General features: G+C 46.2%; 1 protein-coding gene across 5 annotated transcripts; it reads right to left on the reverse strand.

Moving 5' to 3' along the window:
• Nucleotides 1-12,396: 12,396 nt before the first annotated feature.
• On the reverse strand, nucleotides 12,397-47,197 carry SMOX (spermine oxidase). Of its 5 annotated transcripts, none has more exons than XM_061436637.1 (8): nucleotides 47,008-47,197; nucleotides 25,541-25,774; nucleotides 21,753-21,979; nucleotides 17,055-17,228; nucleotides 16,133-16,487; nucleotides 15,297-15,457; nucleotides 13,317-13,406; nucleotides 12,397-12,872 (listed from the first exon to the last, which is right to left on the reverse strand). In XM_061436637.1, the coding sequence occupies exons 2-8, from the start codon at nucleotides 25,746-25,748 to the stop codon at nucleotides 12,735-12,737; spliced, it is 1,353 nt and encodes a 450-aa protein (XP_061292621.1). In that variant the 5' UTR covers nucleotides 25,749-25,774; nucleotides 47,008-47,197; the 3' UTR covers nucleotides 12,397-12,734. The 5 variants fall into 5 exon arrangements, with proteins under 5 accessions (XP_061292621.1, XP_061292618.1, XP_061292622.1 ...); XM_061436634.1 differs by having other exon boundaries at nucleotides 16,133-16,892; XM_061436638.1 differs by lacking the exon at nucleotides 13,317-13,406 and having other exon boundaries at nucleotides 47,008-47,196.
• Nucleotides 47,198-72,089: the final 24,892 nt, after the last annotated feature.

Raw genomic sequence — 72,089 nt, forward strand, 5'->3', positions numbered from 1 at the left:
TATGCCTCAAAAGACTCAATCAGTTATTATCTGCTCAATGAACTTGCCCTCAGCCAAGGGGCTGGTCTTTGGTATTACAGTTGTAGAAAGTGAGTCTTGCCAGTGTCCCAGAGTTACCAGTCTCATATAAGCTACACAGATGGCCTACCTAACTAGGACATGAAGTTCATAAGCCCAAAGCCAATGTACTCATTTTTAATGGGAACTATAACTTAACTCGGAGTAGGCAATGGCAACCCACTCCAGTATTCTTGCCTGGAGAATCCCAGGGACAGGGGAGCCTGGTGGGCTGCCGTCTATGGGGTCGCACAGAGTCAGACACGACTGAAGCAACTTAGCAGCAGGAGCAGCAGCATAACTTAACTATCACACAAGCCAGTGTTCTCATGACAATAATTGAACTTAATGGGAAGCCAAACTGTGGTCTGAAAGATACTTAGTGAGTTCAGAGACAGAGCCAGAAAGTTAAAGGGAAAATTCACTTATTTAGTACGCCAGGTATGGGGACTGGTTCCCAGGACAGGGTTCCATGTCCCAGGGCGCTGTGCCTCTAATTCCCTCTCCATCCTCCCGTCTCATGTTTCCCCATGTCAGCCTTTTGTCTTACTCTGTTCCTCAGGAGTGAGAGGCAATAACATAAACAAAATATATAGTAAATGGTGATAAGCAAAAAAAAATATAACAGGGAAAGGGAACAGGAAATGTTGAAGCTGTAGAACATTGTACCTTCAGACTGAGTACCCAGGGAAAGTCTCAGGTAAAAGTTAATATGTGAGAAAAGGCCTGAAGGTAGTAATGATGCAAACTGTGCAAATTGTTGAGGAAAAGCATTCCTTGCAAATGGAACAGCAAGTGCAAAGTCTTAACTTAGGAGAAGACTTGGTGTGTTCAGGTTAGCGAGCAGGGCAGGGTAGATCAGGCAGATCAGGCAAAGTACAGGAATATAAAATGAGGCTGCCAGATGTAGTAGGTGATGAGTGTCAAAGTGCACAGAGCCGTGTAAATAACACAGGACTCGGGCTTTCCCTCTGAGTGAAGTGGTGCCTTACAAGAGTTTGAGGAGAGAAGTGACAGGGTCTGACTTTGGGTGGACAGAGTTATTCTAGCTATTGTGTGGAAATCAAAAAAAAAAAAAAAACACAAAGACCAGAATGAAAGCAGGAGGCCAGTTAGAGAGCAGTGACAGCAACAATCTAAGCTGATAATGGCTTGGCCAGAGGAATGCAGGTGAATGAGAAGAGGAAGATTCTGGATATTGTGGAGATGGCATTTCCATGGGCTACATTCATGCTCAGCTTTCCTTTCCCAAGTTACCATCTATACCTGCCTGCCTTATTAGAAGCCCTTAACATCTCAGGAAAGACTATTGTTAAATCAAAACCACTTCCAACTTAAAGTGACATCCTGTCAAGTCCTTAATAAAACCCTTCTCCTTAAAATACCAATAAATATTTTAAAATAGAATAGAAATTCAAGACATGTCTGAAACATAAGGATATCAGCCAACCATTTGGCAAACAGTGGGAACTCTAAAGGCAAGGAAATAGAATTAAAAGGCTAGCCAGAGTTCTATCCCTTGTATCAAAAGCACCACTGGCTGAGGGTGAGTAAGGAAAAGGCTCTACCCTCTTCCACCAGAGCCCCCCACAGCCTACTCCTAACTCCAAGAAGAGCTTGCCCAGTCATGTAATCTCCAACCACTGTCCTACTGCCAAGAATTGCTTTCTGAGAAGCCAAGAATACAGTCTATGATCACCCATCATCCCGATTCCCTGCAGGAACCTTCTGCCTTTAGCAAGGACTTCAATACTGTCCGGGCTTGTAGGTCTGGGTCAGAAAGGACATTGAGAGTGGAGGGAAACTGTCATTTCTCAATTCTCCATTTGCTAGAAAAGGAGTCACAGCAATTCTGAATTTTTAGAACAATGAGCTGAGAACGAGGCAGTGGTTAGATCTTTCCTCAATCGGGCAGGACAGAACTAAAAAGAGCTTCTGTCTCTTCCAGCTCCTCGAGCCAGAGTCAAGCCATGAAATGAATCCTCCAGGAATCGGAATCCCTTGGCCCATTCCTGCCAGGCCCCTTTGCTGGAGCTGTGCCACCTTTGTACCCTGGGTGGCTTCCCGTCGCATGGGCCACTGTTCCCTCTATCACCAGTGCCAACAATATCCCTCTTGGGTTAGATGACTCTCCCAAAGAGAGATGTTAGCTACTGCCGTGATAATGCTGCAAAACAAGCCACCCCTAAATTCATAGGTTATAAGAGCAAGCATTTGTCTTTCTTGTTTATGTGTCTGTCTACAGGCCCTAGGTTGGATTCCAGGCTTCTATAAGCTCAGATCTATTCCCCCTTTGTCCATATTCTCCATGAAGCATCAGCTATGAGGGACCTGTTCTTGTGACAAATTGCAAGTACATGAGAGGCAGAAACCCAAGTGCAAACGTGTTGGGAACTTCAGCTCATACCACAGTGTGTCTGTTCACCTTCTGTTAGCCAAAACAAGTCAGATGGCTAAGCCCAAAGTCAAAAGGCAGGAAATATACTCTATTCCCAGAGGAAGAAAAGTGATTGATACTCGCTGAGTATCAATTTCAATGAGTATCAATATCAATATTCGCTGATAATCTTTAATCCACCACAGGGAGTTAGGTTAGGACTTGTAACACATGAATTTGAGGGGACACAATTCAGCCAATAACAACCTCTTTAGTGAGAGGAGATGCAAGTTCACATAGCAAAGCAAGCAGAAATAAAGAACTGAGGTCACTTTTGCCATTACCAACCCCAAGTGGCAACACCAATCTAGCTTTTGCCCCAAGCTAGACCAAGCTCTATCAAAAGGAATCAGGGTTCTCTGAAGAAATGGCTGTTTCAATGACAGAGACAGGAAATATACAAGATACGCCTAGAGCACCTTATAGTGCCGGAAAGTCAGAAAGTGTTCAAAAAGAAAAGAAAAAAAAAATCCAAACATTGATGGCAGCAGGTCAGAGACATAGGAGCCAACTGAAAGAGCTCCCAACAACCAAAGTTGGAATAATTTAACAACAAAACAAAGTAGTATTAGATTATAATCCAAAATATAAAATAAATATGCATGAGTCCATTCTGATATAAATAAATGACTGAACAAGTTAATAAATGAAAGGGGGAAAGGAAGAGAAGGAACAATTTTCCTGTGCAGAAGAATTCCAAATAAATTATATAGATACTATTCTCTAAAGGAGGGGAACATAACTCCCCACTCCCTAAGTGTGTGGGCTGCAAAGTGACTTCCTTCCAAAGAGGACAGTATGATGGCAGGGGGATGGGGGAGGATAACTTCACAGTGCAGAAACCTGATAAAGTCTATCTCAGCAAAGTGATCAAGGTTCTATGATGAGATGAAAATGGCACTTAAACTCCGTGGTTTTCCTCCTAAAAACCTATAATCCCAGTCTAGTCATGAAAAACACATCAGACAAATTCCAATAGGGGGCATCCTACAATACATCTGACTATACTACTCAAGGGAGAAGGCAATGGCACCCCACTCCAGTACTCTTGCCTGGAAAATCCCATGGATGGGGGAGCCTGGTGGGCTGCAGTCCATGGGGTCGCTGAGGGTTGGACACGACTGAGTGACTTCACTTTCGCTTTTCACTTCCATGCATTGGAGAGGGAAATGGCAACCCACTCCAGTGGGGTTTTTTGCCTGGAAAATCCCAGGGACGGGGGAGCCTGGTGGGCTGCCGTCTATGGGGTCGCACAGAGTCAGACACGACTGAAGTGACTTAGCTTATACTACTCAAAATGGTTAAGATCATTGAAGATAAGCAGAGTCTGAGAAAACATCACAACCAAGAAGAATCTAACAAACATGATGGCTAAATGTAACGTGGCATCATGGACAGAATTCTGGAACAGAAAAAGACATTAGTTTATTCATCTTTCCTTAGTTTAACCTATGAACTTTGGTTCACTGATTAAAACATCGGTTCTCTGGTTATGACAAATATACCACATTAATGTAAGATGTTAATAGGGAAAATGGGGGTAGAGGCTAAATACTCGCTTTTTCTATGAGTCTAAAACTGTTCTTTAAAAAGCTATTAATACAAAAAAATGATAGAGTTGAACGGATAAACAGATACACAATTATATTTAGACACTTAAACTATTCTCTCAACAATCAAAAGAACTAGACAGAAAATCAGCAAAGATATAGAGGAAATCAACAACACTATCAGCCAACAGTATCTAGTCAACAGCTGTAGGACACTGCACCCAACAATAGCATAAACACATCCTTTTCAAGCACCATAGATCATATTCTAAGATAGACCATATCCTGAGCCATAAAACAAACCTCAACAAATTTTATTTCTTTTTAATCGAAGGATAATTGCTTTACAATATGTGTTGGTTTCTGCAATACATCAATATTAATCAGTCTTAGGTACACATGTCCCCTCCCTCTTGAACCTTCCTCCCACCTCCCACCTCCCATCCCTCTATAACCCTCAACAAATTGAATTGAGATCATACAGTTCAGCTTCACTTGGGGAATAAAATAAGTTCATAGTTCCTATTTATTTATTTAGTAAACTTACTTACTGAAACATCATTAAATCTTCCTAGCACAGAAGCTGGCATAAAAAAGTCTGATGAACAAACAAAACAATCAATGAATGACGGAATGAAGGAACAAAAAAGAAAATATCTTGTTGTTCAGTTGCTCATTGTGTTCAACTCTTTGCAACTCCATGGACTACAGCATACCAGCCTTCCCTGTCCTTGACTAATTACCAGAGTTTGCTCAAATTCATGTCCATTGAGTCGATGATGCCATCCAACCATCTTATCCTCTGTTGCCCCCTTCTCCTCCTGCCCTCAATCTTTATCACGCGGCCAAAGTATTGGAGCTTCAGCATTAGTCCTTCCAATGAATATTCAAGACTGATCTCCTTTAGGATTGACTGGTTTGATCTCCTTGCTGTCCAAGAGACTCTCAAGAGTCTTCTACAGTACCACAGTTCAAAAGCATCGATTTTTTGGTGCTCAGCCTTCTTTATCATCCAACTCTCACATCTGTACATGACTAGTGGAAAAACCACAGCTTTGACTATATGGATCTTTGTCTGCAAAGTAATGTCTCTCCTTTTTACTACACTAGGTTTGTCATAGCTTTTCTTCCAGGGAACAAGGATCTTTTAATTTCATGCCTGCAGTCACCTTCTGCAGTGATTTTGGAGCCCAGGAAAATAATTCTGTCACTGTTTCCATTTTTTCCCCATCTCTTTGCCATGAAGTAATGGGACCAGATGACATGATCTTAGCTTTTTTTTTTTTTCTTAATTGAAGGATAATTGCTTTACAGAATTTTGTTAGTTTCTGCCAAACATCAACATGAATCAGCCATAGGTATACATATGTTCCCTCCCCCTTGAACCTCCCTCCCCATCCCACCCCTTTAGGTTGTTACAGAGCCCTGGTTTGAGTTCCCTGAATCATACAGCAAATTCCCACTGGCTATCTATTTTACATATGGTAATATAAGTTTCCATGTTACTCTCTCCATACATCCCATCCTCTCCTCTCCTTTCCCACCCCCTCCCCGCCCACCCCCGCCACTGTGTCCATAAGTCTGTTCTCCACGTCTGTGTCTCCACTGCTGCCCTGCAAATAATTCATCAGTACCATCTTTCTAGATTTCATGTATATGCGCTAGTATACGATATTTGTTTTTCTCTGACTTACTTCACTCTGTATAATAGGCTCTAGGTTCATCAACCTTATTAGAACTGACTCAAAGGTGTTCCTTTTTGTGGCTGAGTAATATTCCATTGTATATATGTACCATGTCTTCTTTATCCATTTATCTGTCAATGTACATGTAGATTGCTTCTATGTTCTAGCTATCATAAATAGTGCTGCCACGAACATTGGGTTACACATGTCTTTTTCAATTTTTGTTTCCTCAGGGTATGTGCCTAGTAGTGGAATTTCTGGTTCATATGGTGGTTTTTTTTTTTTTTAAGGCCTTGAATAGCTTTATTGAAATCTGTATAAATAAACATGCACATTTCAAATGTAAACTCAAGTGAACTCAAGTGCAGACAAAATTTTAACCTCTGTCATGCAGGAGATTAGTTTACATTTAAAAAAAAAAAAAAAGAAAGAAAGAAAGAAAAAGAAAAGGAAAGGATAAAAAGGAAAAATGCAAAACAGCTTTAAAAATACCAGGATGAAAAACCAGCTTTAATATTAAGGTATAAAGCAAAGCCATGATCAACATACCTCATTTATCCTGGTTAAATGCATTTTTCTTTCATGTTTAAATGCTAACATAAATAAATAATTTACCATAATGTGCACTCACAGAGTGAACTTTTATTTACAATACACAATTTATAATCTATTGTATTTGATTAGTTCAAGTGAAGAACATTATACTTTTTGCTTTACTAATAGTGGGACACATAGCAATTTCTCAGGTAGTCGATATGTGAAACGTGCCCCAGCATTTATTTTCTATTAAAGGCAGTATTATATGCCAATTGACAATACATTCTTTCAACTAGATCGAAGGGGAAAAAGCAGCAAATGAAAAATGTTTCAAATGTTCACACATATTTTTGGGCATCCTGGATCCTTGAATGTGGTGAACTAAAATCAAATTCAAGGTTTATGTTTTATATACTGTACAGGTTCTGACTCTGGAACATGCAATGCCAATTCTCTTGTAACAAGTTCCCTTCTGAGAAAAGCTGTAAGGCTATGGTGAATTCCATCAGGAACACACAAAGAAAGTTAACAGACCTACCTTTAAAGCCAATTGTCCATTAGTAATTTAAAGGCCAGAAAAAAATTTCTCATCTAAGCTTGATGCAATCATTACTATGGATACAGAATACTATTAAATTTGTCTTTATATTACAATACTTATACATATTATAATAATACTTATTATTATACTTATAATACAATACAAAAATCTCCATACTGTCTTCCATAGTGGCTGTATCGATTTACATTCCCACCAACAGTGCAGGAAGGTTCCCTTTCCTCCATACACTCTCCAATATTTATTGTTTATAGACTTTTTGATGATGCCCATTCTGACTGGTGTGAGGTGATATCTCATTGTAGTTTTGATTTGCATTTCTCTAATAATGAGCGAAGTTGAGCATCTTTTCATGTGTTTGTTAGCCATCTGTATGTCTTCTTTGAAGAAATGTCTGTTTAGGTCTTTTCCCACTTTTTGAGTGGGTTGCTTGTTTTTCTGATATAGACTTGTATGAGCTGCTTATATATTTTGGAAATTAATCTTTTGCCACTTATTTCATTTACTATTATTTTCTCCCATTCTGGGGGTTGTTTTTCATGATCTTAACTTTTCAATGTTGAGTTTTAAGCCTGCTTCTTAACTCTCCTCTTTCACCTTCATCAAGAGGCTCTTTAGTTCCTCTTCTCTTTCTGCCATTAGAATGGTATCATCTGCACATCTAAAGTTATTGATATTTCTCCTGGCAATCTTGATTCTAGCTTGTGATTCCTCCAGCCTGGCATTTTGCATGATGTTCTCTGCATAGAAGTTAAATAAGCAAGGTGACAATATAGAGCCTTGACGAACTCCTTTCCCAATTCTGAACCAGTCCATTGTTCCATGTCCAGTTCTAACTGTTGCTTCTTGACCTGCATACAGGTTTCTCAGGAGGCAGGTAAGGTGGTCTCATCCTGGAGGCCAACAAAGCCTCTTTTTACAAAAGGTTAAGAATGAAAAATAAATGATGCCCTGGAATAAGTTGCAATATTACTTTATTAACTTTATTCAGTATTAACTTATTTTCTATGGCTTACTGAAAATTTTTTTTTAATTCAGAAAATCTCACAGAATCCCAGACACAGATGTTCTCTGTGCAGCAAGAGGGCTGCATTCTGATATGGCCAGCAGATGGCACCAGAGGATGTGGTTCAGCCCATGAGGTTGTCCTTTCATAAACCTTAGGAGTCCTCCTTACCTCTCCCAGCCATGGAAAAGAGAGCCAGCCTAGTCCTTCCCTCTGTGGCCTGAGGACCCCCACCAACCACCACTAGAGTGAGGATAGTGAGGATGCAGAGAGAGCAAGTGTAGAAAATGGTAGAAAATGGCTTGACCAGAAAAAAAGGCAAGGAAAAGTGGGAGTAAGATGAGGGCTGGGGATGGGAAAGACACGAGGAAACTGAAATTCAAGTGGGAAGGAGTAGACAGAATGGGATAGGAAATGACAAGCAAAGTCCCTGAGTTTGGGGCATGGAATACACAAGTGATGGATCACACACTTCCACTGTGTCTGGGAAAGGTCTGCAAGGATGGGTGTGTAGGCTGCTGCTGCTGCTAAGTCACGTCAGTCATGTCCGACTCTGTGCGACCCCATAGACGGCAGCCCACCAGGCTCCCCGTCCCTGGGGTTCTCCAAGCAAGAACACTGGAGTGGGTTGCCATTTCCTTCTCCAATGCATGAAAGTGAAAAGTGAAAGTGAAGTCGCTCAGTCAAGTCCGACTCTTCTCGACCCCATGGACTGCAGCCCACCAGGCTCCCCCGTCCATGGGATTTTCCAGGCAAGAGTACTGGAGTGGGGTGCCATCACCTTCTCCGAGTGTGTAGGCTAGCAGTCTGTAGATTTGTCAAGGAAGTTGCCTCCAGGTGGCTTCTATTTTGTCTGTGAAGCAGGAGGCCATTCTGCCTGTTGACAGTTGGTAGGGGAGGGGAGGTGTCAGAGTTGAAGGGGTGCTGACAAGGGAAGCCCATGAGGACTGCTGGCCAGCACCAAGGATGGGTCTGGGACATAACACTATCCAGCTCAGCTTCTTCATTCACTTGCTCATTCATTCTGCAAATATTCATTGATAACCCACTATACCAGGCACCATTTTGGACAATGCAAGCTACAGCCTGGGGGAAGGGGCAAGGGGAGCAGATAGACAAATAAATAGACATATAAATTTTAAAAATATGACATCATGGAAAGAGAAGGACTATGAAGAAAGAGGCAAAGGGAAGGATAGGGAGTGCTGAGAGTGCTGTGAATGGGGACTTAGGGAAGTCTTCCTAGAGAAGTGACAGCTGATTAGAGGGCTGAATGCAGCAAGGGAACGAGACCTGCATTACTGGGGGCAAGCATTCCAGATAAACAGGACAGCCAGGGCCAACAGAAGGGGGACACAGAAGGAAGTGGGGCCAAAGAATAGGTCACACGGGACGCTGGAAATCACGTTTTATGCTCAGTATGATGGGAGTCACTGGAACTAGGGAAGCACATAACTGGATTCATATTGGTAAAGGGATCATACAGGCTCCTGTGTGGAGAACAGGCTAAAAGGGCCAAGCATGGAAGAAGCGACACCAGCTGGTCAGTATGAGAAAACACGCTTTATGTGAATCTACCACTATGTTTGGCAGACCATTAGTTAGACAGGCAGTTCCCTAGAACGGAACCAACAGCCCACTTCACTCTTGCACCTTGGGATCACCCATGGGCTCATTTTGACAGGCCCAAGCAAACTCAGAGTGACTCAGACCAGAGGCACTCCACTCCTACCTTTGTGTGTAGGTAGGGTAGACATTCCAAGTGGCTCCCGTGAAGAGGAATACCTGTTCCAGAGCAGCAAAAGTAGGAAGAGACAGTACTTGCCGAGTACCCCAGGGAACCTGAAGGAACATTTCAGAGGCTTCCACAAAGCCACAAACCAAACACCTGGGTCGTGGATTCACTGATGCCCACAGCACAAGAAACCATGCAACCACTTCTACACAGAATCCAGTGCCAGGAGAGAACTTCCCTCTCAAGTGACCTCCCACAAGTGACAAGAATTGTGTAGCAGTTTGGGCACAGGATGTCGGCCTGAGCGTGCTGTACTAGACACGCCTAATAGAGTCATCTGAGTATCAATCAATGCCACAGCTCTTTAAGAAACCTAGTCACAGCAAGGAACTCATCCTGTGTCTATCTAGTCTCTGGCACATATTTCAGGTGGGCATATCCACTCATTTCCCTTGGGTGTAGAGCCAAGAGTAGAAGTGCTGCCAGGCACAAGGCCAGTTTTCGTAGAATCAGCCACACGGTCTCCTAGTGTGGCTGCACCCAGTTCCACCCTGTCTATAATGGCCTAAGATTTTTTTTTTAATGGCACCAGCCTCTTCTTTTTATCACACAATAACTAGAATAACCCTTCACTGTAGCCCCAAACAGTGTAGCATCGGGGTTTCCCAGGTGGCGCAGGTGGTAAAGAACCTGCCTGCCAGTGAGATGTGGGTTCAGTCCCTAAGTCGGGAAGATATTCTGGAGAAGGAAATGGCAACCCATTCCAGTATTCTTGCCTGGAGAATTTCATGGACAGAGGAGCCTGGCGGGCTACAGTCCATAGGGTTGCAAAGAGTCAGACACGACTGAAGTGACTTATCATGCATGTAGCACCAAACAGACCTTGGATTAAGTCTCATACCACCTATCTGAGTGAACTTAGGTGCCTTACTTGTATTACATAACCCTCTGGAGGTTCTGTTTCCTCACTGGGATGAATCACCCTCCCTAGTCTGAGGTGGCATCCATGTTAAATTAAGAGACTCTATGTCTAGCCCTTAAGTGTGAGCAAGTCAGACTACCCTCCTGACCTGCCACACCTGAAGCTCTCCAACTTGCAATCACCAAATAAACTTCACCCTCAGAGTTCTTTAAATTCCTACACTTGTGATCTGGAAATTCTACGTATTATTTTCACCCTTCATACTTATGTGATGGGCCACTTCTGTCCATCCTGGCACAGTTAGTGGGAAAAATCCAGGACGTGGGGAGGGGTCAAGACTGGATTAGTGCCTCCAAAGGTGAAGTTAATAGGAGGTGCTTCCTGCCGCACAACTCTGGCCAGGAAGGAGACAGACACTCCTTGACCAAAGTAAGATCCAAATTTACATTGTCCATTTAAGTACCATTATGGTAAGATCTCCAAGACACATCATGTTAACTAAACAAGCAAAATGCAGAACAGGATGGATACTTTGTCACTTTCACATAAAAAGAGAGAAGGGTATATATTTATAATAACATATCTAGAAATGGATACACAATATACTAATATATATAATATAATAATACTGGGAGTGGCATTCCACTCCCAGTACCACTGGGAGTGGCAGTGGTACTGGGGACAGCTGTGGGAGGAAGTTGTTCAGTGTATCCTTTTATGACTTTTGAGCATGAACTACATTGATAGATCCTCTATTCCAAACATATTTTAATACATATACTTACAATTTTTCAAGTTACCCATGAGGTGAATACGAATCCCTAACATAAACTCCATGAGGGATGTTGGGTAGGTCAACCTTCACAAAACAAGGATGCCTCTTTGACATGTGCATGTAGGTGTGTGGGGGGGAGCGGGGAGGGCGGGGGGTGGGGGGCAGCGTGTATGTGCATGTAGGTGGGTGTGCATGTAGGGGTGTGCAGACAGGTACAGGGAGGAGTGTAGAGGCATAGCCATGTGTTGGACATCTTCATCACAGCCTAAGGTAAGGGAGTAAAGGATATAGAGTCATATGAAAGGCAGTGCCCTAAGCTTCTGAAGAGCTAACCCAACCTAAATTCACACAGAGTTAAACCAGGGGGTACACCCGGCTTTTCATCACATCCTCCACCACCCAACCCCTCAACTCTGTAGAATTCAAACTCTGTCGCTAGAAATCTGGAGTAAGAAAATGACTAAATGTTCTTTAAGGTTTTATGCACGTGTGTGTAGTTGTACTTGTGTATAGGTGGAAGGGTGTGGGGTGGTGTATCTGTGTAGGAGTGACGTATGTGTGTGTGGATATATAAGGGATGTATATGTGTGTGTATGTTTTCACCCACCAAAATGGCTGTACTACTGTACTTCCCAGAAGTTTTTCTGGGAAAAAGCTTCCCAGAAGTCAACTGGAGCATCCCAAGGGCAGAACCAGGGCCTTCTGGCCAGATGACATTGATTAATAATTAACACATCTGAGCTTGGCATGGAGCCACAACAGGTGTCCCCTCCCATAAAACTCACCTTCACTCCATGTGGCTATGTTACCCAATCAGGCTCTGAGAAGTCCAACAAAAGGCCAGCAGGCAGACCCAGGCCTATCTTGAAGGAGTTGGGGCTGGGTTATGAGGGGCTCTTACTCCTAAGGAGTCTCACTGGCAGGAAGGGAAACAATCACAAACAGACTGGGGTGAGAGGATGCCCCTTCCACTAAAGGCAGGCATCTTCCTTTCTGGGGGTATAACCAGACCACAGCTGGCCCCATTATCCCCTCGAAGAAGATATGACAAACACACAAAGACATACATACACACACATGTACATACATGCACACACACACACACAAGGCTAAGAAAAATGGAAGAGAGAAGCTGAGGAGCACAGGAAGGGCAAGCCTCTTTTATTATCCCAAAATGCAAAGTATTGAAGGCACTTACAATAACAAGGTTAGAGATGAGGGGAAGCATAGGGAGGTCAGAGATCAGAGCACAGAGGTAAATCAATGGATCCCACCCTGGTCACCACCCAGGAAGGAGAAAAGAAGAAGCTACAGGGCCAGGTCTGAAGCCAGTTAAATGTCTAGCTCTACAAAAGATACAAATCCATTCTACAGAGGACTCGGAAATGAGGAGTACACAGCAGCAAGGGGCAGGGCTGGCAGTCACGAGTTAGTGGTTCTTTAAGGAACACGCTCGGCAGCAACGAGGCACTCAGGTCCCCTGCTGGAAGAGGTCTCGGTACATCTCAATGAGACGGGCAGCCTCACGCTGGCCAGAGAGCAGAGCACCATGGGTGGTGGAATAGTACTTGCGATGGGTGGCCTCACCTGAGAACAGCACCTGCATAGGCTGGGCAGGGGGACAGGGAAGTGAAGATGGAGGAGCAAGAAAAGCTGCCTGTCTGCCCCAGAACCCCCATCCATACTACAAGTTAGAAAGGAATAGGCGGGCATCTCAGATGCAGGTATTGTTATTTCCATAGGAGGAGGAGCTGCCCATCCCACCTGCCCATCTTCCCCTGCTTCTTCCCCAAACATCCGGGCCTCAGTCCTTTTTGCTCTGAGGTTTTTGTGAGTCCTGGCTCTACAATTTCAGAAATTCACACTGCCTCTTACTAGTGAACTTGGGGAATGATTTAACCTCCCTAAGCTTTGATTTCTTCATCTCCAAAATGAGTTTATACCATCTACTTCTGAGGGTGATTGTAAGGATTAAGTGAAATAATGTATCTAAAGGACTCAGAACCTGAAAGAATATAAGAACTCAATAAAGTTAGGCAGTAATTTAACAAACCTTTATGGAGCCCCTATTAGGTTCCAGGGACTGTTCTGGGCACTTGGAAGATAAAAGGTGACCAGGCAGCTGCTTTGAGGAGCTTCCTTGCTGGTGGGGAAGCCAGACACGAAACCCAATTACTAAATGGCATCATACGTGACGTGATGGGTGTTTGGGCGAGGTGCTGAGAGCCCAGAAAAGAGGCCCTCTGTCAGGGAGATCACACAAAGCTTCCCAGAGGACAGGACCTTTGGGCTTCTTCTCAGAAGATGCTGGATAAATAAACAGGCAAAGGATGTTTCAGGAAGAAGGAAAAATGGGGGCAAATGCATCTCCTAGGCCTTGTCTAGGAGATGGTGAAAATTTTGGCAGAGCCAAGCTTAACATCAAGAAAGCAGGCTGTTTAGGTGGGGTCCAAGCATAGAACAAATGCTTGCATTCCAAGCTTGAGTTTGGATTTTATTCCAAAATACCTCAAACTGAATGTGTAAGGTACCAGTCGGGGACCTTGTAGAATGAGGTTTTCATTCATCAGGTCTGGGGTGGGCTGCAAGTCTTATGTCTAATATGCTCCCACATGGTGCCAGTGCTGCTGGTCCATGGACCACCCACCTTGAGTAGTGAGGTTTTAACCCACCAATAAAAAGCCTGCAGAGGTGGTTAAGCTGAAAGGGAGGCACATATTGTGGCAGAGGGCAAGCTGCCTACTCCACATCTTTTCTCTTTCTCCTCAGTAACAAAAATCCTGACATTTAACTGGGTCCATGGACAGAAGAGCCTGGCAGACTACAGTCCATGGGGTCGCAAGAGTTGGACACGACTTAGCGACCAAACCACCACCACCACTCCCATCCAGGGAAAAAAAAAATGTATCCCAGTCTCTCTAGCAGCTGGTAGAGTCATGTGACTACGTTCTAGCCAATCAACTTCAAGTGCACTATTGCTTAGGGACACTGACTCTTCTCAAGGGTTCCCTTCTTTCACTCATCAGCCTGTCACAGACATGAGAACGAGAGAAGCAACCTCCACGGCCCTCTTGGATCACAAGGTGGCCTGGAAGATGGAGCCAGGTTCTACTGGTACTGGGCCCCAATATCTACCTCCGGATTTCCTTTTGTGTGACCTAAGTAAACTTCTGTCTTGTTTAAACCAGTTTGTTTTGCTTTTTGTTATATGCGCTAGTCCTAACTGACGCAGGGGACGAGAGAAGGAGGATGGCTATAGCAGTAGCCTTTCCTGAGCACAGCTAGGACACACACAACACATTGCTTAACTGCAATCTTCCTCATCAATTACACCAGAGAATTATTTTAAATATAATTTTGTTGGGGTTTTAACATTTATTGTATGGGTATGCTTGGTGGGGGGAACTCAAAATCTACTTTATAGGAGCAGAAATATATAGAGATAATTTCAATTTATTATTTTTCTGTGTGTTTTACTATATAGTTACTATAGTTTGGGGGAAGGTCAGTATTTTATTTCCTAAAATACATTGGGGGAAATAAGCAAAACATACTGGGTCAGTGCTGCCCAACAGAACTTTCCACAATGACAGAAATGCTCCATAATGACACACTCTAACGTGGCAACCTAATGAGGCTACTAACGTGGCCTCTAACGTGGCCACTCTGATGAGCAACAGGTGGCTCTCAAACTTGAAATCTGGCTAATGCAACTGAGGAACAAAATGTTGTATTTATTACTTTAGATTTTAATTAAATTAAATGTGGCTAACAGCGACCATATTGAACAGCACAGAATTAAAAGGCTCAGTTTTTATAACCTCAAGAAAGCATTTAAGATATCCTAGTTTGACCCTGTTTGTTCTTCCAGATGTTAAGTGTACTTTTTCTTGTTTTCTCCATCATTACAGGAGCTACTCCACCTATCTTACCTTGGCACTCCTCCCCTGGACCAAAGACACATACACAACACCCACCCCTCAAAGACCCCTCACCCCGCAGCCCCTCACGTACCCAGCACACCCACACTCACCGCTGTCTTGGAGCTCTCCGTGTACGGCAGGGGCTTGGCCAGCTTCTCCACATCTGCCCCACTTGAGCCCACCTGTGTGTATGAATAGGATCCCCGGAAGTAGGGGTTGCTGCCCCAGGCTGAACGCAGGATTCGCCGAGGCTTTGGGATATTGGGGTTCCCTGTTGGGGAGTGAGAAGAGCCAAGGGGAAGGAGGATAAGAAATGGCTGCACACAGAAGACACTCCTGAGCAGACAACTCCCATTGTATCTCGGGGGCTCCAGGAAGGCCAGGCACGAAGAAGGGAGGGAGGGAGGCTGGGGTTCAAGCTGTATACCCCTCAATGTCTCCTTGTTTGTCTCCCCAAGAAAAACAGCTCCTCTCCGTGGGCCTTAATTTTCCTATCTGAAAAACATCCCAGATAATCATGTTCCCCATTCCAATTTCAGGGGTTCTTGTGGGGCTCTTCTGGGATAGTGCAGGAAAGATGTTTGAACAAAAATCAGACAAAACAACCACAAGTCCATCTCTTAGCAAGACAACATGACTAGGAAGTGGGGAATCTGAGTTGGGGTGATATCTGAGTTTTTCACCATCAGCCTTAGAAACAGAGAAGAAACAAAGAGCCTGTGATCTTGAGTGTCTCAAATTCCAAATGGAGAGAGCTTGCAATTTAGGAGGCCAAAGCCAAGACACAGTGTCCTACAGCATCTCTCCAAAGGGGTGCGCCCCCTCAGTTTCACAACCTGGGGATGAGGATGCTAGTACTGGTTCAGGAGACTCAGAGGGGCTAGAGGAGGAGGACAGACAGAGCGAGGCCTATTGAGCCGGCGGCGAGACAAGGACAGGGACGCACCTGTGAACTGCCGCAGCATCTCTGTGCAGATCTCGGCCACTGCCTCGTCATCACACTTCTCCATGACAAGGGCCTCCTCCCCACAGATCCAGCCACTCAGCACATGGCCGTATCGCTCAGGCGGGTAGAGGACATCAAAGCCACAGATCTTGCGGTACCAAAGCTCGGGCGGGTAGGTGAGCGTGCAGCTCTCCGCCTCGTCCTCCCACACAAACCGTAGGCTGTTGCACTCGGGGCCCCAGAAGGGCTCCTCGAATTCTAGAAAGATCTTGTCAGTGGTGCCGATGCCCAGTCGGTGGATGGCAGCCACCTTCTCGGCGGGCAGGCCTGGCCGAAAGAAGCTGGCATGCTGCCTCTTGAGCACGCCCAGTGACACGGTCACGATCACGTGGTCTGCCGGGATCACCTCACAGTCCTCGCACTCCACCACCACTGGCCACTGCTCATCCTCATCCTGCCTCTCCTCCCGGGGCTCCTCTCCACCCTGACTGCCCTCCCCGGCATCATGATTATGGTCACCCTCATCCCGGGGCTCAATCTCAGGGCCCCGAGGGCGGGATGAGGCCTGGTCCCAGTGAACACAACGGACGGGTTTCCCCAGCTGGATGACGTGGGCTGGGATGCCCTCAGCCAGCAGCTCCACAACCCGCATGAAGCCCGAGGGGATGACGTGGTGGGCACCAGGAATCTCAGTCCATTCCCCAAAGGCGCTCAGGGACACCTCATCCATGCTGTGCGAGCTACTCTCACAGCTTTCCACCTGTGGGAAGAGCCAGAGGGGAGCCAGGTGACCGCCAAGGCTGGGCAGGGATAGAAGCAGGACTTTAGGGCAGTGCTGCCCTCCTCGGACCCAACTTCCCCAGGGTCAGTCTTTCTCATTCTGGCATTTGTACTCAACAGAGCTCCGAGATGGCAAAGATACCTTCAGGTACTGCTGGATCATGGCGAGCTTCAGGCGCTTGGTGGCCTCTGGATCATCAGGGTCATCCCTGATGCGGTTGCGCACCTCCTCTCGGGTGAACACCCCCACGCTGTTCTGACTCTCAGCGTTAACTGGTTTACCATGCCGGAAGAACTCCTGGGTCAAGTTATAGACCTGCAAAGAGATCCCAGGAGACTGAAAACACATTCACTCGTCCCACCTCCATCTCAGACCTAAGGGTTCTAACTCAATACTCACCATCTCCAAAGTGTTCCCAGATATGCTGAGCCCATGGCACCTCTTCCTTGGAGAATTAATGCGGTACTCAGTTTTGTACTGAGGCTGCACCAACAAAATGGAGGTTTGGGGATGGCAAACTGAACCTGGGCAGTCAGCTTCCTTGCCTCCAGACACAGGAGGTGGGATGGGCCCCAGAAGCTCTCTTACTGAACCCCTGCTTAGAACAAAGTGAAATGTCTGGTGCCCATACAGTGTGTGGGAAAGGAACTGCCCTTTCAAGTGCTCCACATAGCCAAGCATACCGCCCACTAAAGAACCCACGTCTACACAGATAACTCTTATTCAAGAACCAAATGCACAGACTCTCCCCTGACATTCCTGTCCAAGTGTATCTGCTTCACCCTCTCCCAGGAAGGCAGCATGGAGCTGTGTCCTGACTGGTGTTTTGCAGGGGAAAGAGCAAAAGGGGCCCGTACATTGACAGGAATGTGTCTACCCTGCAACCCAGCTCTAGGACTGCTGAGGAAGAAAGGTGGTATGGCCCAACCCCTATTACTCCCTCAAGGGAAAAGCCTCCACATAAGACAGAAACATAAATTAAACATTTCTCTGAATATAAAGAAGAAAGCAAGTTAAATTATTCCTTTTTCTTCTCCCAACAGTCACAAGATGCTGGGTGTTTGGCTTTAACTGAAGTCCTCAGCAAATTCCTCACCTAGTACCATTGCCAAGGAGTCAGGCTTTCAACTTGCCTCCTCCCCCTTAGATTTTTCCCCTTGGTGATAAGCAACAGAGTAGCCAGCCAATCAGCTTATGTTAACTAAAGGCCAAAATGCCCAGCTGAGGACTAACAGATTTGCATGATTCTTTGTGTCAACCACTGACTAGGACTGCCATAATTGAACATGCATTTGCCATGTGGGTGGTCTCCTGTCCTAGGTTAAACAACATCTTCCTAATGTGACCTAAGGGAAATGGGATGGGTCTGTAAGAGCTAACAATATTCACCCCATTTCTCATTAAGCACTTTTCACTGGGATCTCACTTATCCTTCATAACACTATGAAGTAGGTATAACTGTGTCTGTTTTACAGATGAGGAAAGTAAAGCTCAGAGAGTCTCAATAACTAGCTCATGAATATACAAGTATGTACCATTCTATATGAATGGCAGAACTGGTACTTGAGTCAAGGCAATCTTGCTCCAGAGATTAACCTCTATATGATAACTACTGAACAAACTCATCTATTCATTAACAAATATAAGACATTCAAATGAGTAGCCCTTCAACGTCATCGCCTTGGGAGGGAGGCTACATATTTATTACGAAGCCACCCTCAGGCAAGGCTTCACATGCTTAGAGCACACCTCTTCAGAATGGCCTCCAGCACTGTCTAACAGCTATATAAGGAAATCTCTCTCTTGACCTCATGGTTAACACCTTTTCCTTCTGACTCAAAGCAGCACCACTTAGAATGATAATAATAATAATGTAATGTTAGTCGCTCAGTCATGTCTGACTCTTTGTGACTCCATGACTGCAGCCCACCAGGCTCCTTGTCCATGGAATTCTCCAGGCAAGAACACTGGAGTGGGTGGCCATTTCCTTCTCCAATGATAACCTACCTTTATCTATCCTACTTTCCATGACTCACACTCTTGGCTTTCAAAAATCAGACCCACAAGCAGAACTTGATGATGATCTACCTTCAGGAACGTTTAAAAGAACAAGTAAGTCATGGACCCTGAACATCATTCTCAAGAGGCATCCATGCTTGAAGCACTCACAGTAATATAGGAATCAGGACATGACTGATTCTCAGTACACCAAGAAGGTCTACTTTCAAGAATGCTGATTCTTACTTGCTTAATATTGAGTGAGAACACACAACACTATAGGATTGTACACACACACTGTATGAGTGCACACCCATAAGACAATGAGTGTTCCTGCCTTCCACTGAGCAGGGACAACCCCAAAGCAAGGGTCAGTTCTCCTTTCCTATGCCCAAGAGACATAAAAAATGTATAATAGGTAAGTGTTGACCAGTTTACTAACCTAAAGTGAAGGGTCATTACACTATAAATGGAAGCTATCAGAAGGCAAGATCTACAAGTTACCTTGCTTGTTTTTTGCAGTTCACAGCAAAGTTTCTAAAAATATTAACTTTTTTTTAAGCCAAAATAAGACAAGGGCACATTCCCTGACTTACAAAGCTACAGTAATCAAAACAGCATGGTACTGACACAAAAACAGACACACAGATCAATGGAACAAACCAGACAGCCAGACACAAACCCACACACAATTACTCTGTGATACAGGAGGCAGAATATATATGGAAAAAAAGACAGTTTCTTCAACAAGTGGTGCTGGGGAAACTGGACAGCCATAAGTGAAAGACTGAAATTCAAACATTTTCTCACACCATATACAAAAATAAACTCAAAATGGACTAAAGACCTAAATGTAACAATGGAAATAATGAAACTCCTAGAAGAGAACATCAGCAGAACACTCTTTGACATAAATTGAAGCACATAAATTGAAGAATCCTAAGGCAGAAGAGACAAAAGCAAAAACAAATTTAATTTAATCTAAAAATGTTTGCACAGCAAAGGGAATCACTGACAAAACAAAAAGACAACCTACTGAATGGAAGAATGTATTTGCAAATAATATGACCAGTAATGGCTAATATCCAAAATACATAAACTGCTCATACAACTCAATTAAAAAAAAAAAACTATCAACTTGATTAAAAAATGGGCAGAAGACCTGAATACACATTTTTCCAAAGAAGAAATAAAGATGGCCAACAGGCATATGAAAGATGCTCAACATAGTTAATCATCAGAGAAATTTAAAATGACAATGAGATATCACACCTGTCAGAAGAGCTATCATCAAAAAGAACACAAGTAACAAACATTGGTGAACATATGGAGAAAACGGAACCTTTACCCTGTTGCCAGGAATGTAAATTGATGCAGCCACTATGGAAAATATGGAGGTTCCTCAAAATATTAAAACTAGAACTATCACATGACCCAGCAATTCCACTCCTGGGTATATATCCAAAGAAAAAGAAAAATTAATTTGAAGAGATACTTGTACCCCAAAGTTCACTGCAACATTATTTATAATAGCCAACCTATGGGAACAATCTATGTGCCCATCAACAGACGAATGTATAAAGAAGATGTTAGATAGATATAGATATAAAACATAAGTTATATATGTAGTATACATACACATGTTTTATATACATGTTAGATGCTGCTGCTAAGTCGCTTCAATTGTGTCCAACTCTGTGCGACCCCAGAGACGGCAGCCCACCAGGCTCCCCCGTCCCTGGGATTCTCCAGGCAAGAACACTGGAGTGGGTTGCCATCTCCTTCTCCAATGCATGAAAGTGAAAAGTGAAAGTGAAGTCGCTCAGTCGTGTCTGACTCCTAGCGACCGCATGGACTGCAGCCCACCAGGCTCATCCATCCATGGGATTCTCCAGGCAAGAGTACTGGAGTGGGTTGCCATTGCCTTCTCCAAAACATGTTAGATAGATAGATATAAACTATATTGTTATATATATGTATATAGACACACACACACATTGGAATTTTACTCAGCCATACAAAAGAATGAAAATCTGCAATTTTCAACAACATGCATGGACCTAGAGGGTATTATATTTACTGAAATAAGTGAGACAGAGAAAGACAAATACTCTGATCATCACTTATATGTGAAATCTAAAAAACAAAACAAACAAACATAACAAAACAGAAATAGACTCAGATCTAGAGGACAAACTAGTGGTTACCAGTGGAGAGAAGGAAGGAATGAAGGGTAAAACAGGGGTATGGGATTAAGAGATAAAAACTACTATGTATAAAAAATAAATAAGCAACAACTATATATTGTACAGTACAGGGAAATATAACCATCATCTTGTAATAACTTTAAATGGAGTATAATATATAAAAATGTTGAATCACTATGCTGTACACCTGAAACTAATATAATATTGTAAATCAACTATACTTCAATTTTAAAAAATCAGTTATAATTCTATATACCAGGAACAATTAGAAAATAAGGGTTTTTTTTAAGTTATCATTTACAAAAGTGCCTAAGAACATTAACAACAATGATCATACACATTTACCTAGTAACAAATCTGATAGATATTTAAGGACTTTCTGTGGAAATATTTAATCATAAGTATCAATAATCTCTTCCCTAGTACTTCTCTACTCATTGTCTTCATTCTACCCTCAAACTGGGGCCCAGAGAATGTACAGACATGACCAGGATCACAGAAAACCCTAGCAAGTTGCCTAGGCCCCCACCCCCATCACACACACACACACACACACACACACACACACACACACACACCAGTGTGCTCCCTGTCCCCCACACTCTTGTGCTCAACTATTCCCGTAATACCTCACCTCGTTGTATAAATCACTGAATTCCTCAACCACATCCTTGGGGATCCTGCAGCCACGGTTGGTGAGGTAGCAGGCCACGCCATTCTTGGAGTAGAGGCTGATGCGGCCCACACTGCGCTCTCCATCAGTTGTCTCTTCCAGGAGCCCGTTGGCTTCTGCTAGATGATAGATAGGATTCCCATGGGAGCCATGGATCCACGTGGCTCCCAGCTCAAAGGTAGCGTGTCCTGATGGCAACAACAGGTTCTTAGCACAGCAAGGACTCTTCAAAGAGGGCCAGAACACTGCCTCATCTTCCTTCTCCAAGGGGATCCTTCCATCCCCAGCAAGAGGGCAAGGAAGGGGATTAGGCCCCCCTCTGGCAACAAACCAAAGTCTTCAGTGAAAAGCTCCCAGTAAGAAACCATATGCAGCACAAAATGGATTCCACTTTATAAATGAGGTAACTTCCACCCTCAGTGACTCTGACGACACCAAGTCGCCTCACTGGAATTAGAAGATTCTCCTTCTGTGATAACATCCGACAATAGGCCCTCCCTCCTCACTGATGCCTCCCTCTCAGGAGAAATTCTACGGTACCAGAGGGTACCACATGGTACAGGTACCTGAAATACCCAGTGAGGAGGCCCAGCCTTTCAGACCCAAGGTCCCCATTTGGCCTTATTCCAATTCCTCAAAATCCAGTGGTTCAGGAATCTAAACCACTCATCCAGATGGAAAATGGGCAACTCCTAACTCAGTCTACGGCAGAAGAAAGAGGGAAACATTCCAGTTTTGAAGACTCCTCCCCAGGGCAGTCTAAAACACACTTCTGGAGAAAACTAAGCTTTCTCATCCTATGACATAGGTGGCAAAACCTTAAGAGACTGTTTGGGGCAAGGGAAAATCTTGGGCCCAAACTGGGATGAGGCTGGTGGCTCATTTTACCACCCCATCCATAGCCAAGGGACCAGATACTCTGAGGCAAGTTCCCACCGTGCCTGGGCCTATTTCCTCTTCTGGGGCTCAGTTTCCTTTTCTTATGCTGCAGAGCCTGTGATACAGTTGTCTCCTCCCTTGCCTAGCTCCCAGGAAAGTTGAAACAAAGAAAGGAAAATATAGAGGAACATTTTTTGTGTTTTGTTTTGTTTTTGGAGGCCTGATTCAAGACATCATGTATGATAACTTTTTTGCCAAGATGGACACAGTAATTCCTCCTATCCTTACACACATGGCCCTTTGCAATGTGACTTTGTCAGTCCTCCCATCAAGAGATGGAGTCTTTCCTCACCCCTTGAATCTGGGCTTGCCTTGTGACCTGCTTTGATTAATAGAATGCAATGAAAGCAATGTTGTGGCTTCAGAGGCTAGGCCTCAAGAAACCTTGTGCCTTCTAGCCTCACCCTCTTAGACTGTGACCACCATGAAGAGAAACTCAGATTTCTGGAGCCACAGAATATCAGCAAATAAAATAATGTTGTTTTAAGCCACTAATATTTCAGGCTGTTCTGTTATGCAGCAATAGCTATCTTGTAAACCATAACAGACAACAATCACCCCTCACCCCAGGAATTGGGCATTCCTCTTTTTCTGTGCTTTCTCTTTTCTGGGCTGCTTCTAATTAAACCATCAGTTCAAAAAAAAAAAAAAAAGCCCTGTAGCCCTGTATGCATCTATGCGCCAAACACAGAGCAAGAGAAAAAACAATCAACCTCAAACCACAGCCAGTAAGGCAGAACTTCCTGGTGACTCTGGAATCAGGGGCAGGAATGTATGGGTCCCTTTGTCCAGGGAAAGTGGGCAGACTAGAGGGCATGAAAAGCTGGAAACCCAGTGCCCTTCTTCCACAGGGTTCAGGGAGGGGGGCTGGTCACTGGGGACATTTATCACTAATTATCCTTTAGAGCCTCAAGTTCCCAAAGGTATTTTTTTGTTTTTGTTTTGCTTCTTTTGAGCTTCCAAAAGAAGCAAAAGGGGCTTGCATCATGGACCCTTCCCAGGGTACACCAGGGAGTTCCAAGTCATAGTCACTGGGCAGCCATGTCCAGGCATGGGGTATCCAGGCATAAGCAGGAATAAGGTGAGCAGCTCAAGGTTAGCAACATCAGAGTTCCACCCTATCCCTCAAGCGTTACAAGGAGGTGGGGGGGCCCGGAGCAGCCTCAGTCTTAGGATGTTCCCTGTCGTCCCCCACAGGCCTCTCACCTCTGTCGTCCTTGTAACCACAGGGTACTGGGCGCCATCTCCACAACTAGCCCACAGTGTCCCTGGGGCTTCTGGTCATCGCTGCTGCCCTTACCACCGGGATTCACAGCTAGCATCTCACACTGCTGCAGGTCCAACTGCAGCCTGGGCTTTCAGCCCCAGGTGTCTGCATACACAACACATACGCGCTTGCCTGGACTTGCTCTCCCATATTCTAGCAGAATCTGCCTTGATCTGACTCCTCATGTATATCATCCGTTCCTTCTTTTGACTACCTATCCGACTCCCCTCATCACCTAAGGCCCACCCAAGCTCCCTCCCCTCCAAGGAAGGCTTCCAGCCACATGCATCTCCTCAGCCTCCTGTAGCCCTATCTCTTCCACTTCACTCCCTGTATCAACTTCCCTGCAAAGCACATCTCAGGTGTCAACTACCACTGAGACTGGGCCATTTGTCCTCCCATCTTCCGCTTTTATGTCAGACCCTGAATGTCTCATCAAGACTTGAGAACCACAAATGGAGCCATCCCATCCCTAAAGCTCCTAGCCAGCCAATCCCTAAGGCTCCTAGCCAGCCAATCAGGTGTTGAGCAGTCTCCAGGCTTCCCCCAGCTGACTGTCCTCAGGTTTCCGTGTGCCTTGGGACGCACTTTCATCCTCACTGCCAACACATACTCCTGTGTCTGCCAGGGAAAACAGACATAACTTCGCATATACCTTCCAGGAAATGCTCTAAGGAAGACTTTTACTGTGATCAGAGTTTTTTAAAACATGAAAGTTTCCCATGTCTCCTCAACCTCTGCTTGTTCTAAGCCTGACCACCTACGTTTCTGAACCAATTGCCCCATTCATCAAAAGTAAATACACAGAATCTGCGTGGCCTTGCAGCCCAAGTAACAATGGACACAAAATCCCATGGAGGGTCAGTGTAACCCACATACGCCAGGCCACCATGGGTAGTCCCACTGGGCCATTTTCATTGTCAGACCCCTTGGCTAGGGAACCCTGACCTCTGGCTGCATTTCAGGCTCTCCCCCACCCTCTAGGACCCCTGGCAAAATCTGCCCACTCTTGGGTGTTTCTCTTAACTGGTTTCTTTCTCCAGAAGCCTTAATACTCTGAAACCTATACAGATCCTCTTCCCAGACAATCCTAAGACCTGCCCACCACTCACAAGGAGGCCCAAAGTCTTCTTCCACCTCCACTGCGCTGAGCTCCTATTGTCCCAGGGCTAGCTCTTAGTAATGGTATACTAAATCATATTCAAAAGTTACCAACTAATAAAAACTTGTACAATTCCCCTTCTTGTGAAATAGAAACCAGTCTACCCACTACAAAGTTTGGTTCTGGGTGTCCTCTCCCACCTAAACACTGTGAACCCTAGCTTTTGTTCCAAAAACAGAGGCCAGACTCCCCATTCTGCACACCTCAGAAGGGTGCTGAGGGGGCAAAGGAAGTTTCTGGAAAAGGCCCAGGCCGCATGCACGACAGAACACTAAACCCTGGGAAAAAGCTAAAATAACAAGATCTCAGGCTAGGCCAGGGCACTAGGAGACAAGAGGTGACCTTGGGAGATGACTGGACTGCGGTGAATGAGGCACTTACCAAGTTTCACACTCTGTACGCGGCCCCCGATGCGGCTGGACGCCTCAAGCACAGTGACATCTGTAAAGCCCTGCTCCAGAAGTGCTTTGGCCGCAGCCAGGCCAGCCAAGCCAGCACCGATCACCACCACACGAGGCTGTCCCCTTCTCCGCAGGCCACGACTGAGAGGGTCATCCGCACTGTCACCACTGGATTCACAACTTTGCATACCGTCCACGCTCGCCTCCTAGGAACCTGAAGCGGGGAGGGGGTCACAGCTCACCTGCTCTGCCTTCACTTCCCACCTGCCCCAAGAGATGCTCTCAGTCTCTGCCCTCAAGGGGGGACCTTGAGCCCTCTCATTCTCTTCTGAGGATCCGGACAAGAAGAGCCACCTCCAAAGGATGTGGGGAGAGAGGAAAAGAGGGAGCCATAAGGAAGGAAATAGGAAGGAGGTTATGTACTGTGGGCCCTCATCAGCAAACAGGAGAGCTGAGAGCCCATCCCAAACCCCTGAAATCCATCAATCCCACCCCCAATCAACTAGGTACTGCTTCTTCCTCAAGGATGAGACAAGAGTCAACAAGAAAGAGGATGATCAAGAAGGTCAAAAGCAGGAGAAACTGACCCTGGTGCTGCTGACCCCAGACCAGCACAACCCAGCACGGCCCAGCATCACTGCTGTGGTCCAGCTCACACCAACCTCAGGATGCTCACATGGACCCCAGGATGCTGAACAGACCTCAGGGTGCTGGAACCAGCCCCAGGATACTTGGACCCACTGCACCAGACCCTCTGCTCTCCCTCCCTGGCCTGGCCCTTCCCTGGCCCTCACTCTCCCTTCCACTGTCTCCTCTTCTCCTTTTGCTTTCTGTTAGTCTTTCAGAGCCTAAACGAGGTGGTAATTTGGTGGGCAGGACACAGTCCCACCTTCCCCCAAGAAAGTGCCACGAGGCTGGTATTGGATGAACCTCTGCTATTCCGGGTAGGTCTCCGGTTTTTTGTCCCAGGCCACTCAGCCCCTCAGTCACCACAAAGCAGCAAAGAGCCCAGGAAACAGTGGACCATGAGGACCTGTGGCACCAGAGGCCAGACATCAAATTGACAGTTACACTAAGCCAGCTTGCTCAGAGACGCCAGTCTAGGGAGCTGATGAGAGGCCCAAGGGGTCCCTGAATCTGGCCCCAGGGCTGAGAGAGGTTGCCCTTCTATTCCCAGAGTGACTACAAGGGCTTGAAGGTATCTTTGGGCCATCCCAAGGGGCCACTCAGCTCTGATCCTGTCCCCACTTCCTTCCTGACCCAAGCTGCCTTTGCTAAGTTTTCAGAGGCAGAAGTTGCATACCGTCTAGTTATCCATACTATTCATAGTATTCAAGACCTAACAACAGGGAAATGAATTCATGAGTGGAAAGTAGCTGCTGGGCAATGGACAGGGGGCATATAAATCTAATAAAGCTAAGAAAAACCCTTCCTATGACACAGCAATTCCAGTCCTAAGAAAACACCCAAGAGAAACAGGGTATACTCCACCAAATAGATACACTAGAATGTTCAGGACAACTTTCTTCATGATAACCAAAAACAAATATCCCAAAGACACATCAACAGAAGAATAGATAAATATATTGTGCTATTTGTAGTGTATTCATACAAGGTACTATTCTTCAGTAATAAACAGAACCAAACTACTCTCAACAACATTACATTGACAAAAGAAGCCAGAGACAAAAGAGCACCATATTGTATGACTCTATTTACGTGAAATTCATGAAGCAGTAAAAAGATGACAGAAGAGAGATTGAGAGGAGGGGAATGAGTGAAAGGGTCAGAAGGGAACTTTCTGGTCTGGAAGGAAATGCATCTTTCTATGAATGGTGGTTAGTGCCACTATATATATATATATATATATATATATGCATAAACACCTCATTCCTGGCTCACTGTAAAAAATAAAAGCTGTGCACTAACAACCTTCTTCCCACACTTCAAGTTCTGACAGCTTGTTTCCATCCCACCTCTAACATTTATCACAGATTTTAAAAGAGTTTTTTTTCTAAATATAAATATGCTCAGGCTGAGAAGCTGCTCCTTGAACTCCTCGTCCCACTCTACCTGCCTATGTCACACCTGGGCACGGACAGGAGTGTCACCCCATTCCTGCCCCCAAACTCTCTCCAAACCGCACCCCACCTCCCATCCCTATGCTGCCCGACTCGGTGGAGTCAGGCACCGGAAGGTGGCGGAAGGTGGCCGGAAGGTGGCGCCCGAGACACGGAGACCTTCAGAGGCAGGGGCTCCCCTCCTCCTAGGAGAACCTGTATCCCGGCTTCCACATTCTTCCTTGTGCGGTTACGGTCTCGCCCACCCCCACCCCAGTGATGTTCGGTTCCGCCTCCTGGGAGCGAGGAGGTCAGAGCTGGCTCGAGCCCTTTCCTCCCCTCCCCCTTACCCTTCCTCCGCACCCCCTCTGCCGCCCTCCGCTTCCTCCCCAGGTTCTCCTTGGGAGGACTAAAATTAGAGGTGAGGGTGTGGCTGCCTGTACCAGCGCCGACAGAGAGGAAGAGTCCGCCCCGCAGCGCAGGCAAGAAGTGTGTTTTACATCAGGTTTGTAAACACGCAGGGAGCTGCCGATGGGCACCACAGTGAGCATGCTGCTATGCTATGCGAGTATCGAGACTGCCCACCCTCCCCCGACGCCTCAGTTCTCCAAGACTGGGGGGCTCTTCCTGGGCGTTGCTCCCTAGGCCTCCAGCCCCACCCCCAACCTGAGGCTGCCCCCCAGAAACAGCCACTTTTACGCTGTAAAGGGGTGGGATTACAGCAGTGGTTCTCAGACCTTACAGATGGAACCCCTTCTCGAAAAGCTCCTGGGGAGACCAAGGTTTAACTGAGATGAAACGGGATCTCTCTACTCCCTCAAGCCCCTAAGGTCTCATGGCAGAACTCCCTTGCTCCCTGGAGCACCACCTCTGAAAACGTGGAGGAGTAGGATAACTTCACCCTTGGGAGGCTTGTAGAGGGAAGAAACGCTTGGGGCAGCACATTGGGGTGGGGGATACCTAAACTTCCTGGCTTTCCCATCTCCATTTCTTTCTCTCTCAAGTGGTCCAGCTTGTCCTAACCTACGTTATTATGGACGTCTAGAGATTGTCAGCATTTTTAAGAGCCTTGTCCAGGAAAATCATTTGTAAAATTCTGTAGCTAAAATTTTTAAAGATATTTATTTATTTATTTTGATTGTCTGTATTTACTTATTTTAAAATAAGCATCTAAGAACTCATCATCTAAAATAAAAACTAGAAAATTGATAATAACTAAATTTTTATTAATAGGCTTCAGGAATGGATTGTGGGAAATGTGGGCACACAGTTTGCCTTTAAGATGAACACAAAAAGGACCCCACGTTCCCAACATATCAGAGACCTTCAACTTAAAGAGACATCATAGGGTGCTGTGGTGTGTGTGTTGGTCTGACTCTTTGTGACCCCATATACTGGGGCCCATCTGGCTCCTCTGTCCATGGAATTCTCCAGGCAAGAATACTAGAGTGGGTTGCCATTCCCTAGCTTCCCAACCCGGGAATCAAACCCAGGTCTTCTGCATTACAGGCAGATTCTTTACCATCTGAGCTATAGGGAAGTCATGGTGGAAACAAGTAAACAAGGGCCATGTCGGTCACCTGTTCCACTGGCCTTCACTGCTAACCCTAGTTCTGTGTCTCCACAAGCCTTGTCCCAGATGGGCCTGTCAACCCCTGGAGCCCCTAAGCCAGAGAAGCCACAAGCACTGTCCACAGATGGCAAAATGAGGCATCTCCATCTTTCCATAGAGTTGATCTACCCTGGGATCCAAACTGAAGTGAAGAGAGAAAACTATACCTAGAAACACCTACTGTGTGCTGGGCCCTCAGTTAAATGCTGCACTGGACTTTTGGACCCTCTGTTATCTCAGATTGGGAGGGAGCACATTTGTTTTCTGTTGGTTTGTGCCATCTCTTCCTTTGAAATTTTTTAATTTTATGAGAAAATGCCTTACTGGGGAAGAAAAATCACTTAATTCTCCTTGGTGCTTGCCTCTCCTCCTCTTGCCTTCCGTAAATAAATAAATAAATAACATACCCTTCCTTGATCTGTATGCACAGGAGAAACAGAACACCCTGTACTTTTCGAGCAGATAAAGGAGAGAAGAAAAAAGTGCTGGCTCAGCCAGGCAGGGAGGGGGAGAGGGGGCAGGAGGCGGGGGAAGGAGCAGGGACAGGGCGAAAGACTCTTGCCTTCTTGCTCCTGTTTCCAAGGCAAAACATGGGTAGGAGGGTAGGGCCCCCATGTCCCCAGGCAGGCCATGCCTAGTAGCTTCCACCCCCATTCAAGATATCCAGATGCCCCACTGCCTCCCCACCCAACCCCCACGCCCCTCCTACCCTCACTCCCAATTCTCTGGCCTGCAGGCCACCACCTCCCCCTGCAGGCCAGAGCCAACACTGCCCCAGCTGAACCCACCCAAGTAGCCAAATTGGAAAGCAGACAGAAGAGAGGAAAAAGGGAAGAAAGGCCCTGCCCATGGCAGGATCACCAAAGAAGGATGAGTGAAGACCACGAGGCCAGGTGCCAAGAACGGGCACTAGCCACGGAGCACAGGGCCACTGCCACTTTCCCACCCACCTTCTCTCAACACACTCAGCAGTTTCATTTCGTCACCCTTGGAAATTTACCCTCCAAGAAATTAAAAAAGTAAAAGAGATGTCCTGTCCAGCCCTCCAAGAAGAATTTCCTAATTGCCAGATACTAAAAACAGGTTTCAGTCCTGGCCTGCAACAGCTAAATTTGCTGAGCCACTTCACTGAGCCCAGAGCTGAACTGGGGACACCATGCATCTCCTTATGCTTTCTCAACCACAGTAAAACCACTGAAGCGCCAGAGCACTCACAAGGCTCAAAAGCATCCTAAGCAGAAGTTCTGCCCTTACCCCTCAGGTCAAGCCTTGTCTACCCCACACCCTGTATCACTGTTCCCCAGGTGCCTGCCTGCCTGCCTCCTCCGACTGAACCACACTCCTGGAGAATTGTTGGGCCTATTCCAAGTTCCATCCCTTAAAGACAGCATGTTGTTCAGTCACTAAGTTGTGCCCAGCTCTTTGTGACCCCATTGGACAGCAGCACACCAGGCATCCCTGTCCCTCACTATCTCCCAGAGTTCGCCCAAGTTCATTCCATTGAGTCAGTGATGCCATCCAACCAAGACAAGCACAGCCAGGGATAAAATCTAAAAATTCATGAACATCTACTATGTACTTCTATGGGGAAGGCCTCAGCATGTCAGCCCTTGACCCCTCTGAACCCAGCTGTTCTTTCTGCTTTCAGTTTTCACTCACACACACTCCCTGCCCCCTCCAAACATATACACATACTCCAACTTCACCAAAGACTCAGGTATCCCCAGCCTCGCCTCTCTGAAGGCCTATGGAAAACACTCCTCCCCACACATTACAGAAGGGAGCTCTGGGTTCTCTTAATACATGTACAGCCTTGTGAAGGACACAGAGCTTGTGCAACTGTGTGACTACACAACTCTGTGTTGACTGAACCACCAGTAAGGCCTGCCCCATTGATGTTTCCTGAAGCTACAGACATCTTGGAAATGAGAGTACTTTGCAGCCATCACCACCCAACCCCAGCCTGTTCCCAAAGCATGAGCATCTCACCTCCAGGAAATCCTGCTGCCTATTACTCGAGTGAGGCTGCAGTTCCACAATCACTGAGCAGGGCTGAGGTCCCAGACTAGACTGGTGACCCCTTCCTCAAGCCCTGGGAGTGAATCACAAAGAGTGTCAATGACCCAGGCTGGTGCAGGATGCCCCATCCCCCTCAGTGTTGGAGCCCGCTTCAGCCTATCAGGCTAATTCCCTCCCTAATAGTGACCACTGCAACAAAAACAATGCCACAAGGGACCAGGCTCCCAGGAGCCCCTCACCCTTCCAGAACTGTCTCTCAGAAGAAACAAAAGTCTGCCTATCCTTGGCTCACTTCTGAATACAGGCTCAGGCTCCCAAATGTGTCTGTCTCCCTGTCCTTTTCTCAGCATCACCCCAGGATGAATGACCATATCCCAGACAACTGTATGACCAAAGCAGTTAGCCCACCTGGCTCACCTCCAGTCACCCTTTAGAGTCCAGACTGCCAACAGCTGAAGCACTCCAAAGTGGGCCTACCCCTTCCAATAAGCAGGCTTCTCTACACAACATGCTTGCTCATGTGAGCTCTGTCCAGAGCTTTAGGGGCCACTGCACCTTCCTTAAGCAAACTCACGGACTTAAAAGGGTCTCCTCCCAACAGATATTCCTAGTGCCCTGGAGAAGCAACCCTACCTCAGTTTCTCTGAAGGAACCCCTCTCTGCCTCAGGCTCCTTACAGGAGGGAGGGAGGGGGAGGGAAGCTGGGATACTGGTCCTGAGGAATCTCTCTGGACTGCCTGACAGGTCTGGGGAGGGATTTGGATTCTCAAGGGCCCCCTAGACAATGCAATTATTCTTCAAATGTAAAAAACGCCCAGAAATCCCAGACCAGCTGCTTTGCACAGCGGCCCTGACAATGGGGCTCTGTGTCTGCCCATGAGGCTCCTCCCACCGTCAACCCCAGGGAAGGACTGAGCCTGAACTCCGCCTAACCAGACCCTCTCCAGCCCTCCTCACCCAGGCTAGCCAGCCAGGAAGTGAAAAAAGTAGGATTGCTGAGCCAGGCCTGGCCAGTCACGGAAGGTAGGCTGGGGTGGGTCAATGTGGGGACAAGGCAAGAGCAGTCTGTGACCCAAGAAGACACAGGGGGAAGGGAGAGAACACTGGCCTGGGAACCCAGAGACCTGGATTCAGGCCCCAGCTCAGTCTCTCTTGGCAGTGACGCCAGACTAGTGTATTCCCTTCTCTGGGTCTCAGCTACAAATACCTCTGAACTCACCCCAAAGGCAGAGCACCTGTACCCCATCTGCTGGACATATTTTTCTAAGCCCCATCTAATGTGTAAATGCCTGCCTCCTTCAGTCTTTAAGTTTCCCTTCGGTAAAATGGGGATAGATACAGCTACCTGGTGGGACTGCTGGGAGAATTCAATGATAGCACAGAAAAAAGGTGGGACCACCTGCCAGGGTCACCTCAGAGAAGGAGGGAAAGGGAGGATGATCCCCAAAGAGACTAGTACAGAAGAGGGAGCCACCTCTTCTAGGGCCCAGAGCTCCATTTCATGTGTAGAAGAACCTGTCTTCATCTCAGCTTAGACTCCAGCCTCAACCTGGACCCCAACCCTAATATCAGAGTGAACCTTAGCCTTGGCATCAACCAGACTATCCCACAGCCTGTGTATGACCTACCCCCCATCCTTGACCCAGCCTGACTATCCCACCAGTCTTGCCAGGGAGTGGGTGGGGAGTAGGCATCAGATATGGTGGCCATTTGCCAACTGTAAGCTCAATCAATGAAAGAGACAAAGCATGTGGGCTGAATTCTGCAGAGCCCTCCCACCGGCACTGTTCTCCGGCCCTCCCAGGCCAACATGGGGAAGGGGCTCTAGGGACCCCACCTTCCTTCTTGGCACTTAGACTTTTCTCCAAGCATAATGTCTTTATTACCCACATTTCTTTCCTGTAACCAAATGCGTAAAGTCCCTAAAAGCACAATTTTAAAAGGCTTTATAAGCCTTTTTCAGAAGAGAAGTGGGTAGCCTGCACTGCATGGAAAAAAGACAGCCCTAAACTCAGTGTCTGGGGGGTTGTCAGAGCCAAAGGCATGACCCATGAAGGCACTGATGGGCATGACGGGAAGGCATTCCTGGGGAGGTGAGTGCTCTGGCTAGTTTATATTTCCCTTGATGCTCTGCAAGGTGGGATAGACTAAGTGAATTGTTTTAGGAACCCAGCTTATAGCTGCCTGCAGAGACAGAAACCGGGGACTACCTGAGAAGGGGTGGAGGAGGGGAAAAAAGGAAGGGGAGAAGTCGGGGAAGGGATAGGGTCCTTTTGATGGGCATAAAGCTCAGCTGACAGTGGAACCAGGGAATCCATCCTAGAGATCCCACCCACCTTCAGCAAAAATGAGTGGATCACGCTCTGACATCGAACTGCCAGAGATCAAATTGCCAACATCCACAACCCATACCTTGAATGAGGCCAGCCAGGACCCTGGACCCTATTAGCCAGTGTCCTGTGTCCCCAGTAAAGTCCTAAAGGCACAGGTTTCACTGTGGCTCCCTTTAGCAACCCTTAGGATGAGACCTCATGGCCTGGATTTTCCTCCCTCTGAGCAGAACCTGACACCCCAACTCTAACCACCCCTCTAGGAAGCTATTAGCTACAGAAGTAAAAGAGACCACAGAGCTGGTTACTATGCCAGTGACTACATTGGTGTGAGACTGCCCTTGGTGATGTCAATCAGGCCATGGGCAGGGGAGGGCTGAAGGGAGATGGTACTCATAGTCACTCACTACCCTGGGAAGGGCTGAATCTGGAGAGAGAAAATCAGCCTCAAGACCATATGAGCCCTGTTTTGAGGCACCCAAGTCACCATGGCCCTTGGGGAACCCCAGGAAGACACCTTTTGTTTCTCTCATCCTCCTTTGTCTTTCTGTCCCCAAACCACCCCCCCCCCACACACACACACACACGCACACTTTTATGTTTCCCTTGATGACTCAGCTTGCTAAATAGTTTCCTCCTTTGGGACTACCTTTAGCACCATGGTTTTCATGGAAACCATGGTTCACAGGAAAAACCCTCAGAGAGGACCCAAAGTGCAGGGATGAGGTCTAACTCTAAGTGACCCAGGGAAGACTCTGTTTTCTCATCTGCAAAATGGGTATTGTCATCACATCTGTTCTCTAATGGATCTTGGGCTCCCACTCAAGTTTTTGGAGGGATGTATGTTTTGCTTCCCTCAAGATGCAGCTTCCCCCTCCTTCATAGCAGCATTATTCACAATAGCCAAAAGATGGAATCCACTCAAGTGTCCATCAATGGATGAATAAACAAAATGTGGTACATGCATACAATGGAATGTTATTCAGCCGTGAAAAGGAAGGAAATTCTAACGCACGGAACAACATGGATGAACCTTGAAGACATGATGCTAAGTGAAATGAATCAGTCACAAAAGGACAAATACTGTATGATTCCACTCATACGAGGTATGAAGAGCAGTCAAATTCAGAGAGACAGAAAGTACAATGGGAGTTGTCAGGGACAGAGGAGTGGGGGAAAATGGAGTTAGTGTTTAAAGAGTACAGAATTTTAGTTTTAGTGGTGATGGTAGCACAGCAATGTGAATATATTTAATACCACTGAGCTGTATGCTCAAAAATGGATAAAGTGATCAATTTCTGTGTATTTTACCACAATAAAAACAACAATAAAGTTGAGTGAGTGCTACTCTGTGACAGGCCCTTGAGGTACAGAAACAGCCAGATGCCTCCCCGTCAAGGATTGGGGTGACAGGTATCTGTGTGTGTGTGTGTTATTCACTCAGTCATGTTTGACTCTTTGCGACCCCATGGAGTGTAGTCAATCAGGCCCCTCTGTCCATGGGATTTCCCAGGTAAAAATACTGGAATGGGTTGCCGTTTCCTTCTCCAGGGGAATCTTCCCAACCTAGGCATCGAACCCACATCGCCTGCATTGGCAGGCAGATTCTTTACTGTCTGAGTCACCAGGGGTGACAGGTACCACAAAGCAAAGCAGATAAGGGGAGAGGCAGCTGCTCTGTACAGGGAGTCAGGGAAGCCTCTCTGACAACAGAGCACAGGAAGTGAGAGGCAAGAGGGGGCCAGAGCCTACAAATGCTGTGGTGACCTCCTAGGGATTTGCTGAATGAAGGAATGTGGGAGTAAGAGCAAGGATGGGGTAGGGATGACTTGGGTGGCCAGTCATGACACCAGGACCAACCCTTACAAGTTCTCTGTCAACTGGTCGTCTCCTTTCCCCCTCACAACAAGCCTGTGAAGTAGGAAAGACAAAAATTGGTTCCGGGACCCACAGGCAGGAGAAGGGCCCTGGTGGCCTGATTCCAGAGCCCAGTTCTTTCCTTGGGGCTTCAGGAGAGATAGGAATGCTTCTCCGGGCCACCTCCCATCGCAGGGATGAGCCTGCCCCCAAACACACAGCCGAGGGCCCCTCTCCCAGCCCAACTGCATAGGGCATCACCTGCAGGCGTGGCCTTAACCAGCCCCTGACCTGAGCTACTGTCCCCACGTGGAGATCCACCCATTCAGAAGATGGGGCACTTGAGGCCAGCGAGGTGTAAGCTGGCAGATGAAGAGGTAGCCTCCCGGCAGGGCTTCTCCCTTCTCCCTGCCAGGAGCCGCAGCCTCACAGTTCTGGAGGGAAGGAAGACAGCACAGTCAGCAGTTTCCACTGATTCTTTCAAAATCACTGACAAGAACTGAGGCTTGTGAGACGGCTCGGCCAGGCGCGGTTCCCCCTTGCCTGCCCCTCGTGACCGCACAAAGCCGATCTGTGCTTCAGCTCCAGCCCCGAGGGGGTGGGGGGCTCTCTAAGTAGAGTGGGGACCTCACCCATGGCTCTCTCAAGGAAAGATCTTCCTCTTCAGGAGAGGCTCTGGAGCCAAGGTGGGGTCTCCCAAGCCACGGGAGGGGTCCCCATTCTACTCAGCCCAGGATTCAGGCTCCTAATGGCATAGTTGGGCTATCCAAGGCTTTTGCTGGTTCAGGCAGCATGTGCAGGAAGAGGCTCCCCTTCATTCTAAGTTCCCTTCCTGCAAAGCTCCCTATTCTGTGCTCACCACCCCCCAAACTCAACATGGTTTATCACAGAGCACAGGTGGCATGCATGATCATGAAGAAAACATCCCTCCACAGTCCAGTTACTAAATAAACCCCAGGGCAAATCTCTATTTGTTGAACCCTTTGTGTGCCGGGCCCTGTGCTGGGCACATTCCATTCATGGCATCATTTAATCCTCCCAAACACCCTGATGCCCATTTAAAAAATGAGGAAACAGGCTCAGAAATGTTCACAGGTGTGACGGAGGCCACCCAGACAGAGTGAAGGGCAAAGCAGGCTTGTCAATGCCCGGCTCAGCTCTCTACCCTGCACTTGCCCACCTCTCAGGCCCTCGGTCAGCCTCCCGGGGCAGCAGGCCTGAGCACAGTCCTCTATCTGGCACTTCTGTCTTACCCCTCCCCACACAGTGACACTGTACAAACTGTACCAGGCACCCCGGGCTAGCAGGAGGTGTCCCCGGCCCGGCAATTTACCCTAGCTACACTGCCAAAACTTGCTGCCCAGAGGCCACTCGCCTCCTGGCCAAGGCATTAGTCAGGTGGGCTGCGGGTCCCATGGGGACTGACTTAAGGCTTGCCAGACCACAGCCCTTTGCCCTTGGTTTTACCCTCCATAAATAGTGACAAGGACAGTGATTTTGGTAGCACAAAAGAAAATTCTAAGAGCGGCTAAATGATAATTCCCTCTGGACAGTCACCTCTTCTCTCTGGCCCAAGATTTTCCTCTCCTGGTAACTCCAAGGTGATTTAACTGTGCTCTCCTTATACAGGATTACCCAATAAAGAGCTCTTCATAAAATCCAACCCTGAAGCAGAACACCACCACCTCCACCCCTGCTATCACCTGCCAGCCTTAGAAACAGCTGGAACCAAGTCAGAAAAGCCAATGGTGTTCATTTCAAAATGCATATGTGGGCCCCATGATTTAATCCATAAAACACCTACAGAGTTAAAACACTGAGCTTAGACAATAAACATACTCTTCAAGTTCTTTTGTTGAGTTCAAAGAGAAGCTTAAAAACTCATCAGCTTTTAGAATGAAGAAAAGTCTGTTCTTATAATTCTATCATCGCTGTTACCACTATTTTTCACTGAGTATGTCTAAGGTATAGAGGGCAATGCTAAGCATTTGGCATGGAATGTTTAGGTTAATCATGTCAATATCCCCTTCTACAGAGGACAAAACTGAGTGAGTTTCAGAGAGGTTTCACAACCTGTCATCTGACATAAGACAATCCAAACTATACTAAGATACTAAGGCTCAGATTTTACTCTTTCTTAAAGCCAGAGAATGAATCAAATTCATCATCTTTTCTTGAGTTACTTTCTCAGATTAACTCAAAATTTTGCACTAAGTGTATATGATTTTTTCATTTTCCAAAACAGAAGAAAGTAAAAGAGATATGTGCATTCAACACTTAAAGACCTCACTTAAAAAATCTTTCCTATGACCATCTGCCCACTGGTGGTCCTGCATGTCTCCTACTTAGCTGACTTAAGGTCTAGATATTTGCCTATCCACTCAGAGCACCCATCAGCCCTCTCTCCCTGGAGTCAGTAGTTTGGGGGGGCTGGGCTGGACTGGCCTGGGGAAGAGGTCTGGTTGTGGGTAGGAAGGCATGGTTGAAGGTGTGGAGATAGGCTCTGAGGGGTCTGTGACTTGAGAAAAGGGCATCAAACCAGATGTCCTAGAACCCAGATTTGAGACCCAGTCACGCTACTTGCTGGCACTGCCAGCATTCCCATCTTTGGGAAATAGCTCATACCCCATGCACCACAAGGAGAGGAATTATGTGTCCATCAGGGTCTCGGACAAGGCTGCAGAAGATGGCTGGGTTCTTTGTTCTGCTTCCTAATAAATCACAACTCATTTCCAAGTGCTGCTTCTCTCGGTCTTAAATCAAACCTTCCTTAACACCCTCCCCCAAGAAGCAGCTAAAGAATCTGTCTGCCAGTGCAGGATACATGGGTTCAATCCCTGGTCTGGGAAGATCCTACATGCCACAGGGCAACTAAGCCCAAATGCCACAACTTCTGAGCCTGTGCTCTAGAGCCCAAGAGCCACAACTACTGAAGCCCGCATGCCTAAAGCCCTTGCTCCAACAAGAGAAGCCACCACAATGGCAAGTCCAGGCACCACAATTACAGACTAGCAACCAGTCACCACAACTAGAGAGAAGGCCACGGCAGCAGTGAAGACCCAGCACAACCAAAAGTAAATAAGTTAATTTTTTTTTAAATGGAATCTAGACTAAGAGGCAGGGGTACTGAATTTACCTGCCCCAACACAGCTAAGCCACCCTGTTTTGGCTGAATCCAAATGTTTTTCTTCATCCCCTCCTACTGACTCCTGATTCAGAGAGAGCAGGAGAAACTTTGGGTTCCTGCCTATTTGAAGAAGAAAGAAACAGGGGCAAAAGAAGAAGAGAGTGCAGCTGAACTGGGTAAGAAAGCTCACTGAGCACCCAGGGCCTCCCTGAGGGCTGTTGTCAGCACATAGGGCTCTTACCCACATGCACTATTACGGCAATTTCTGGATCGTTGTTTGAAATGCCATACTCCATCACCTCCACCTGAGCTGCTGAGTCCTCACACCTCAGAGGAAATGGGGTGTGGCAAGGGGCAAGGCAGGGTGACCTCACTGACCTCCTCTCCCAGCTATAGGGGAGGCAGGAGGAGCACAGGCCCAGGGATTCTCCCTGTCCTACACTTTAGACACCCCTTCCGGGAAGGTGACAAAAGTGAGATTCTTAACCTCTTAGGAAAATGACTCAAGCTCTGAAAATGACTATGAGCCATTCACTCACCCCCAGCCCCATGCTTGAGACATGAAAGGGCACACAATTCTCTTAGGAAGCCAATGGAGAGTCCTGTACTCCTAACCCACCATGACACCCAGCCACTTTTCTCACTAAAACACTGTTCTGATCAAACCACTGCCCTGCCCAAAAACCTTCAATGGTTCCCAGTGGCCTCATGAATGGAGACAGGTCCCTGACACCTCTTGCCTGCCCTCAGGACCCTTGTCTTCTGCGCACACCCACTGGACCCCAAGACTGGGTGTCAACATAATGAGCCATCTTAACAATGAGACCCCATGTGGGCCCTATCAACGCCCTCTCCTGACCTTTGGGCCTTTCAAATCTCTGACAGTCCGCTTCCCTGGGATCCTCCTGGAGACACTGCCTGCAGCCCTGTCAATCACACTAAGAGCAGGCAACAAGAATCTGGGTGTCACACAACCCTAAAAGGGAGATAGCATTATCCTCACAGTACCAATGAGATTGAGGCAGAGAGAGGTTTTAGCTTCTTGCCCAGGGATCACAATCCCACTCTCTGAGATTAAAGGAAGGGAGAGAACTTGTAGGGCAAGAAGACAGCAGGGGATGATAGGGTAGGAGGCCCTCCCAGAATCCCTAAGACTCAGGCCTGGCTACTGTTGGGTCCCTTGCCCACCCACCAAGTGAAGCAAAGCTTCCTAGAACCCGAGTCCTAGAACCCAGGACTGGTTCTGGGCCCCAGTGCCCTCTTGGCCATCCCTTCCTCTACAGTGCTCTTTTCTTCCACTGACTGTCCAAATTGAACCCAAACCACCAAGTCCACCTCTCCCAGGAAGCTATTGCTCCATCCTACCTCCTCTCCCTGTCACTGTGGGCCCACCCATCACCCATGTTTACAGTCTCTTGTGGAACAACATCCTCCCACATCAGCCCCTCCCATCAGGTGTTTCATTGGTCAGTTAGTCATTATTAGGATGTCTTCAAAAAAATTTTCTTTCTATGATCAAATCAGTTTAGGAAATACCAGTTTATTTTCTGCAGGACTCTTCAAGAGTCTTTTAAATGCATTCTGAATCTTCCACAGAATTGTAGAGTGGCTTTTCCAGTTTCTGCCCCTGTTTATCCCCTAAAACCTTGAGGCTTCTCAGAACAGTCTTTGAGAAACACTTCCTCCTCCCATCCCCTCAGGCTTCCCTGGTGGCTCAGCAGTAAAGAATCAACCTGCTAAAGCAGGAGATGAAGATTCGATCTGCAGGAGAAGGAAATGGCAACCCACTCCAGTATTCTTGCCTAGGAAACCCCATGGACTGAGGAGCCTGGCGGGCTACAGTCCATGGGGTCACAAAGAGTTAGACACAACAACTAGAGAACAACAGTCCACCCCTTCAGGACAGCCTGCACAGCAGGGAGCACATGGGTAGGAATCAAGGAGGGGAGCATCTGGTCCCCTTTTAGGAGTTATGAGTGACATTCTGGGAGCTCAGCCTGAAAACCCCTCCTGGCACTGCCCAGGGCAGGAGAACAAGTGTCTTCTCTTTCTACCTTCCTTTGGGTAAGGTTACTGCCTACACTTCTGCTAGAGTCTAGAGGGACCTCATTTGACCAGTTGCCTCAGATACTACCCTTCAGGCTATGCAAAGCCCAGAGAACAAGGGGTCTTGGGAGATTCCCCCAAATCAAGCTGGACAGCTCTTCTAGGCAAATCACTCACTCTACTCCATCATTAGCCCATGAGTTTCAGTAGTAATCCAGGATTAAAATGTATTAAGCTGCCATTCTGGGAAGATGCAGTGTTCCACTCAACAAACCCTACAACTCTCCCCGCTGCTGCCCAGGGAGGGGACTGAATCCCTCAATTTACAGGAAACTGAGGCCTCAAAGCAGAGCAGACACTTGCTTGTAGTGACCCAGCCAGGGGCAGAGCAGAGAGAAGCATTCAGGCCTCCCCACGCCCACGTGGCCCAACAGCAACTCATGCAACCATCAGGGCAGCTTCAAGGACTCATGCAGGCCAGGCGGGGATAAGGGTTACTTGCTGAGGGGTAATGGCTCAGCAGCTGGGGAGACTTTTGGGGCTTTGAGCAGAAGATGGCATGTCTAGGGCTGGAGTCAGCTGTTTCCCTAATCTCCTTGGCCACACCCTGGCTACAGGAAGGGTGCTCACCCCAGATTGGCTAACCATAGGCCAGCTTGGCTGTGGGGAGAGATAAGATGCCCTACATGCTACCCGCGTGTCATCTTGCCCTGGGGCAGTCACCTAAGATACTTTCTCATGGTTTTGAAAGCTCCTCAAAGTCTGGCAACCTAGAAATCAGGCTTGTGTTCCCAACCTGAGACCCAAGTCCCCAGAAGCCCCTCACTTGGCCCCACCTCCCAACAGAGTAGCCCCTCCATCCTATACACTCTTCATAACTCCCCTCTGCCCTGCCCTCATACAAGTAGTCTCTACACCTCCCCCAACACAGTCCACAGGACCCAAGACAGTCACCTGTTTCAGGTCTCACCTGATCTGTGCCCATCCCTGTATCTGCCTGGCCCAAAGTCCCCAGTCTCAACCCTCACTACACAAAGATAACCCATAAGCCAGCAGCATCACACCACCCAGGAGCTTGTTAGAAATGCAGAGTCTTGGGCCCATCACAGACCTGCTGAAATGGAACCTGAACATTATTAACAAGCTGCCCAGATGACCCACATGTATGCTAGAGTTTGAGAAATAGTTTTATAGACCACTGATGTAATCAAGTCCTTGCACCCATGGCAAGCTTTGACAGTTCCTTGGGGGCCTAGTGAATCAAGTCTAGACTCAGTGACTTGGCAATCAATGCTTCAACTGACTTGTCCAGGCTTGGGCTCCCACTCTTCCTCAGGAAAACCATCCCATCCTGTGTTGGCCAAAGCCACCCAGGACTTCAGAGCCCCCTTAAAGCACCACCTCCTCCAAGAAGCTGTTCTGAACCACATTCCACTATATCACATCTGGCTTGGCTCACTCCTTTTTCCTGATGAGTGGGGACCCTGTCCTGGTTCCCAGTGGCTCCAAGCACCAGGATGGGGCACAGAAGATGGCAGGTGCCAATTCCAGGTAACAAGGCCCAGTGCCAGTTATTGGGAAGTCCACCCTCAGCTCTAGTCTGTCTTCACTTCAACTCAGCAGACAAGGACTCGGGCAGGGTGGAGAAGCCCATTGCATACTTCAGAGAAGAAGCACTCCTCAGAAACATGGACTTAATGAGCTTCCAGCAACAATGTGGAAAATGCAGAGAGAATGCCTCCGAATCTCCCTCTTTTCCTGGGGGACTGGGAGGTCTGCTGAGATAGATAAGCAGATCCCCTAAAACCTGGGGTCAGAATGTGGAGCAAAGCAACTCCATCCCTGTGTGGTCAACAAACCTTTTTTCTGCCTATTAGCCAGGCCCCTAGAAGGCCAAGTCACCTGCCCCGAGGCATCCTCATGACCAAACAGAAAAGCCTCAAAGGACAAGGCTGCCACACCCTCCTGCCCACCCGCTCCTTTCTGGCCCAGATCCTGCAGGCTGGCATCCCATAGGAAGTCCTTGCTCCTTTGCCTTGGGTCTTCAAGAAGGTATTCAAGCATGGACCTCAAGGAGTTCCTGGCTTCCACAGCCTCTGGGGATCAAAGAAAAAAAGTCTCTTGACTCTCATTTTACAGACACAAAAAGAAGTAAGGACAAGGCCAATACTGAAGTAGAGTAAGCTCTTTTCTGTTCCCATTTCTCTGTTCCCCCAGCTCTGCTCCCACCTTCAACCCAGCCCTACTTAGACCCCCATCCAGGTTTCCCAAGGCCAAGTCTGAACCTCCACATCATAACATCCTAGATTGAATCCAGAACAGGCTAGTTTATCTGCAGAGCTCCTATCTGACCTCTCTGGAGTCCTCACAGGCAGATGAAGAGGGCAATGGGGCAATGCTGAATCAAAGAAGTGATATTCTAATGGTGGTATCTCAAGCAGGGAGCTGTTTTTGTACCAGAAGAAAATGTCCTTCCTAGCTCCCTGAAATCACATTATGCATGACACCCTATTTGGCTTGGGCACAGTGCCCCTCCTAGAAGAAAAGGAGAGGCATGAAACAGACAGACTCAGCCACCCACTCTGAGTAAGGACCCCTTCTACCTTAGAGGGTTTGACTTCTTTCCTACCTCTCCAGCCCCAAGGCCAAGCACCTTTGGGAGTCAGGAAAAAAAAACACTTGTTAAAAAGACTTCAGCTCACATATCTGAGAGGTAAGAAAGAAGTGACAGAGTAGACTGATTTAGAGCATGGATTCTGAAGCCAAATTGCCTAAGTTCAAATCCTTGCTCTGTCACTATTGAGCTGTATGACTATGCCTTGGTCTTCCAATCTGTAAAATGGGAATAAGACCTACCTTATAGAGCTGTTAAGAGGATAAAAGGAGCTAATATTTGCAAAGTCCTTAGAATACTGCCTGGCACCCAGTGAGTATACCAGGGCCCTGGACTAGCCTCTTGGCCTCTGCTCAATTTCTCCCACCTAGGACACCCTCTTTTCTCCCTGCTCTATCCCAGCTCAAAGCCTTTCCTAGGCATGCCAGCCCAGTTGTGATCTGAACCCCAAGCCCCTAGGTCTGGCACTCACCTCACAGTCTTATCTTGGTCCATCACCAGTCTCCCTGTCTAGGGCTGCGCTTCCTGCCCCCAGATCCCTTCATTCTGAGAGCACTAACCAAACAGCTCAATTCTCAGCTGGGCTCCTCTGTGCAAAGAGGAAAGCTGTGAGTGGGAAGATAAAGGACTAGAGACCCCCCAATCTCAGCTTCTTCCTCCCCTTCAACTCTCTGCCCCCAGGGCTGGGTACCCAGCAGTCACCCAAGAAAGTAACTTGAAATAAAGCCCTGGCTGCCCACGCCATCTCTATCTCCTGAGTTAGAAAACACACACAAGCACACAGGTACATACCCTTCTGTTGACCTAATCTGGATTTCCACCAAAGGGAGCAAAGGAAATCATTGATCCCCAACCCACAGCAATTCACATCAACTCCACACCCCCTATCCATCCAATCTCCCACTACATGTACAGGCCTGCCTTTAAGCCATTTGTACTGTCTCTACTTCCCTTTTCCCACTGGCCCCCTCAGATTCTTGCAGTGATTTGCACAACTGCTTTCAAGGAAAGAAAATAAAAGTCCTATGATCACTTGAGATTTACAGGGGGCTCCTGCACTGCCTGACCTTCCCACCTGGCTGAAGATTTCCTGAGTATTGGCTACATTCCAGGCATTCTGCTAGATGCTCCAGATGCAACAGTGGGCCAGTGCTTAGGACGCTACACCAAGTAAACAGACAACTGCAACAAATGGTTATGAACTGTGATAAGCACAATGAAGAAAGTAAACCACGTGCTATGATGAATTACAAAGAGGATGGGAAGGCATATTTGAGGTAAGACCTGAAAAATAAGAAGGAGCAGAGCCAGTCCAGTAGAAAACCTTGGAAGTACATTCAAGGCAGAGAAAACAGCACAAAGACCACAGGGCAGGAAAAAGCTTAGGTGTTCAAACGGCAGAAGTGATTCAGGTGTGGCTGTCAGAAAAATGCAAAGGGGACAGTGGTCAGGATCAGCAGTGACCAGATCATGGAAGACCTGAAAGACCGGGGAAAGCTTTGAAATTTTACTCCAAGTGCAAAAGGGAGCTGTTTAGGCTCTTAGAGGAATGAGACTACTCAATATTTTTCTAAATTGTTCTTGTTGCTGTTAAAATGGATTTGAGGAGGCAATTGCAGACTTGGGGAAAGCAGGCAGAAGCTACTACAGTATTAAGGCAAGACAGAAAAGGTAGCTTGGCCTGGGGCAGTAGCCTAGGGCAGTAGCCTAGGGCAGTAGCATGGAGTCAGAGTATGAAGAATAGGCCTGAGATAGATTTGGCAAAAGAACTTGCTGTAGTACCAGCTGTGGAGAGAAGGAAAAAGATTCCACCTAGTTTCCTGTCTTTGATGGCAGGTGGGTTATGGGGCCTTTACTGAGATGGGAAGGCCACAGGAGGGTCATGCTTGGGGAGTGCAGTCAGGACTCTGTTTCATCCATATTAAGTTTTCATACCTATAACATCATAAATCATTAGATTGTGGCTGGATAGAGAGGTTAGATTTGGAGAAGGAAATGGCAACCCACTCCAGTGTTCTTGCCTGGAGAATCCCAGGGACGGGGAGCCTGGTGAGCTGCCATCTATGGGGTCGCACAGAGTCGGACACGACTGAATTGACTTAGCAGCAGCAGCAGCAGCAGCAGCAGAGAGGTTAGAACTGAAGATAAAATTTGCTACATAATATTATGAGAGTGAAAATGATGTACATTTAAGATTTGTGCTTGTAAATTAATGTTTGAAATTAATGATTTTAAAAATTATAAGAAGAAAAATGAGAGCTTGAGGGAAACTTAAATAGAAGGGACTCAGGAGAAAGGAGGAAGTAAGAACAGAGCCCAGGATCCTCCAACATTTACAACTGTGTGAAAGACTCATCCTTAAAAACAAGCAAGGAAGGGCTTTGGTAGGAGGAAAGGGGGTTTGTGACGAAGAAAACCAAAAGTCAAGAGAGGACATTACAAAGAGTGATCTAGACCAAGGGAGGTCAAGGAAGATCTGCTTATAGGGGAGTGTAAACCACTGGAGACCTTTACTAGGGCAGTTTCAGTGAAGCGGTGGGACCAAAGCCTGGTCAAGTGAGCTGAAGAACACAGAGACCATAGGTACAGGCAGCTCTCTGGAGAAGTATTACTGTGAAGGGAAGTGAGGTCATCTGTAGCTGGGGGAGAATGAGGGATGAAGAAAAAAAAGGTGGGGGAGGGTCATAAAAGGGAAGCAGTGGGGTGCCAAAGCATGTGAAGAAGGTACTGCTGGGAATGATCCAAGAGAAGTAACTGAAGAATGAGGGACAGGGAGCAGACTACGTTGGAATCCTAGTGGAGGCATTAGCCTGAGGCAGGAACTGGGATGCTGGGCAAAGATGCAAAACGCAGATGTGGGTCCTTCACTACACACTTTCAGATGCATGCATACGCATTCCAATGACCCCCCTAGACACCTGCCGTCTTGCTGCCTGCTCCAAACACAGACAAGTTACCCACCTACTTCGCGGTCTGGCACGGGATGTGCCACCACCGGCAGATCCTGCAACCAACCTGTGGGCACAACTCACCACAGGTGCCAGCTACAGCGCTTGTCTTATCAGGCCATGCCTTTTCCTGGTGCAAGCTCCGAGGGGGTCCCCAGCCTCTGACCGGCTCTATCTCTAAGCCCCTCCCCCAAATTGAGCACTCAACACTCCCTACCCCTTTCCGAGACGGTAGGGAGCCTAACCTAAAGCAGTCTGTGAGCCCCTAGTTGGCTCTTCGGAGAGAGCTGCTCCCAACCCTGTCCGGGGGACTCCTCCCATACCCCCCGCGAGAAGACTACCTGGACGCCCTTTGGGAGGACGGCCCAGCCTCTTCCAGCGTCCCGACCATCGCCCCGGCGCCTTCTCTTCCCTCCCCAGTGCCCACCCTCTGGGTCGCCCGAGCAGTCGCGGGGCGTCAGCGCCCTGCTTTGTCTGCTCCCATCGAGGACGCCCGCCGGGGACGTCTCCTCCCGCACGCAGCCCCAGGGTCCCGCCTGCCCTCCACCCCAGCACAGCCCCTGCCCCGGGAACCACGGCCACTGGGTCGGACCGCCGCCTCCCGCAACACGAGCAAAGGGGCGCGGCACCCACCGCCCCCGCCAGCCTCCGGGAACGCCGGACACCCTCGCCCTCCCGCACAACCGCCGTTCTAGCTGCCCGAGCCCCGGACCGGCCGAGCCCTCGGGGCTGCTGCGGGCCCCTCACCCTCCCGCGGTCGACTCAGCCCCAGCCTGCGCCCGAATGGGGCCGGCGGCCGGGGGTCGAGGATCGGGGAGCAGGCGCGCGCTGTACCTTTCCCTGCTGAGCCGGGGAAGAGAGTTTTCCGTGAGTGGCGCTCCACCTCGGCCTCCTCCGCCTCCCCTTCTCCTCAGCCGCCTGGCTTCCTCCTCCAGCCGCTGCTGGGACCTTAGGGGCCCGAGCCAGCCGCCGCGGCCTGTGTGGGGCCCCGTTCAGCCTCGCGTCCCCAACCCACCCCGCCCAATCCGTTCAGGCCCAGCCCCCGCTCCGCCTCTAGGCGGGGACGCGCCGAGCTCCTCCCAGGCTCGGCTGGACAGGGGCGGGGAGGCTGGAGGCCGCGTTGGCAGAGGACCTCTGTGTCCCTTCTTGTAGAGGGACCGGGACCCAGCGCTCCCTACCTGAGCTCCAACGTCCCTTCCTCAATCTGGGCACCTAACGTTCCCACCTGTCCCCCAAAAGAAAAGCAGTTAGTCCAGCCCTGCCTGCCCTGTGCTTGGGTGTAAGGTGGAGCCCAAGCTGCCTGCCAGGCAACAAGCAGAGCTAGGCCCCTGGACTCAGTTTACCCGCAGAACTCCAAACCCTACCGTCGAAAGGAAGAGGAACCTCTCTCTCCTCCCAGAGCTGCCTTCACTTCCACAGATCCACTGGATCTCAGTTGGGGGCGGGGGTGGGGTGGTTTCCTAAGGGGCTACCTCTAGCCTCAGATTGTCGGCAACACCACTTCGTACCCAGCAACCACCACCCCTTCCCATGCCACCTCACATTAATACCGGTGCAGAAATCTCAGCATCTCTGTACACTGGTGCCAATCAAATCTCAGAGACAGAGTCTTGGATGAAGTAGGAAAGGATAGCTTTAGTGCTTTGCCCGCAAAGCAGGCCACAGCCAGCTCATGCCCTCAAAACTATATGTCCCAATTTGGGGAAGATAGTGAGAAGTTTTATATTAATTGTTTAAAGAGGGCATGATCAACTCCTGGACATTCTTCTGCTGGGCTGGTGGTGAGGTAAGTAGGAGTCAGCATCATTAACCTTCAGGTCCAACTGGGGTCTACCTGCCTGTGGGCAGCATACCATCATTAATCATTAACTTCCCCCACCTGGAGCAGGTTTCAGTATCTATGAAATATCTCAAAGATGTTGTTGTGTGTATCCCTTGAATAGCAAGGAGAGATAAAGGGGCCTTCTTAAAGGAAAAGAAATAGAGGAAAACTATAGACTAGGAAAGACTAGATATCTCTTCAAGAAAACTGGAGATATCTAGGGAACATTCCGTGCAAAGATGGGCACGATAAAGGACAGAAACAGAAAGAACCTAAGAGAAGCAGAAGAGGTGTCAAGAACAGAAGAACTATAAAAGAAAGATCATAATGACCCAGATAACCATGACAGTATGGTTATTCACCTAGAGTCACACATCCTGGAGTGTGAAGTGAAGTGGGCCTTAAGAAGCATTACTACAAAAAAAGCTACTGGAGATGACAGAATTCTAGCTGAGCTATTTAAAATCCTAAAAGATGCTGCTGCTAAAGTGCTGCACTCAATATGCCAGCAAATTTGGAAAGCTCAGCAGCAGCCACAGGACTGGAAAAGGTCAGTTTTCATTCTAATTCCAAAGAAGATCAATGCCAAAGAGTGTTCAAATTACCAGGCAGTTGTGCTCATTTCACATGCTAGCAAGATTATGCTCAAAATACTTCAAGCTAGGCTTCAACAGTACATGAAGCGAGATGTACAAGCTAGATTTTGAAGAGGCAGAGGAACCAGAGATCAAATTGTCAACATTTGTTGGATCATGGAGAAAGCAAAGGATTTCCAGAAAAACATGTGCTGCTACTCATTGGCTCCACTAAAGCCTTTGACTGTGTGGGGGGTCAAAAAAAATTGTGGAAAATTCTTAAAGAGATGGGGGTATCAGACCATCTTGCCTGTCTCCTGAGAAGAACCAGACATGGAACAACTGACTGGTTCAAAAACTGGGAAATAAGTACAATAAAGCTGTATATTGTCATTCTTCTTATGAAACTTATATACAGAGTACATCATGCAAAATGCCAAGCTGGATGAATCACAAGATGGAATCAAGATGACTAGGAGAAATATCAACAACCTCAAATATGCAGATGGTACCACTCTAATGGCAGAAAGTGAAGAAAAACTAAAGAGCTTCTTGATGAAGGTGAAAAAGGACATTGAAAGAGCTGGTTTAAAACTCAACATAATAAAAACTAAGATCACAGCATCTGGTCTCATCACTTCATGGCAAATAGAAGGGGAAAAGTAGAGGCAATGACAAATGTTATTTTCTTGGGCTCCAAAATCACTGCAAATGGTGACTGCAGTCATGAAATTAAAAGATGCCTTGCTCCTTGGAAGGAAAGCTATGACAAACCTAGAACAGGAATTAAAAAGCAGAGATATCACTTTGCCAACAAAGTCAATATATTTGTTTCCAATTCCAAGTTTTGTCTGTTTACAGCATGACAGGCCAGTTAACCCAGCAACAAGGTATTGAGACAAGGAATATGACTTTATTCAGAAAGCCAGTTGACAGAGGAAAATGGTTGACAAATGTCTCAAAATAACCATCTTTTTCGGGTCTGGATTCCAACTTCTTTTATAGGACAGAATAGGGGAGGAGTTGAGGAAGTAAAAACCAAGTCTATACCCCCACCAATAATGCCAGAGAAGATGAAGTTGAACAGTTCTATGAAGACCTGCAAGACCTTCTAGAATTAACACCAAAAAAAGATGTCCTTTTCATCATAAGAGATTGGAATGCAAAAGTAGGAAGTCAAGGGATACCTGGAATAACAGACAAGTTTGGCCTTGGTGTACAAAATGAAGGAGGGCAAAGGCTAACAGAGTTTTGCCTAGAGAACTGATCATGGCAAACACCCTTTTCCAACAACATAAGAGATGACTCTACACATGGACATCACCAGATGGTCAATACCGAAATCAGCCTGATTACATTCTTTGTAGCCCCGAAGATGGAGAAGCTCTATACAGTGAGTAAAAACAAAACCTGGAGCTGACTGTGGCTCAGATCATGAGCTCCTTACTGAAAAATTCAGACTTAAATTGAAGAAAGTAGGGAAAAACCACTAGGCCATTCAGGTATGACCTAAATCAAATCCCTTGTGATTATACAGTGGAAGTGACAAATAGATTCAAGGAATTAGGTCTGATAGACAGAGGTCCAAAGAACTATGGAAAGAGGTTCATAACATTGTACAGGAGGCGGTGACCAAAACCACCCCCAAGAAAAAGAAATGTAATATATACAAATAGTTGAGAAAAAAAGAGAAGCGAAAGGCAAAGGGGCAAACGAAAGCTATCCCATCTCAATGCAGAGTTCCAAAGAACAGTAAGAAGAGTAAGAATAGTAAGGAGAGATAAGAAAGCCTTACTTAAAGTAAAGACGATTATCTCGCAAATATCTGCTGGAATGGCCAACCTCAGAGAGTGCGTGCTTGTGCTTAGTTGCTTCAGTTGAGTCCGACTCTTTGTAACTCAGTGGAGCTACAAGAGCCTGCAAGGCTCCTCTGTCCATGAGATTCTCCAGGCAAGAATACTGGAGTGGGTTACCATGCCCTCCCCCAGGGGATCTTCCTGACACAGGGAGCAAACCTGGTCTCCTGCATCAGCAGGTGGATTCTTTACCACTAGCACCACCTGGGAAGCCGCAAACTCAGGGAAAGTGGAAGTGAAAGTTGCTCAGTCGTGTCTGACTCTTTGCAATCCCATGGACTATATAGTCCATGAAATTCTCCAGGCCAGAATACTGGAGTGGGTAGCCGTTCCCTTCTCCAGGGGATCTTCCCAATCCACGGATTGAACCCAGGTCTCCCACACTGCAGGTGGATCCTTTACCAGCTGAGCCACAAAAGAAGCCCAGGGATGTATTAATCTCTTCAGGCAGAGGGGCAAGGTTCCCCAAGGCAGGTCATTATGTATGATTATAATAGCAAAAACAATGAAAAACAAAGGTTAAAGTCAAAGAAACAGATACATCATGGAGTCGGAATTGGCTCTTCCCTGCAACACAGTCAAGGGTATGGTTTTTCCAGTAGTCATGTACAGATGTGAGAGTTGGATCATAAAGAAGGCTGAGCACCAAAGAATTGATGCTTTCCAATGGTGGTGCTGGAGAAGACTCTTGGCAGTCCCTTGGAATGCAAGGAGATCAAACCAATCAATCCTAAAGGAAATCAACCCTGAATATTCATTGGAAAGACTGATGCTGAAGCTGAAGGTCCAATATTTTGGCCACCTGATGCAAAGGGCCAATTCATTGGGAAAGACCCTCATGCTGGGAAAGATTGAAGGCAAAAGGAAAATGGGGGCAGCCCAGGATGAGATGATTAGATAGCATTACCAACTCAATGGACATGAGTCTGAGCAAATCCTGGGAGATGGTGGAGGACAGAGGAGCCTGGCGTGCTGAAGTCCATGGGGCCACAAAGAATTGGACACAACTTAGTGACGGAACAACAACAATCCCTTGATGGGGAAACAAGACCTTGCCCCAAGGCTGCTCTTGACTGTTTCTCCCTGGTCTCACTCCTCCTCCCTTTCCTAATTATCAACTGTTTGAATTTACCCATTGGAACTCAGGGAAGGTCATGGAGGCTGCATGAAGATTATTTACTATAATCAAAGAAATGGGGGACACAGAAAGGCCTTGTGTCCAGAAGCCCCACAGGACCCTGCATGGTATCAATCTCGAATGTTTAACTGCACAAAGAGGAAAGTGCGGTGGGAGGGGGAGCATTCAAATCACTGGAGCCTGTCCCTTCACAGTACATGACCTTGAGTGGAAGTGGCCTCTGTAAGAAACTATTTTTCATTTGTACCCACTGCCTCATCCTCGATTTAATAAAACTCAAAGCAACTCTAAATGTGAGGGTCAGTTTTTCCTTAAAGAACAAAACAAACAAACAAACAAAAACCCCCAAAGATTTGGAGGTTATTTGTTCATTTATTTTCTACTTGAGATTCTGCTCCCTGGTAGTCTTTCACTGCTCTACTTTGATGGCAGGGAGGAGGGAGTGTCTTTGACAATTTCATTCTATTTAATCCTGTGAGCATCTCCAGGGCTTCCTGGTAGTGACAGAGTCTAAGTCCAAGGGGTCAAGCCTTCCGTGGAAGCTGGGCCCTGCCTTAACTGAGTCCACTAAGCTCCTCTGTCCAATGGAATTCTCCAAGCAAGAATACTAGAGTGGGTTGCCCTGCCCTCCTCCAAGGAATCTTCCCAACCCAGGGATCAAACCGAGGTCTCTCACATTGCAGGTGGATTCTTTACCCATCTGAGCCACCAGGGAAGCCCCTGGTGTAATTGTCTATTACTGTGTAACAAACCAACCCCAAAACTTAGTGGCTTAAAGCAACAATGATTTCTTCCTCAGAATTCATTGGGTTCACTGGGCTCAGCTAGATAATTTTTTCTGTTGCATTCAATGTTGACCAGTTGACCAGTGTTAACCAGTTTAAGTTGACATCAACTTAAAGCTTGTCTGGAGCTCAAACAATCCAAATGGCTTCTCTCTACAGAATATACTAACAACCTGGCAGCTTGACTTCCCAGAGGGTGAGAATGGAATGTGCTAGGCATCTTAAGACTAGGCCCAGGAGGACCTGCAAGATGGTGAAGGAATAGGACAGGGAGACCACCTTCTCCCCCACAAATATATCAAAAAATCATCTGCATGTGGAACAATTCCCACATAACATCTGAACACTGGCAGAGGACCCCAGACTTCCAGAAAAACAAACCAATCTCCTCAGAATCAAGTAGGGCAAAAAATAAAGACAAAAAAAGGGAGACAAAGAAGTTCGGGACAGAGACCTGCACCCCAGGGAGGGAGTTGTGAAGGAAGAAAACTTTCCACACACTTTCCTAGTTTCCTACCCACTCAGAGACAGGGTCAGAGGGGAACTTCAGAACCTCAGAGAGGAGCGCAGCGAGACAGGTGCTCTGAAGCTCTGAAGGCAAAACAGAGAAAATTCACCACAGAGATCACGCCAAATGGCATTTCCCAGCTGAGAAGCAGCTTACATGTTCTCATCTGCCCACAGCAAGTGGGGGCTGAGTGCAGAGGCTCAGGCCTCAGGTCTTGGTCCATAGGGACAGGACCAGGGTTGACTGCCATGAGAATACTCTGAAGGGGCTAATGTGACACTGCAGAGGCAGACCAGGGAAAACCACCTGAGGAGCAAAATATCATTCCTGCAGGAAGGCTTTAACACAGTACTCTAACTCCACATGCTCACAGGACAAAGGAACCCTGTACTAGCTAATGCCTAAAGGGGGGCGAGCCAGCTATAGTCTACAGCCCCAGAGGCAGAGAAGCTGGTGAGAATGCCAGAGGCGGAAGTCAGGGCGGCGCTATGGTCCCAACCCCAGAAATCACAATTACCGCCAAGCTGTGAGCTGCCTCGGGTTGCTACCCATGTCTTCCTAGGAGCCCAAGTGGTTCAGCTCTGCCAAGGGTGTCACAACCCAGGACCCATAGGGAAACGCAAGACCCACCTCAGACTGTGGCAACCTCCTGCAGGGACCAACTGAGGTGAGCACGCCCCACACACCCTAGCAGCATCTGCTGTACTTCTACCCTTTCCCAGTACAACTGAGCAAGTGAGTCCTAATAAGCGACTACTTTCACCCACCTCATGTATGGGCAGAGAAGAGACACTAGAGAGAGATTTACAAGTGGAGGTAGGCCCAAAACCAAAGCAGAACACCAACAGCTACATGAACAAAGGAAAGAAGGGGAAACTACCCTGGAAGTGGCAGGTGCAATGGTTTAAATTCCTGCAATTAGCCCGAGACTGCACTTCAGGGACAATTGTAGACTTTGAGAACAAGTACAAGCTGGAGCAAGGGAAGATCTGATTCTGAACTGAGCCCACACTGCCCACAACAGATCCAGAGACCTTCCTAGGTATATTGGAGGACTTTCTGAGTAGGCAAATCAACTTAAACAGGAAAATGGAAGAATCACTTGGTCATTCCTCTCACTGCTGTTGCTGCTGCTGCTAAGTCATGTCCAACTCTGTGCAACCCCATAGACAGCAGCCCATGAGGCTCCCCCGTCCCTGGGATCTCCAGGCAAGAACACTGGAGTGGGTTGCCATTGCCTTCTCCGATTCCTCTCACTACTGCTATCTATATATTTCCACCCCCTATTCCCTTTTTTCTCATATTGTCCTAATATGTTTATTACTCCCTTAATTTTTATGACTTATTTCTTCCTTTTAAAAAAACACTATATTTTTAAAATAAATTCCATATTTTTGATTTTTGATTTTGATGTTTTGTTTTTGATTTGTATTTTTGAGTCTAATTTTTTCCCATGTTTTTTATCTTTGTTTTTTGATCTTTTGTTTCTGATTTTGTATCTTTGAGAGTCTAATTTTTAGTATTAATTTGCACTTAGGGGTTTGATAATAATCTTGATTGCTGTCTTCTGACTCCTTTTCTTACCCATCTTTTTTTCTTTTTCTTCTTCCTCCTTTGTTTCCCTATATAATTATGTGAATTTCCTTGGGAGTTCCTGGCTATTTAGAGTTTTTTCACTGTTAGTCCAGAGATTTTTGTTTTCTGTGCTGTGTGACCTGTGAAGTCTTCATGCTACTGTAAGGAACTCGAGTCCAGGAATCTGGACCACCAGAGAACTCTTGCCCCATGGAAGATTAATAGGCAAGAGCCCTCCCAAAGGCCTCCATCTCAACATGAAGGCCAAGCAACACCCAAAAGACAGCAAGCTCCAGAGCTGGATGCCCCACGCCAATCCTTCAGCAAAACAGGGGCACAACCCTGCTATATGGCAGACAGGCTACCCAAAACCATACCAAACCCATAGACACCCTAAAAGACACTACTGGACACAGCACTGCCCTCCAGAGAAACAAGACCCAGCCCCATCTACCAGCGTACAGGCACAAGTCCTCCCAACCAGGAAACCATCACAAAGCCCTGGCCCAATCCCACCCAAGGTGACAGACTCCATAAGTAAGAGGAACTGTGACCTTCCAGCTTACAGAAATGAGACCCAAAACACAGTAAATTAAACAAAATGAAAAGGCAGAGAAAAATGCAGTGGATGAAGGAATATGATAAAAACTTACAAGACCAAATTAATGAAGAGGAATCAAGCAATCAACCTGAACAGGAAGTCAGAGTAATAATAGTAAAGATGATCCAAAATCTTGAAAATAAAATGAAGGCACAGATAAATAGACTGGAGGCACGAATCAAAAAGATGCAAGAAATGTTTAGCAAGGACTTAGAAAAGAGTAAATAATAACAATGAACAACACAATAACTGAGATTAAAAATACACTGTAGGGAACCAACAAAAGAGTGACAGAGGCAGAAGAACAGATAAGTGAGCTTGGAAGATAGAATGGTGGAAATAACTGAAATGAACACAGTAAAAATAAAAAGTAATGGGAACAATCTCAGAGATCTCTGGAACAATGTTAAGTGCTCCAACATTTGAACCATAGGGATCCCAGAAGAAAATAAATGAAAGGGCATGAGAAAATATTTGAGGAGATTATAGTTGAAAATTTCCCTAAAACAGGAAAGGAAATAGCCACCCAGTCTAAAAAGCCCGGAGAGTCCCATACAGGAGAAACCTGAGGAGAAACTTGCCAAGACATGTATTAATCAAGCTAACAAAAATTAAGCACAAATATTAAAAGCAGCAAGGGAAAAGCAACAAATAACATACAAGCAGATCCCTAACAGCTACAAAGCTAACAGCTAATAGCTGATCTTTCAACAAAAACTCTGCAAGCCAGAAGGGAATGGGAGAATATAGTTAAAGAGATTGAAAGGGAAAAGCCTACAATAAAGATTATTCAGTCGTGTTTGACTCTTTGTGACCCCATGAATCGCAGCACGCCAGGCCTCCCTGTCCATCACCAACTCCCGGAGTTCACTCAGACTCACATCCATCGAGTTAGTGATGCCATCCAGCCATCTCATCCTCTGTCATCCCTTTCTCCTCCTGTCCCCAATCCCTCCCAGCATCAGAGTCTTTTCCAATGAGTCAACTCTTCGCATGAGGTGGCCAAAGTACTGGAGTTTCAGCTTTAGCATCATTCCTTCCAAAGAAATCCCAGGGCTGATCTCCTTCAGAATGGACTGGTTGGATCTCCTTGCAGTCCAAGGGACTCTCAAGAGTCTTCTCCAACACCACAGTTCAAAAGCATCAATTCTTCGGCACTCAGCCTTCTTCGTAGTCCAACTCTCACATCCATACATGACCACAGGAAAAACCATAGCCTTGACTAGACGAAGCTTTGTTGGCAAAGTAATGTCTCTGCTTTTCAATATGCTATCTAGGTTGGTCATAACTTTCCTTCCAAGGAGTAAGCGTCTTTTAATTTCATGGCTGCAGTCACCATCTGTAGTGATTTTGGATATTTCACCCCAAAACAATAGATTTCACTTTTTTCTCAAGTGCACATTGAACATTTTCCAAGATAGATCACCACTTGGGCCATAAGTCAAGCCCTGGCAAATTTTTAAAAGTTGAACTCATTTCAAGCATCTTTTCTGACGACAAAGCTGTAAGATTAGATATCAACTACAGGAAAAAGCTGATAAAAAACACAAAACCTAGGCCCAGAACTGCCAATTCATTATTTCTGTCACATTGTATTGCCTGCTGCTGCTGCTGCTAAGTCGCTCAGTTGTGTCTGACTCTGTGCGACCTCATGGACGGCAGCCCACCAGGCTCCTCCATCCCTGGGATTCTCCAGGCAAGAACACTGGAGTGGGTTGCCATTTCCTTCTCCAATGCATGTGAGTGAAAAGTGAAAGTAAAGTTGCTCAGTTGTTTCTGACTCTTCGCGACCCCAGGGACTGCAGCCTACCAGGCTCCTCCATCCATGGGATTCTCCAGGCAAGAGTACTGGAGTGGGGTGCCATTGCCTTCTCTGGTATTGGCTACAGAAAGTCACAAAGCCAGCTCAGATGAAAGGGAAGAATAAGTTTACTCTACCTCTTGACGGGAGGATTACGATGTTCTATTAGTTTGGTAGGGCTGCTGCAACAAAGTCACACAAACTGGGTGGCTTAATTAATGTATTGTTTCATAATTCTGGAGGTTAAAAGTCTGAGATCAAGGTGTCAGGGGGTTGATTCCTTTTATCAGATGGAGAGAATATGTTTCATTCCTCTCTCCTGGCTTCTGACTATTTTCTGGCAATTGCACCCTTCATCCCTTTATCTTCACACGCATTCTCTCAGTATGCTTATGCCTATCTCTGTGCCCAAATTCCCCCTTATAAAGACACCAGTTGACTAGGGCCTTCCCTGATGACTTCATTTTAGCTTGATTCCCTCTATAAAGACACTGCCTCCAAATAAGGTCACATTCTGAGGTTCTGTGGATTAGGACTCCAACATATCCAAGATATCTATTAGGAGGAATATAATCCAACCCATAACAAATGTGCAATACAGGAACAGGAGTCCTTAGTAACCATCTTTGCAGATATCTACCACAAAGCAGAAGCTCCAAGAAATACCTCTCTCTTATCTTCAAGAACAGATTCTTCGGGTAGGCTGTTTTAACTGGAGCCTGGAACTTTAAATGCTCCTTACAAATCTAGCCACCAGCATCAGCCTTGGGTATAACCTGTTTTTCTTTCCCCCCAGCGGAGACTTTGGAGTCTGATTGGTGCAATGTGACCTGGAGCTAAGACACTCCCTCATTGTTTTCTCCCAGAACTACAAGAGGAAAAGGTCAGGTTCAGGCACCTGACCCTCAATGAGATCTTGAGCAGGTTTGCCAGATTCCTGTTTCCCATTCTTTAAATGGGAGTAGTTATAAAAGACTGTCTCTCAGGACGGGGGTGAAAATTTAAAAGAACAAAGTATGTAAAAACTAATGTCTAAACTATCAGGATTTCTGTGTATGTGTGTGTGTGTGTGTGTGTGTGTGTGTGTGTGTGTTATTCACTCCATCATGTCCAACTCTTTGCAACTTTATGGACAGTAGCTCTCCAGGCTCCTCTATCCATGGAATTCTCCAGGCAAGAATACTGGAGTGCATAGTCATTCCCTTCTCCAGAGAATTTTTCTAACTCAGGGGTCAAACCCAAGTCTCTCACATAGCAGGCAGATTCTTTACTATCTGAGCCACCAGGGAAGCCTTCTCAGTTCAGTTCAGTTCAGTCGCTCAGTCGTATCCGACTCTTTGCAACCCCATGAATTGCAGCACGCCACGCCTCCCTGTCCATCACCAACCCCCGGAGTTCACTCAGACTCATATCCATCGAGTTAGTGATGCCATCCAGCCATCTCATCCTCTGTCGTCCCCTTCTCCTCCTGCCCACAATCCCTCCCAGCATCAGAGTCTTTTCCAATGACTCAACTCTTCGCATGAGGTGGCCAAAGTACTGGAGTTTCAGCTTTAGCATCATTCCTTTCAAAGAAATCCTAGGGCTGATCTCCTTTGGAATGGACTGGTTGGATCTCCTTGCAGTCCAAGGGACTCTCAAGAGTCTTCTCCAACACCACAGTTCAAAAGCATCAATTCTTCAGCACTCAGCTTTCCTCACAGTCCAACTCTCACATCCATACATGACCACTGGAAAAACCATAGCCTTGACTAGACGGACCTTTGTTGGCAAAGTAATGTCTCTGCTTTTGAATATGCTATCTAGGTTGGACATAACTTTCCTTCCAAGGAATAAGCATCTTTTAATTTCATGGCTGCAGTCACCATCTGTAGTGATTTTTGAGCCCAGAAAAATAAAGTCTGACACTGTTTCCACTGTTTCCCCATCTATTTCCCATGAAGTGATGGGACCAGATGCCATGATCTTCATTTTCTGAATGTTGAATTTTAAGCCAACTTTTTCACTCTCCACTTTCACCTTCATCAAGAGGCTTTTTAGTTCCTCTTCACTTTCTGCCATAAGGGTGGTGTCATCTGCATATCTGAGGTTATTGATATTTCTCCCAGCAATCTTGATTCTAGCTTGTGCTTCTTCCAGCCCAGTGTTTCTCATGATGTACTCTGCATAGAAGTTAAATAAGCAGGGTGACAATATACAGCCTTGACATACTCCTTTTCCTATTTGGAACCCGTCTGTTGTTCCATGTCCGATTCTAACTGTTGCTTCCTGACCTGCATACAAATTTCTCAAGAGGCAGGTCAGGTGGTCTGGTATTCCCATCTCTTTCAGAATTTTCCACAGTTTATTGGGAAGCCTTCTAGATGACCATAATTAATGGCATCAGTCTCTACCACATCAATACAGCTGACTTAGACTACATTTTGAGTTGCAACATTATTAAAGCAAGGCAATGGCACCCCACTCCAGTACTTTTGCCTGGAAAATCCCATGGATGGAGGAGCCTGGAAGACTGCAATCCATAGGGTCGTTGAGAGTCAGACACGACTGAGCAACTTCACTTTCACTTTTCACTTTCATGCATTGGAGACGGAAATGGCAACCCACTCCAGTGTTCTTGCCTGGAGAATCCCAGGGACGGGGAAGCCTTGTGGGCTGCTGTCTATGGGATCGCACAGAGTTGGACACGACTGAAGTGACTTAGCAATAGCAATTTATTTGTGTGGAGAACTACACAGTTTACTAAGCACTTCCACACCCACCATCACGGGGAGTCAGACCTCTCTGTTTTATGAGAACAGAGTCTTTCATATATCTGGACAAAAACATGATCCAAAAGAATACATGCACCCCAATGTTCATTGTAGCACTGTTTACAATAGCCAAGACATGGAAGCAACTTAAATATCCACTGACAGAGGAATAGATAAAGAAGATATGGTACCTGTATACAACGGAGTATCACTAAGCCTTAAAAAAGAATGAAATAATGCCATTTTTAGCAATATAGGTGGACCTAGAGGTAGTCATACTGAGCAAAGCAAGTCAGACAGAGAAAGAGAAATATTGTATGACATCCGTGTCGACTTAAAAAATAGTCACAACCTAAAAGTTGAGAATTATGTTTTATTTGGTGGGAATTTTTAGGTCTTAAGCCCCAGAGACAGCATCTCAAGTAAACCTGAGAGAAACTGCTCCAAGGAGGGGAGAGGAGGAGGCAAGTAATATAGAAATTTTGCAACAAAGGTCAGGTAACCTGAACATCAAAAGGTTATTGTTACGTAAAGGAAACTAGATATCCCAAGTTAAGGAATTTAGTGATTTTCTGTGTATGGGAAGATGCAAGGGTCTGGGCTCACAGGAATCATTCCTTTCATACGTATCTCAATTATCCAGGGCATATTATCCGGGGCCATATGTATCTCAATTATCCTGTATTTTTCACATCCTGAGTTCTTAAGGGCCCATGGCAGGGAGTGACTGCAGCTTGATGGCTGCTAAATCACAGGCATTCTCCTTCCTGAGTGCCCTCAGGAACTCACATTGAAGGGCTGGAGTAACTGATGACTGTGACATACTTATTTACTGACATGGCAGGAAATACTCCACTTCTCATCCCTTATAGTAGAATCTAAAAAGAAATTATACAAATGAACTTACATACAAAACAGAAAGAGACCCACAGACTGAAAATGAACTTTTGGGCACTGGTGGTGGGGTGGGGGAAGGATGCAGGGGAAGGGATAGTTAGGAAGTTTGGAATGGACTGCTATATTTAAAACAGATAACCAACAAGGATCTATATGGAGCTTTGCTCAATGTTATGTGGCAGCCTGGATGGGAGGGAAGTTTGAGGGAGAATGGATACATGTATGTATATGACAAAGTTCTTTTGCTGTTCACCTGAAACTATCAAAACATTGTTTGTTAATCAGTTACACCCCAATACAAAATACAAAGTTTTTAAAAAAGAACAGAGACCGCGAAGAGAGGACTTTAAGAAGTGTATTAATAAAAAATAAATAAGTGTATTAGTAACAATAATACTGCCTCCTATAACAAACAGACCCAAGAATACAGTGGTTCAAACATAATAGAAATGTATATCTTACCCACATGACAAAGAAGTGTTCCCGTTTCATAATGGTCTTCATCCACACAGAGATTCAGGGCTCTAGGCCCATTCTATCTTGCACCTTCAGCGACTATTAGAGTCTTATAGTTACCTGCACAAAATCTGCAGCTTAGGAAAGCCTTAGCTTGACAAATGGCACTACTTCAACTCATATACCATTGATCAAAATGAGTCACATAGTCACCTAATTACAAAGAAGGCTGGGAAATATGTTCTAGCTAGGAGACCAGGAAGGGTAGGAAAGTGACTTTTGGTGAACAGCCAGTAATCTCTTCCATGGGAGATTTATAAATCTTAAACTTTATAAAGTTCTAGAAGGGATGGATCACATATTCCCAAGGAAGTATAGTTTCTGGTTAGAGGATGCAGTGAGTTGATGTATGGGCCGTAATTCTTCACTTTCCTATATAGTACTGTGTACCCATAATATTGCCATGGACTCAAGGAGGTGGAGTATATTTTCCCACCCACTGATATTGGACTTGACCATATGACTTTCTCTGGTCACTGAAATCAGGTAGAAGTGGTAGTGTGTCAGTTTTGACGTTCAGTCTTAAGAGTTTCTGCATGTTTCTACTTTTCTTATGCTTTCACCATCTCCACTAGAAATTCTCCCCTGGATAACTACTGCCCTTCAGCCTGGGGCTGCAGAGTGAAGACAAGAGAAGCAGACCAGCACTCAGCCCAGCACTTAAAGCCCAGCTCACTAAGGCCATCATCTTGAAGTGCCTGTCTGATGCAAGTTTAGATCCCCCAGCACCCAGCCAACTTGTAGATACATGAGATCAGCAAAGTAATCTCAGTCAACTCACATACACATGAGAAATAAATACTAGTTTTTGTATGCCACTGAGGTTTCATGGTTCTTACACAACACTATTGTGGCAATAGCTGCTGATACAGAAGGACAAATAAAGAGTATCCTCATTCCCCCTAGCCTTTTGTAAGTGCTCAGTTGTGTCCTATTCTTTGCAAACCCGTGGATTATAGCCCATCAGGCTCCTCCGTCCATGGAATTTTCCAGACAAGAATACTGTAGTGGGTTTCCTACTCCAGGGTATCTTCCTGACCCAAGGATCAAACCTGTATCTCTTGCATTGGCAGGCAGATTCTTTACCACTGTGCCACCTGGGAAGCACAAGTGATGTCCATTCCACGTGTCTTGAGGTCCTTTAATGGACTGGAACCTGGTGGTCCAGAGTCGACAATAAGAAAGTAAAGGAGAGAAAGAGGCTGATATTCTTTGGTTTACCAGAAAGCCAATAAAGCCCCAGCACGGGACTTACTCTGTTCACAAAGGCCTCAGGTGCCCTCTCTATGGGGTGAAGGCGCAGAGCACCTTCTCGAGAGGGTCTTAGAAGCCCGGGCAGGAAAGTGAACTCAGAGAGCCTCTGCACTCCAGGGGATCAGCCTGAAAGAGAGAGAGAGAGAGAGGGAGAGAGAGAGAGAGGGAGAGAGAGGGAGAGGGAGGGAGAGAAAGAAAGACACGGGGACCAGAGCTCTGATGGAGCAAAGGTGTTTTATTCAACATTGTGTAGGTATTTATACTGTCTTACAAGATAGCTATTTTCAGCAGAGATAAAATCAAAACTTACAAGTTATCAAGAAAACATGAGGTCATCCACATGAAAGAGAGAGTTGTAAATAACCACTTTTACCATATGGTTCATAAAAAGGAAGAGGGTACTTATCACCGTATAGAAAAACTAACGAAGGAAATGCCTGGATTCCTCAGTTCCAGAGAGGCTTGCCTCTCCTCTTAATTCCCGAATATTCAGGAATTAATGAGGAACAAAGAATTCCTGATAGATCCAAAACAGCGCACAGGAAGCCTCCTGTTAAATGCTTCCTGACACACCTGATTGAAGAAAGAGTTAGAAAATAAGAGATTACTTGGCTCAGCACCAGGCATGCAGTAAATGAACACTGCATCTGAAGTCAAAGCCAAACTGTATACTTTGCTTGTCCTCTCCACACACCCTGACTTGGAATCCTTAGGTTTCTCTTCCAGGACAGTATTCCCTGATTTTCAGCCAACATCCTTGGTCACTGTATGGTTATTCTGATGTAATAGTGATGCATTAAAGAAAAGACACTAACAGACCCAGACAAACATAAGTTCCATTACTTAAGTCTCCAACTTTGTATGCCCAAGAACAGGAGATACGGAGCAGACTGATGGAGGGACCCATGGCTTTCAGGTTCCCATTGAAGGAAGCCAACTGCTACCAAGACCACCCCATCAAGACTAGGCTCCTGACAGATCCACTAAAGCAGGTCCTCTCAGACTGCATACAAAGCACCCAGGAACTTTGTTAAGTGCATATTCTGATTCAGCAGGTCTGGGATAGCACCTGAGATTCTGCATTTCTAACCATTTACCAGGTGGAACTGATGCCTCTGATCTTCAGGCCAGACTTTGAGTAGCAAAGCTCCAAAGCAAGGATATCAACCTTGGTTGCACAATCTTAGCTGCACAATAGCCTAAGAAGCTTTAAAAACATTAACCACCCCTGGGTCCCACCCCTAAAGGTTTTGATGCGGGAGGTCTGGGATGCCACTTGGGCATCCTGGCTATTCCAATGTATAGCCACTGCTTTGAGAGCACCCTCTGCTGTTTCCAGGGGGTTTGTGCCCTCTTGCCTCCTCCCTGTTTTCTGGAGGCTCTGGCTCTCAGCTTGCCTGACTATCCTTTATTTTACCAAGTAAGAGAATACAATATTTTTCAAGTAAAATAATTTCCATTTTGTGAAAGCAGAGATAACCATTTATCAAAAAAGGTAAAATAGGAAGACAAAAATGAAGTCCTTAAAACTGAACTATGACCTTTGTCAAAGTCCCACTCTCCTGCTCTTCCTTTCCTAGTTCACTGGTGCCTGGTGCAAAGAATTCCAGGGCCCCACATGCAGCCCAGGGCCTCCTTCTGTCCACCTGAAAAACTGGCCATTGAAATGACAAGGCTTTGCTTCCCAGGTGGCGCAAGTGGTAAAGAATCTGCCTGCCAATGCAGGAGAAAACAAGGCCTTAACTAGTCCACAACCAGGTGTAAATAAGTGGAATATGTTTGCTTTCTAACCCAAATAGTTTAATACATGTTTTATATCAAAACAAGGATAGAAACATGGATATTAAGTTAAATTTATGTGAGTTTTTTCAATGAAATCCCAGACTTCAAAATAATTCAGGGTCTGTCTCAGGTTGGAAGTAGAGGCTGACTTCTGAAGGGTTTGGAAGTGTTGCCAGATCAAGTGAGACTCCCAGTTCAACCTCAGTTTCAGACAATGAGTCATTTCTTAGTGGAAGCATGGGCCCCAGTCACACAGTAGTGAGTGTTGGAGTTGGACCCCTGAACCCTCTGTCTGGTTCTTCACCATCATAGTTGGTGTGCAATCAGGCCTGGACACGGACCCTGGCAAGCTCCAGATGACTTCAGGAATTCTGACAGCCCCCTCAAAGTATCAAAGGGCATCCACCTAGACTCTCAGTTTACATGTGTTTTTTTTGTTCCTTGGCATTTTTTGTTTGACAGTCTTTGTCTACTTGGGCTCTTCCCAGGCAAGCATCTTGAAAACAGAGCACCATCTTTTTGGCCTGGATTCCTCCATGCCTCCACAAAACATTTAACCCCTACATGTCCAGCCTTACTCCCACCCTTTCCCCACTCATACCACCAACACCTGAAGACCCTGTCAATCCTCAGCCTACCCCTGTATATTAGCCATGGCATAGGATTTGGGGAAACCAAGAAAAACAAAAATGCGTATCTCAAATCACATGAACTAGTCAAGAAAGGCAGAGCATAGAGGGGACGTGGTTTAGGGTGATCCATTCTCCAAGCTCTTTGCTGTCTCTGGTCTTAATGCCCTCCTCAGGCAGAAGTGGGATCTCTGAGCAAGATGCCTTCTACATTATCCACTTTGAATGCTGCCCTTCTGGCTTCTGAGACCTCCACTACCCTCCAAGGAGCTGTGCCCTATACACTCAACTTCAGTCAGGATATCTTTTCTGAGCTCTGAGTCCTTACCAAGCTCAGACCAGCTGACTGTCTCACAAGATCCCAGACATCAGAGTGGGACAGCCCAGGACCTCGCAGCTCTGGTGGAGCAGGCTGACCTGGTCATGGCTGAGTGTGTTTCTACCTGTGTGTGTCAGCATCCTGGCCCCCACCCACACCACCCTTGCTGGCAGACAGCCTTGTTGACCACAACCCACTGTGTCAATAAGTAAACAGGATGGGTTTATTGCTGCTTTGGTAACCAAATACCAGTCACCATCTAAACAAGAAAGAACTCAACCCATCAGGAGGGGAACCTTCACAACTCTTTGTATTGTAGGAAAGAGGGAAGAAATGGATAGAGAAAAACAAAGATGGACAAGGAAGCAGTGAAGGAGACAGAAGAAAACCAGGGCCAGCATTGTAGGCAGTACCAAAACAAAGGTCTTGGGCTACTGTGTTTTCACCAGCTGCTCTGTGCCCCCAGAGATGCCCCTACTTGCCAAGCTCCCTTGCCTTGGGCCTGCCTCCCCACATCATACCTCCTGTCCCTCCTTCCATGCAGGCCTCCCTATCCTCCTGCAGGCCCTGATCAGGCTATAGCTTGTCCTAGAAATCCTCAAGGATAAGCCATCTCCAGGGCTCCCCCTTATTTGTACAGAAAGGTCCAAAGTGTGTCTGTCTCCAGCCAGATAAACTCCTGGAAGATTCATCTTCTTTTATTTGGGGCCCTCTACTGAGTCTATTAATATTGTAGGATACTCGGTATAGGGACAGTGAACCTTTCGTTGGTCCATCCAAGGTCACCAGCAAATGCAGAACAAATTTAGCCTCCTACATCTTAGCCTTTCATCTCTCATCTTCTATCCTTTTCCACTTATCCTTGACCTTTCTTGGCCTGCCTCCCTGGGTCTCAGCAGTAATTGTGTCTTAATAGGAGCACCTCTGGTGAGACGGTGAAGAATCTGCCTACATGAAGCAGGGCACTCAAAGTCAGTGCTCTGGGACAACCCAGGGGGAGGGAGGTGGGAGAGAAGTTCACGATGGGGGGACACATGGGCACCCATGGCTTATTCATGTTGATGTATGGCAAAAAACACCACAATATTGTAAAGTAATTATCCTCCAATTAAAATAAATTAATTAATTAAAAAAAAAAAAAAGAATCCACCTGCAATGTGGTAGACTTGGGTTTGATCCCTGAGTTGGGAAGATCCCCTGGAAGAGGGCATGGCAATCCATTCCAGTATTATTGTCTGGAGAATCCCCATAGACAGAGGAGCCTAGTGGGCTACAGTCCATGGGGTCACATAGAGGTTGGACATGACTGAAGTGACTAAGCAGCATCAACCCTGGGTCTCAGTGGTAATTGTGTCTTAATAGGAGCATTCAAGGCTGGTGATTCAGGTAGGGGGAGTTTGGAGTTGCCAACTTCCTGGGAGGAGCACTTACCCTAAACAGACCATCCTCTGAGTCACTGGGAAGACTGGGAGATTCTGGAGGTTGGCAGAGGCTGACTCATCTTCATCTTTATATTTCAGTGGAGAAAGAAAAGTCCTCACACAGAGGAAAATGGCCAGTTCATCATTGTTTCTCCACAGACTTGAAAGCTGGATTTGAGTCATAAGGAAAGATGGCACAGGCTTCAAGAATGTCCCTGTGACAAGCCTGGAAAACATGACCTGTGGAGAGAAAGGAGAGTCTGGGGTCCTTTCAAAATACCATGGCAGGAGCAAAGATCAAGATATAAAAACTCATTCAAATTCAGACTCAGAAAAATAAAAAGTGTATTTGATGGCTATGTTTGCCTTGTGAAATAATTTTTCATCATTAAGATCAGAGCTCTTAACTTTATATAGCATTCTGATCTTGGCAATTTCCAAGGTTTGCTTATAGATCTGTAACTAGTTAAGACAGAAGACACTCTGGAGCTTGGGCTTCCCAGGTGACTCAGTGGGTAAAGAATCTGCCTTCAATGCAGGCAACAGAGGAGATGCAGGTTCCACCCCTGGGATGGGAAGTTCCCCTAGAAGAGGCATGGCAACCCACTCCAGTATTCTTGCCTGGAGAATCCCATGGACAGAGGAACCTGGCAGGCTATAGTACATAGGGTCCCAAAGAGTTGGACATGACTGAGCACAAACACATGCACTCGAGCTCACACCACTAGGAACTTCTGCCCCAGAGAATGGTAGTTCTCACTTGCAAGTTGCAGATCATCCCTCATGCCCTCAACTCTAGTTCGCTCCTGCTGCTGCTGCTGCTGCTGCTAAGTCGCTTCAGTTGTGTCCTACTCTGCAACCCTATGGACTGTAGCCTGCCAGGGTCCTCTGTGCATGGGATTCTCCAGGTAAGAATACTGGAGTAGATTGCCATGCCCTGCTCCAAGGAATCTTCCTGAACCAGGGATTGAACTTACATCTCTTAAGTCTCCTTCGTTGGCAGGCAGGCTCCTTACCACTGGCGCCACCTGGGAAGCCCCAACTCTAGTTCAGAGCCTCTCAAACTTTCCAAATAAACTGGAAAGCCTGTGAAAAACAGAGATGGCTGGGCTGAACCTCAGAGCTTCTGATTCAATAGGTTTCGGGTAGCACCCAATTGTTTACATTTTCAACAAGTTCCTGGGTGAGTCTCATTCTGCTGATTGAAAAGGTACACTTTAAGAATAACTGATTGAGTTAGCTGAGCCTCCTAGCACTCTCTGCACACACCCCAGAAAACTTGGAAAACTAGTGCTTCAGGGAGAGTCACTCTATCTAAGCACTGGTCTCTTCACATCCTGGGCTACAGGGCTCTCTGTGTTGCCTGCTGGGCACACTGCACTTCCTGTGGGTGTTGGCTCTCCCACTCTCTGCCATGACTGGCTCACATCTTCTTTGTCTTCAAATCTCTTCATGTGTCCAACCCAGCTAGTGAGGAAACAGACACCATCCTCTCCATGGCTTCACTCTTTATTGAGGAAACAGATGCCATCCTCTTCCCGCCACTAAATCATCAGACCCACCTCCTCAGGGCCCACTTTCTCTGCCCACCCTGCTCAGAGACAGAGGAGAACCTGTGTCTATCAAAAATCATTCATGTCACTCCTCTTTTCGTTCTCCCTCTTCCCCTATTTCTTCCCTTACTTTCTCCCTTATGAGAATACTGGGTCATTACCACAAGTATACAAACATTTCCAGCATTTCTCATGTTTTAAAAAAAAGAGAGAGGTGAAGAGTTTCCCTAGACCTCCATATCTGCCTCTGGATACCACCCTATTCCTCACCTAATATTGAAAGCAAAACTTCTTCAAGGGACTTCTCTGGTGGTCCAGAGAAAGTGGCTAAGACTCTGAGCTCCCAATGCAGAAGACTAGATCCCATCGCTGGTCAGGAAACTAGACCCCCCCCCCATGAGGCCACTAAAGATCCTGCAAGACGCAATAAAGATCAAAGATTCCATGTGCTGCCACTAAGACCTGGGTCAGCCAAATAAGTAAATATAAATAATTTTTTTAAATACTTTCTTCAAAGTATTATGGATAGTTCCCATCACTACTTCCTCCCTTCTTAGTCCACTTTAGTCTGCCTTCCTTCCTTCACACTCTGCTGAATCCCCAACCACTCCCCCATTCCCAGAATCTGCTGAGATTTTTGACTCTAGGTTTCTTTGGTCCCACCCTCTTCGGGTTCTCCACCTACCTCACTGGATGTGCCTCCTGAATAATGAAGGGCTCTAGCCTTGGAACTGACGATCTTCCCTTCCCTACACTCACTCTAGCCCATGGCTCTAACAGGCTGACTGTTAAATCTGCATCTATAGCCCATGGTCACTTCCCCTGCACCTGGAATTTTGTCTAACTACATTTGAGCATCTCAAACTCAACATGCCTAAAATAAAATTCTTGATTTCCCCTGCCCAACTAGTGTGTGGGGGGAGGGGGGGTCAGTGGGGAGGGTTTGGGGTGTGAAAATACATATAACATAAAATTTACCACTTTAAGTGTACAATTCAGTGGCATTAAGTATTAATGCATATGTTATGTTGTACAGCCACATCACTACGTATTTCCAGAACTTTTTATCATCCCAAACTGTTCAGTATAAACTTCCCTTCCCCCCACCCTACCTTCCTACTCTGGCCTCAGCCCTGGTAATCACTATTCTGCTGTTTCTATGAATTTAACTATTGTTAGATATCTGATATAGGAGAAGGCAATGGCAACCCACTCCAGTGTTCTTGCCTGGAGAAGCTCAGGGACGGGGGAGCCTGATGGGCTGCCATCTATGGGGTCACACAGAGTTGGACATGACTGAAGCGACTTAACAACAGCAGCAGCACATATCTGACATGGGCTTCCCAGGAGGCACTAGTGGCAAAGAACCCACCTGCCAATGCAAGAGATGCAGGCAGGAGATGTGGGTTCAATCCCTGAGTCGGGAATTTCCCCTGGAGGAGGGCATGGTAGCTCACTCCATATTTTTGCCTGGAGAATCTCCATGGACAGAGGAGCTGGGCGGGCTTCAGTCCATGGGATCATAAAGAATCACACACGACTGAAGGATCTTAGCAGCAGCAGCAGATATCTAAGAGAAATCATGCAATATTTGTGTCTGCATGCCCAACTTTTTCCTTCAAGCTCCACTATCCCCAACTGACCAACACTTCAGAGTAAATAAGTTTCTGAGCTTTTTGTTGTCCTTCAACTTTAGTTTTTCAGGTATTTTTGTTGTTTAAAGGTTTTAAATATGAAAAATAGCCAGAAAAGACATAACACCATGCTTCTACTTCTCAGATTTAATCATCGTAAATATTTTGTCCGTTGCTTTAGCATTTTTAAATATAAGAAATAAAACATTGTAATTCAAATTATAATCCCCTCTTAATGCCTCCACCAGAGTCAACAATAGATAAATTAAGTATGAATTATTTATCCAGTTTTTATAGTGTACTGCAGCTGCTGCTGCTAAGTCGCTTCAGTCGTGTCTAACTCTGTGCAACCCCAGAGACAGCAGCCCACCAGGCTCCCCCGCCTGGGATTCTCCAGGCAAGAACACTGGAGTGGGTTGCCATTTCCTTCTCCAATGTATGAAAGTGAAAAGTGAAAGTGAAGTCCTTCAGTCGTGTCCGACTCCTAGCGACCCCATGGACTGCAGCCCACCAGGCTCCTCCATCCCTGGGATTTTCCAGGCAAGAGTGCTGGAGTGGGGTGCCATCGCCTTCTCCATTTATAGTGTACACCTATACTATATTTCACCTAATCTGAGACACCATCAGCTGTAAGCCCCACTTAAAAAGAAAAACAGCACCAATTAAACTATGAAACAATGTGTTCTAATCTTAGATTTTATTCTATTAAATGTACTGAAAGAATACCTTTAGACATATTTAGACATATATGTTTTATCAAACCATATTTCATCAAATCTAAAATACCATCTATCTTAAGATGTGTCCTGATTCAGAGGTTTGTATTTTTTTAATGTGTATCTTTTAAAGTGTAAAATGTATCTTACACATATTTTAATGTGTATCTTGTTTTTTTAATGTGTGATCATTGAACTATCACTACTATCACTATTTTAATGTGTAATGTGTATCTTTTTTTTAATGTGTATTCAAGTGAAATTTATTCACTTGAATAAATTTCAAGTGAAGTAAAATTGATTACTCCTAAAACTTCACAACTAAAGTTCAACTCTTCTGCATCACTTTTTAAAAAATTAATTGGTCTTCTAAAATAGTTTTAGGGACTTCCCTGATGGTCCATTGCTTAAGATTCCACCTTCCCATGCAGGTGACAAAGGTTTGATCCCTGGTCAGGAAACTAAGACCCCACATGCTGAGGGTCAACTGAGCTCTCACACTCTGGAACCAGCACACCACAATGAAAGATCCTGCATGCCACAAATAAGACCCAGTGCAACCAAAAGTAAATAAATAAATAAAACTGCTTTAGGTTTACAGGAAAAAAAAAATGAGCAAAAAGTATAGAGTCTTATACATTTCCTCACACTTTCTCCTAATTTTCCCAGTTTTTAACATTTTCCATTTTGGTGGTACATTTGTCATAATTGATGAGCCAATAATTGAATATTGATGTATCATTATTAACTAAAGCCCATAGTTTACATTAGGGCTCACTTTCAGCCTTGTACATTTTATGGGTCTGACAAATGTATAATGAAATGTATCTACTATTATGGTATCATACAGAATAATGGTTTCACTGCCCCCCAAATCTCCATGCTGCACCAATTCACCCCTCTCTCCTCCCAAGCCCCTGGCAGCAATTGATCATTTTACTGTCTCCATAATTTTGCCTTTTCCAGAATGTCATATAGTTAGAACCATGCAGTATGTAATCATTTCAAATCAGCTTCTTCCATTTAGCCTTAAATGGTTACTTAGTCCTCATATGATCTGAAAATGTCAAGGGATGCCAGTGTCTGGTAATACCACTGTTATTATACTTTTTTTCCTGAGATTATTTTATTTTTTAATAATTATTTTCAAGACTTCTGGAGTGGTCCAGCAGTTAAGACTCTGTGCTTCTAATGCAGGAAGAGCAAGTTTGATCCCTAGTTGGGGAACTATGATCCCACATGCTGCATGGCACAGCCAAAAAAATTTTTAAAGAATAAAATAAATAAATAAAAATAAGAAAAACCACCTTGAAGTAGAGGAGAGAAAGGTCAGATGTGTTCATCTAATCCAATTCTTATTGGTACAGTAGGTGGGAAAGTCATCTGCTAAAAGGAGATAGAAGGCTCGTGGAAGTAATTCTGGAAACATGACAGAACAAGGACCAGTGTTTTTGCTTTGAGGAGCTGTGCTGGTGGTGGTGGTGTGTGGGTGAGAGAGAGTGAGAGAGAGAGAGATGAACAGTATTTATTTACGTGCCAAGCATGAGACTGTACCCTGAAGATGCCTGCATTTTTTTCTTTTTTTAAGATATAAATTATAATACATATAGGAATGCTCACTCTTTTTCATGTGCAGTTTTGCACATTTTGAAACACCACTACAGTTATGTTATATGCCCTTTGGTAATGAAACTTTATCCCTCGACCACCCTCCAGAATCGACTGATCTGTTTTCTGTCCCTATAGTTTTACCTCTTCTGGGAAAAAAAAAATGGAATTAC

The sequence above is a fragment of the Bos javanicus genome, chromosome 13, assembly GCF_032452875.1.
Source record: "Bos javanicus breed banteng chromosome 13, ARS-OSU_banteng_1.0, whole genome shotgun sequence".
Classification (NCBI taxonomy): Eukaryota; Metazoa; Chordata; class Mammalia; order Artiodactyla; family Bovidae; genus Bos; species Bos javanicus.

Excerpts from the sequence above, each read along its gene's own strand:
- SMOX (XM_061436634.1), bottom strand. The coding sequence starts at position 25,748 with ATGCAAAGTTGTGAATCCAGTGGTGACAGTGCGGATGACCCTCTCAGT. Across the intron at positions 17,229-21,752 it reads TCAGTGATTTATACAACGAG|GTCTATAACTTGACCCAGGA; the intron begins GTGAGGTATTAC and ends ATCTCTTTGCAG. Across the intron at positions 15,458-16,132 it reads GATGCTGCGGCAGTTCACAG|GGAACCCCAATATCCCAAAG; the intron begins GTGCGTCCCTGT and ends ACTCCCCAACAG.